Source organism: Astatotilapia calliptera, chromosome 3 (genome assembly GCF_900246225.1).
Source record: "Astatotilapia calliptera chromosome 3, fAstCal1.2, whole genome shotgun sequence".
Classification (NCBI taxonomy): domain Eukaryota; kingdom Metazoa; phylum Chordata; class Actinopteri; order Cichliformes; family Cichlidae; genus Astatotilapia; species Astatotilapia calliptera.
Window position 1 is genome coordinate 9,836,611 of NC_039304.1, and position 51,694 is coordinate 9,888,304.

A 51,694-nucleotide genomic window follows, 5' to 3' on the forward strand; every position below is an offset into this window, starting at 1 on the left:
ATTTTTCATGGGCATTCTGGCAATATTTTTCTTCAGGATAAATATTTTTTTTAATATACAACGTGCAGAATGGTGACGTGCAGTAACTTCAGTGGAAGGAACTGCAAGGAACTGCTTAAAAAAGGATTACAGCTTATATGGGAAAAAAGCTTATTCTCTTAGTATTGCATTGACCATTTTTTAAACCGAGGGCAGTTTTATAGTCAATCCTGATTACCTAAACTCAAGATCTTGGCTCAAAAATAATCTGTAATCTATAATTGATTGGTAATAATTAAATGTCAACCTGCCAACATTTCACCTCGTCACCTGCTCCTTTTAATGTTTTGAGTGCTGTTCTTTAAGGAAATAAAGCATTTGCTGGGGTTTTCCCCAGTTGCATAACTCCTCACTCCTCATAACATTTCTTTTACTTTGCCAGCTAGACATATTTACTAATTAAAACAACACAATTTGCTCAGTCACAATATTCATATCGGTTTGACGTACGTATTTTTGTATTTATAGTTTATAAACTGATGCGACGCGATAAACGTGTCTAACGTTGTGTGTTACTAGGAACAAACCCTCATGTTATATATTTTCTCTTTTGGACACCATATTGATCAAAGCAACTGCATAAATAAAAGAAATTATGTATTTTATATGGAAAATTACAAACACATAATATATACTGAAATATCTTAAATAAACCGACTTACCGACTGGCATGTTTGTACTTGTTTTGTTAACACAGCTGCAGCTTAAGTGAACATACCTGGCAACTATCTGGGCAAACAACATTCTTTAGCATAAAAAGTAGCTGTCCTGACAAATTATGGTTATCTTAGTGTATTCATACCTTGACAGTTTTTTTTTTTTAATCAGATGTTAACATTATGCTTACTGGTACAGTGCAGGGTTTGAAGATGAGCCAGGAGGCATTCAGGCCAAACAGGGAATTCATTTCCTTATGATGCATGCAAAATTAACCTGGTAAAGGGGCATATGCTTCATCTATTTAGCAGCAAAGAATGCAATGAAGATGTTCAAACTGCCAAGTCGTAAGTACACGTGCACCTGCCATAAAAATAAGGAATAATAATAATAACACTGAGAAAAAGTCATTAACTTTGCATATACAGTAACTCCATAGTACTTCTCTATTCTTACTCCTACTATGGGAGCAGCACTGGTGTAATTAAATGTATTTCCAGCAAGAGGTGCTCTAAGTCAAATGTATATATTAGCCCATTTATTCACAGTATAAGCATCATACAAAACAATTTAGAAACATACTGCAGTACCAATATCACGATAGTTTTCACAGCAATTTCCACACTTTTCAAGTATCTGTAGAGCAGTTAAACATCGAATATGCCACCACACCCACAAGCTTAGTAAGTCAGTAATCCAGGAAGTATTGTGCATGAGAAAAATACCACATGCGACGATGACTGTGGATGACTATTAGGTTGGTCATTAAGTTATCCACAAACACACACACACACACACACCTCATTCCCCTTTCTTATCAAGGGGCCATTGCGCCTGTGCGCCCGGAGACTGGAAGAGACGGCTGGGAGATGCTGCCTTCAGTGTTTCGGGAAATTTGTGCACCTATTTATCCAGAGGGAGCAGAAGTACAGAAATTCTGAAGTACAGGTACTTGTGTTAAAAAAATACTCAGGTTCCGAAATGAACTCAAAGTAAGAAAGTAAAGGTAGCTCCTTTAAGAAAATTCCTGCCATCTTTTTTATGCAAAGTTAACTGAACCTTCTGATACATTAATGTAATAATAAAATAATAGATTGAAAATACTAACTTTATCTTAGTCTGAATTTTAATTCCAATGAATGCACTCAGCTTGAACTGGGTAGTAGAACAGAAAAGGAAGAATGATTAAAAATATATCTCTATTTTACGTTGCCTACATTGTAAATGGTGACCTTTGCCTCTAAACATAATCACGTCTCACAATTATTTCTATTGAGTGCTCCAGTAGATTTTCTTAGTGTACAGGCTGTGAGCAGATGACCTGTGATACTACTGCTGCTGAGGTTCACAGCTCTTTGTGGATTTACACACCTACATTTAACAGATATTTAATGACTTGTCCTGGCTGATTTCCATCATCTTCATTCTCTTGTATTGTCAGTAAAATATCGTGGGTTTTTTTTGTTTTTTGTTTTTTAACCTATACCCACCTATTTAACGGGATCATTTAAATTGTTAGTGGGTTGTATGTTGTGTTAACATTTTTCTGAAATTACTCGGCACTTTGCTGGTAAAAAAAAGTACGAGGTTCGCTTGAGCACCTGAACGCAGCACGGGAGCATCAGCGCTGTGTAGAAAAGGAAAAGAGGAGGAGGTGGAAGCAGATCGAGAAGAGGCATGAAGACTATCCCCGGGATCTAAGCTGACAGGATAGGCAGAGCATCTTGTCTGCCCTCGCTCCTTAGGGGCCGACTGGAAGCGGAGGGAGGCCAGAATGGAGGAGAAGAAGCAGTTCCTTTGTGGGGTGGTGGAAGGTAAGAGCGCTCGACTTCCAGATCGACCTGTCAGATCATGTGATTTTTTTTTCCTCGGGGGGCTGCTTTTAAACAGACCACCATTTGACCTATATCCACAACCGAACATTTTTCTTTACCTACTCGAGACGTGTGTGAGGGGCGTGTGTTTAAGAAAACGGGCCTTGGTGGGATGAAAAGGGTTTTTAAAAAGATCTAGTGGTGATCAGTCAGGCTTGAAGTGGGGATGAAAAAGCAAGCAATGAAAAACGTTCAATACAGTCTTCATTGTGTTTCCTTAGGCTCCAACCTAAGGAAACACAATGAAAAAGAAAAAGAAGAAGAAGAAGAAGAAGAAGAAGATGATGATATATATATATATATATATATATATATATATATATATATATATATATATATATATATATATATATATATATATATATAATGATGGTAGTGTTGACAGGACAATGAAAGAAATCACCAAAGAAGAGAAGAACTGGAATGACACAAGCTACGAGGATACTGCAAAAGGACATATTGGGAATGGTGACACACCTGTCCCATCATTATATTCCATAACCACCACACTCACACAGAGCCAGCAAATTATGACATGGTATGAAATGAGTAGAACCAGAGCCAGAAAGAAGAACAGCTGTGAAAGGTGAAGTCCACAGTGGTTCCAGTCACATTAAGAATAAGAGTGCAGTCCTCACAAACGGCAAAGTGACTGCCCAGAAGAAACTCCCAGTCTGTTGGTAGACAAGCAGACGTTCAACATTATAGGGTCATTGGTACATGACATCAAATATTTCAAAAACCTAGTTAGCAGCTTGCTTTGAAGATACTACTTGACTACATGCATTATCTGCACGGTAATGCTCCTCTAGTACATGTGCAGACAACGCAGATACCATTTCTAAATGATACCAAGTATCATTTCTACAGCATTGTGTGAAGAGGAAACGTTCGTGTTCAACATAGAAGCCAATGACAAACGATGTGTACTGACAGACATTTATGTGATTATTTTTAATCATCAGGGTGTAATTACTGAAAAGAAATGGACAACCTATAATAAAAAGTTGTCTCAAGTGTTTCTTTTTAATTATTCCCTGCAAAACGGCATTAATTTATTTTGTTTTTTCTGTGTCACTTTTCATGCAGTAGCTTTGATATCACGCTTCAACAGTTTATTTTGTCTTTTATAGTATCACCACTCACCAGTCACTTTATTAGCTACGTCTTGCTAGTACTGGGTTGAACTGAATTAATTGTTCATGGCATGGATTCAACAAAGTGCTGGAAACAATCCCCAGAGATTTTGGTCCATATTGACATGACAGAATCGTACGGTGGCTGTGGATTTGTTGGCAGATTGAGATCTGATGGCTGTGGAGGCTGTTTGAGTACAATGAACTCATTGTTGTTTCCAAGAAGCCAGTTAGAGATGATTTGAGCTTTTTGACATGGCGTGTTATCCTGCTGGAAGCAGTCATCAGCAGATGGGTACACTGTGGTCATAAAGGGATGGACATGGTCATCAACAACTCTCAGACAATCTGTGATATTTAAATGATGCTCAATTGGTAAGAGGTGGCCCAAAATGTGCCAGAAAAATATCCTCCACTCCATTACACCCCACAAGTAGCTTGAACTGTGGATCCATGTGCTCATGTTTTCTATACCAAATTCTGACTCTACCAGATGAATATAACAGACTCATCAGACCAGGAAACATTTTTCCAATTTTCTTTGGAATTTGGTGACCCTGTGGAAACTGTAGACTCAGTTTCCTGTTTCAGTTGTCAGGTGTAGCACCTGGTGTGGTCTTCTGCTGCTGTAGGATATCTGCTTGAATGTTTGCTGTGTGTTCAGAGATGCGCTTCTGCACACCTTGGCTGTAATGAGTGATTTGAGTTAACTCCAAAAATATACAGTTCACAGGAATATAAAACAGGGAGCTGAACTGCTTTCATGTTTTTGCTTAGGGAATTTTTTTAAATGGTCACTGATTAAAATTTAAAATTGTTGCAGATTCATTTTATGTGAGTTGATTCATTGTTTGTGTACTTTTTGGTCTGTCCACCGTCTCAGCTTTATAACTCTATGAATTTCTACCAAAGTGGTGCTGCACACACATTACTTATTCCTGTACATGCTCATCCCTGTGGTGGCATCCAGCAGAGGTAGTAATTGGGTTTGGCTTGGTGGGCAGCTTTACACAGGACACATATGCAGACATGCCATACCCATGCACACCAATATAAAACCAATTCCCCAAAGGTATTTAGCAGGAGAAAGCAGTCAAAATTGTAAGTGTATCTGATTTAATTTTTACTCTGACCCATTTACTGTACACAGACACTCGCACATACACACACATTGCAGACTTATTCAAAACACAAAGGAGGAAGAGGGACACTGGAGATGCTCCCATTTCTAAGAATAGAAGCTGTGATGGAGAGTGTAGTTGGAAATGAATTATGGCTGTGCCAAACGCAGCAGGCATGTGACCACATAAGCATGGGAAGAAACATTTTGTGTAGCTGTACTTTACAGAAATGCAGCTGCTAACAGTGTCCAGTAATTCTCTGATTTGTGAATAAACGCTGCATTAATTAGGAGTTAAATGCCATACATATATGTGTATCAAACAATATTGTTAACCAACAAGCACATTGTTTTAAATTGCAATTGCATGCGCTGAAAGGTTATAGTCAAAGACCTTTTCCTTTTGTGTATAAATGTGAGACTGCAGTGTAAATTTCATGTTTACTGTTGAATCATGTGATAGCAAGTGAGGAAGTCATTGACGATCTCATTTGAGTGTGCATTAACACAATCATCTTTTCATCCAAGTGATTCAGTTATCTGCGTGCACTCAGTTCTGTATTTTTCCTCATCAGGTTTTTATGGGAGGCCTTGGTCTATGGATCAGAGGAAAGTACTCTTCCAGTGGTAAGTCTCCCAACACTTCATCAAGATATTCGTGCTTTTTCTGCATCCCTGCTTTCCCTCTTTTGTATGCACAGTCTGTGAGCACAGGTGAGCATGCATATGTCTTCTAACCCTGGTCAGACGGGATGTTTCTGTGTCGCTGATCTTCTTTTCCCCAAAACAGTGTGGGCTCAGGAGCTGCTGACTTGATGCCTTTAGGCTGAAACCAGATCCAAACCTCTATTTCAGTGCCAAGCACAGCTTCAGAGAGAAATTACTGAGGCAGAATGATTCCATAGCAAAGGACAGCTTCATCCTCAGTGCTCAGCTATGGGTGACAGGAGGGGAAAGGAGAGGCAGACACTACATCTTGTTATAGTGAAAGGATTAAGAAAGAGGTTCAAAACATCTTCTTTTACCATCTTTGATGTTAAAACTTATTTTGCGAAGTTTTTACTCTGGTGCAATGCATTTCCAACGCTGCAGTGGGAAATTTATCAAAGGTCAAGTTATTAAAATGATAATATCATATAATTAAAGTGCCCCATTATTCAAGGGATACCTTTTATGCTCCTCTTTATTTCCTGTCATACACATCAGTGTATGTCTAGTAATCCACAGAAGCACAGAAGCCCCACCTACCTTTTATTCAAACCTTTTCTTTGAAAGAGGCAGCCAATCAGAAGAAGGTTTGCTGAGAGAGGGGACGGATATTATTACAAGATGAGCTAAATGGAAGATGGATGAGCTGATGGGTTGCACCAAGGCCCAGCATAAGTTAAATAAAGGTTAAATTTAGTCTAAGAATTAGAAATTCAAGCTTGAAATGAGCAGGTTAGCTCCCCTTTAAGTGTCTGCACATAAACTATTATCTGCTGAGCATGAAGCTCTGCAATGAAGAAGCTTTCAAGGACCATCACACTCTTCAGGTGGTTGGAGTGATACAGTGCAGTCCCAGCATGACAACAACTTAAAAACGGAAGACAAATGCTGTTTAAGCCAGATAAAATCAACGTTCTGGGTAATCAAATGTTCTTAAGAGTAAGGCTGCTATCAGAGGCAGGAATCTAATTTAAAGGCAACACTGTTGGGGTTCAAATCTTGACTAAACGAAGGCAAAAATAGCTCCTTATTGAGTGGGCCACAGCACTTTTCATTAACAGTTTGATCAGCTCACAAAGAGAGACAAGCTCTTTCAGCATGAATCACCTCCCAGTGATTTTCATGACAGCAGAGGCAGAATACTAATAGACTATTTTTCAGCACACATTCAAAGCGGCATTTTCTTGTCCATTCAGGAAGTAGCCATCAGGAACACAACAATAAAGCAACAACAGCGAGTTAAATACAAACGACTGCACTAATTAACAATGAGGCAATCCCTTTTTATGTATGTTCACATTTGCCCACCTCATAAGACTGATTAAATCTTGATGTTAAGTACAAGCGGAGCAGCATAAATCCCTGTTGGGAGCTGTGACACAGTTGTGTTGCTCAGCAGCCAATAGTCACAGCCGTCTGCATCCCCAGAGAGGGTAGGTCCCCCTGCTTCTCTTCTTTCCACTGCCATTGAATGATATATGCGCATGATATATTTCCAGTTTTTTTAAGGCTCATTGTTTGTGCTTGTTATTGTGATTTAGAAGGTTTTGGATTGTGAAAAAGAAAGAAAAGACATGATCAGCAGTTTTGTAAGTTGCTCAAATCTATCTATAAACTTGCACTGCATTGGGAGGATGCAGAAAACTGGGTAACGAGGCAGTGGATGCTTTATAAAGAGAATTAATTTATTTTCCAAAACTTCTGCGTAGCTGCAGCTGAGTGTGTGGGCTCCAGGTTTATTTATAGACAAGCTTTTTTAGACTCCAGTGTGGGGTGCAGGCAAAAATCATACGCTGAATGTTGCGTAAGATTGGCCGTGGATGCGTGTACAGTATGTAATTGTGTGTGTGTGACTGTGTGTTTGAGGGAGGTAGGATGCAGCTTTGTGGAGGCGACTTACCATCTGTGCAGGAAGTGAAGCAGAGAGAGAGAGAGATCGAGAGCACAGCAAACCTACAAAATGACAAGAAAGACAAGAGCCGGTCCATGTACAGAGACAAAGCAGTGTTCATGTTTGTATATTTGTGCGCGTATGAATGATGTTGGTATTGTTTCCCTCTTAGTACTATGCTCTATTTATAATTCAGGAGGTCATTTCCTGTAACTGAGACAGCCTTGGAGACTCTCGATCGATATTGTGGATCTATTTTCTTGCAGCCAGATCCACTTTTTTTGTTTGTTTTTTTTTCCCCTCCTGTCTTCGCTCTTAGCGCCAATTCTGTCTCTATCACTCTGTCTCGCTCCATGGGTTGGATGTTGAATGATATGTACGCTTACACAGAGCAAGTCCAGCACGATATGTTGAAGTGAAGAAATAATGCAGAAATACACCAAAGCAGCTGATTTTGCAGAGTGTGATTTCCTAATGACGTCATCCATTCTTTTCTGCTGGCAGACACACCTGCCTACGGTAATCTGCACAATTTGTGAAGATAGCTACAAATTCCACATTGGTCTGTTCTTGCCTCATTGTTTTGTCATTGTCCCCCTGCTTCCTTTTCTTTTTTCTACACGATACCGTCACTTCTTTCTTTGTCCTCTAGCATGTCTTTGCTGGGGCCTTGATTCAGATTATTTCACTATTATTAGTTTGGGCCATTGATATATTCTGAACCATTTATCCGGTAACTTGTCATAAACTTTACTAGGATGTTTTTGTTTGAGGTTGTCTTTTCTGTGCCCAGTGCAAACATTCAAGTCACAAATTACTAGATTGCTGCTACTTTTCTTGAATTGTTTAAATTGTATGCAATACCTAAAATCATGCACAGAAACCCAAGTCCTGCCTCACCCCTGAAACTTCTGCCTGAGCTCAACCTCTAGCTTCAAAATATATAAGATGAGTCAAGTGACTAACAGTTAAATATACAAAATATTTATGGTGGTTTAATCCATATTCAGCCATTTAGAAGTATGGATTCATGAACTGCACCAGAAAGCAGTGACTCTAATTCATACCTAAGTGTGAGCTACTCCCAAATACAAATGTGGTATATGGGAGAGTAACTGTAACTTAACTCTAAGGAGTATTATTATTAAAAAAACAACCAAAAAAAACAACCAAAAATTCAACTACTGCAGCCCACCAGGCTGCATGATGCTGCACTGGTTAGAATTGGCAACTCACAGCAAGAAGGTTCCTGATATGAGTCCCAATTCTGGCCTTTTTGGAATTTACTCTACTTGTCACTCGAGCCATCTTTTAATTTGTTAAGCTTTTTTTCACTCCATGGCTTCCTGAAACTAAAAGCTATTCAACCAATTGAATAACTATGCAGGTTTCCTTTGAGTATTCCAGTTTCCTCCTGTAGTCCAGACACATGCATGTTAGATTAACTGATTATTCTACACTGACCATAAAGTGCTTTGAGTCTATATAAGTGTGTGGTTAAAAATGTGACTTGAGTGGGAAAACACTACATAAATGCAAGTACATTACATTACCATCCTGTGGTGAGTCACAGCAGCTGTGATTTTTCAGCAGCTTTTTTGTTTCCTGGCTCTGAACTTGGTAAAAAGAGCTTTTGTCCATTTAGCACCCTTGGCCTGGAACAAACTGCAGAAGGAATGGAAAATGACTGAATTCATTTCATTAAGTGCTTTTAAATCTAAACTACGAATCCTTGAGGCCAAGTCCATAACATGTAACTATTTCAATTAGATTGATTGTCATTTTAACTCACTTTTTTATTTTTATTTGAATTTTATTTTTTTATTTTATTTGTATTCTTTCACTTATTGTTGCATGTGTGTTGTTGCTGCCTGTGTTTGAGTAATTTCTGTAACTGTGAGACATCTGCTGCTGCCTATCTTGGCCAGGTCTCCCTTGAAAAAGAGGTTTTTAATCTCAATGGGATCTTCCTGGTTAAATAAAGGTTAATAAATAAAAACTCTGAGTGTGAGCATTGTGACAACATGTGACCCATCTGGTCATGTCTTTCTCCATCAGGATGCAGCACTGGGGGTTGAACACCTACCTGTACGGTCCGAAAGATGACCTGAAACATAGACTGTTGTGGAGAGAAGTCTATTCTCCTGAAGAGGAGGGTAAGGACCTCTAACCATAGCAAATTTTCACTCATGTGGGCATCCATGGTTTCCTGAAAGCTGTAAAACCAATTTAATCTATTTAAAGGGGAACCACAAGCGCACAATCAGACTATTGATTCATTGTACACTAGTATAGCAGAACGTCTCTGACACATTCTGAAATTTCCCTTTTGGCATTAAATGTATGTTTCATTGTGATCATAAAGCGTCTACAGTTTTTATGATGTCCATTATATTTTTTATTGCACCTTTTACTGCGAGAGTCAAGCTGATTTCCACAAAGATACATAAAAAGAGGGGAAGGGAAATGTCAGTACACATTATAAGGCAGCTCAGGATTTAGTATGTAATCTTGTCATATAAAAAAAGTGAAAACAAAATATTCAGACATCTTTAATCAGTGTTTAAAAACATTTTTGGCCTGTTTTAAAATTCATGTTTAGTATTTTTCCACTTTTCTCATCCTCTCAGGTCAGCTGCGTACTCTCATTGTAGAGGCCCAGTCAAGAGGCCTCAGGTTTGTTTATGCGCTGTCTCCTGGTCAGGACATAGTCTTCTCTTCTTCCTGTGACTTGACTCTACTTAAACGCAAGCTAAGACAGGTAGGCTACACAAGGTCATCTACTACAGAAGTTTCATTGATTTCTGTATTCTTTAAACTCAACCTCATCACTCTGTCCAGGTATCAGACCTGGGTTGCCAGGCATTTGCCATTCTGTTCGATGACATTGATCACTCCATGTGTCAAGCCGACAGCGAGGCCTTCACTTCATTTGCCCACGCTCAGGTCACAGTAACTAATGAGATTTATCGGTTCCTGGGGGAACCGCCTGTCTTCCTGTTCTGCCCTACAGGTAGGCTTGTAGATTGAGGACTTGTTACAGGACTGAAAATTATACAAAAAAATGTAACATGAGCACTTTTTATATTTGCCTCTTCATTAAATATCACTGCTTTTCTCCCTCTCTGTGTAGAGTACTGTGGTTCTCTCTGTTCTCCCAGTGTATCCAAGTCTCCCTACCTGCAAACTGTGGGAGAGGACCTGCTGCCTAACATAACAGTAATATGGACAGGTAAGATGTATATTTGTTATATATTTTTTTATTGTGACCCTGTGAACTACAATTTTAGTGCTGATTTCATATTATTTTATATTTATAGTACTTGAAGCACTGTCTGTGTTCAGCCATGACAAGTTTTACTCAATCTGTGCCACTTGCATATTGCAGATATAATCTTCATTGCTCAGAACAGTGACTTTTGTTTCACTAGTGAGACCTGCAGCAGGTCTATAGGCCTTAGGTCATGTTGGCAATGGCACTTGTCCAATTTAAAAGAATAGAATTCGCTGGTTAGCTAACTTGTATGGTGCTCTGACATTGTTTTATATGGACAGTATATGCATGTGGTATACCTGTTTTTTTTCTGTGCGTTTCCTTAATTGCTTATCTGTTATTGGACTTGATTCTGCTTTCTAGTTGCTGAAAACTGTCACAATTTACTACTACAAAATCCTTCTAAACAGGCGGTGCTGGAAATATGGGGCAGGAAGTCCGTACAGGAAGTAGTTCAAAAATGAAAATCAAAAGACCAAATAGGGCACAAAGAAACCAAACTCAGATGAAAGGCTCAAAACATAAGTGATTAGAAACACAAGGGAGTTGCAGCAAGAGCCTGATAGATTGACACTAGAGAGGGAAGGCCTGTAACCTGCAGGTGAAGTCATGCATTTAGGAAGGTGGGAGAAGAAAAACGGGAAAGAAAAAAATGCAAAAGCTCACATGAGAAACTAACCTTCAAAGTGAAGGAGGGAGTAAATCGAAAGAGAGACAGAATGAACTCAGACCTCACCAAAAAAGAGGGGCTGAAGCAGAAGGAACAGAAGGAACACAGAGAAAAACCTTCAAAAACACAAAAGCACCGAAAAGTTTAAGATTCATAATAGAATCTGTAGCTCATTACAAAGCCCATAACGTTAACTGGAACAGACACAAGTTTGTATTCCAATGGTTTAATGTGATTTGGAGCAGAGCCAGCAGCCCTTCTAGTTTGAATGAGAAACAACCAGTCCCTCCAGGAGGACCAGAACAGGGACATTGCTCTGCATGCCAAATATGCATCAAAGCTTTTAGAAATATTTTAGGTGCGTGTCATTAAAACGTACTGTAAGCACCTTGTAACTCCAGTATTTCACAGTAACATTGTTATCTGACTGTAGGTTTATTTATTTAGCTGTCCTAATGTAAACCTCTTAAATGGAAAATGGTTAACAGATTTTTGAGCACTGGGCTTTCTCTTTCCACAGGCAGTAAGGTCATTTCCAGGAAACTCTCACTGGAATCCCTGGCTGAAGTGGAGTCAGTCCTCCAACGCCCCCCACTTATCTGGGACAATCTGCACGCAAATGACTATGACTCCAGGCGCCTGTTTTTGGGGCCCTTTAAGGGTCGAGAGCCTCAGCTTAAGAACCATCTCAGGGGCCTGCTGCTTAACCCCAACTGTGAGTTTGAAGCCAACTACATCCCGCTCCACACGCTGGGAAGCTGGCACAGAGCTGGGAAAGAGGATACGAAAGGTGAGGGATCCAACTGAGGGAAGGCAGATGGAGTGAGGGAGTATGATGAGACAGGAGATGTCCTGAGTTAATAAACTAATATTGTCTCTGCCAGGCCACATCCATGTACAGTTAGTCCCATCGCTTCAGGAGAAATGTTTAATAAGCCCGTGTTGCTTGGCAACTAGCATCATTTTGACCACCAGACAGCCATTGTGTCTGATATTACCTACCAAATAAGCAAAGTTAAAGCTCCATCTGTTGTTCTAAAGTCACTTGTTAAGCTTTCAGCCTACACAGTTTCACCAGCCTCAATCTGCCTTTATTGTAAAAGCTGTTAAAACATTGTGACTTTAAGTCATTTCATTAGTCTTTCTCACACGGTGTATAATAAGTTATGTGTTCGAAGTGTAATGTAAGAATTCCTGTCACGCATCTGCAAAAGTGGGGCTCAGCATCACATGAATTTGATATGTTGTTCATATTCATTGCATCTCATTTACCATGACAGTAAAATGCAGAGAAACAGAGAAGCAGTGTAGCGTGTGATGTTCTGAAGACTGGGTGGGGGAGAGGTGATGATTGAGGAATAATTGCACGGTGTGATGGAGGAGGAAATGAGGAGAGAGCCCGGTCCCTCTGCGGAGGAAAAACTGAGCGGTAGGCTGGAGGACAAAAGAGGCTTTCAGAAGAAGAGATGAGAAAAATTTTAATTGTTACGGCAGGTTTTGTTGTGCAGACCTGTAATAATTTCCTTATAGTGTCGTGTAAGCTAATAACCATTACAGAACGAGTATGCAAGGTGTGGCTGTTTTTGGTTGTCAATGCATTGCTGTGTGTCCGCCAGATGAGGAGTGTGAGTACTGTCCTGATAGAGCTCTGTCTGCTGCACTGAAAGACTGGATGGAAGAACTCAACCAACCTTTACAAGCTGGTAAAATCTATCTATCTATCTATGTTTAAACACTGATGAATTATTGCAGTTTATATTCAGTGTAGTGTTGTTACTCAAACACACAACCTGTGCGTGTTTTTTACTTTCATGATAATTGTAGGCCGGCAGAACACAAGGACAGACCAGCGTGCCTCTGTCCCAACATCTCACTGTAAAACTCCTGACAGATCTGACTGTCCTTCCACCTTCAGAGGAACCTCTACTGTGGCCAAACTCCCAGTCTTCCCCCTGAATTCCAGCTCCCCTCCGTCCTCACCCACTAAAGTCAATGGGGAGAGGGAAGGACGAGAGTGGGAAAAAAGGAAATCATACCAGTCTTGCCAACCGATCCAGCAACCTCCAGGAACTAAGCCTGGAGCACCTGCGGCTGGAGGTCGGGGACAGAAAGCCCAGGTTCATGGGCTCTGCGGTGGGAAAGGTCTGCTAAGTGAGTCGCAGGTGCGGCTGCTGGTTGGTCTTCATTATCTCCCTCACGAGCACGGCCCATCAGCCCAGAAGCTACTGCAGGATCTGACCTGGCTGAAAACAAACTGCCAGCTGGTCAGTACTAACAGCAAGAAGGCAGCACCTCAAAAGGTCGGTGAGGATTATGAGGGGAGTTTTTGTTGAGGTACTTGGATTGGTCGTGTACGTTACACGTGAGAAAGAACAACATAATGTTTTTTTTTTACTATGTCCTCAGGTCGATGAATGGCGTGGGCGGGCCTCCAGGTTTCTTTCTCTGTGTGAAGACATAGCGCAGCTCCACTGCAGTGTCGTGGGTGGGAACAACAGGGCTGTGCTCTATGACCTTTACCCTTATGTGTGGGACTTGAGGAACACAGCTCTGGTGGCAAAGGCATTTATATGCTGGCTTGGTAAGGACAGAAGCAATATACTGCTATACTATCACTGGACTCTGCACTGGTTTGATCTTCCCTGCTGTACGAGAATGTGCCATGATAATGAGGCCATTTAAGTACATTGAACTCATATTATCACATTCAAGAAACACCAAAACGGTGCGTTGTCCTGCTGGAAGCAGCTGTCAGAAGATGTATCACTGTGGCCATAAATGGATGGACATGGTTAGTAACAATACTCAGGCAGGCTGTGCCATTTAAATAGGAAAAACTTCCCCACACTCTTACACTAAGGCTACCAGATAATGCAGGATCCTTCCTTTCATTTTGTTTACACCAAATTCTGACTGTAACATTGGAATATTGTAGGAGAAATCAACTCATCAGACCAGGCAATAGCTTAACAATCTTTTATTTGTCCAAGTTTGAACTGTAGCTGCACTTTCCTGTTCTAAGCAGACAGGAGTGCTTCAAGGCATGGCACGTAAATCACTTAAAATCACTTAAACTTAAATTTGTGAGCTGATCAGATATTTCTGTTAATGAACTGAGACAAGCTTAGCTGAAGGAAGTGGACAGGGAGTTATCTATATATAGACAGATAAATAGATAACTATAGATAGATATACATGTAGAACGGCAGAATGTTCACTCCTGTTTCTTGCTTTAAGGTATTAAAGGAGGAAGTTATTTGTCGCTCACATTCAAACAAGTTTCCACTGAAATTCTGTGCTGTTACAGCTATCCCACAGCAATTGTGCCACATGTGAGGTACAGTTGTTACACAATGTGTTTCACTTGAACTTGAGAAAGTACAGACGTGCCCACTTAACTGCTTGCAAAGCGCTTTGTCTGGATGTGATAATTAGGTTAAGTTAATTAAAGAATACTAGATAAATAAATATTACAGTGCTACCCTACAGTAGCAGAACAGAGCATAACAGCATAGTAGAAGTATACCACTTGGTCCTAGTATACTAGAAGCACGCTGCAGTATATAGTTTACCATGCTATTGAACTGATGTTATATTGAGAAACTGTGTAGTATTATAGTGCTATAGTGTAAGAGCTCAACATAATATTCTGCTGTAGAATACAATAACAGTATACTATAGTATTGTATAATATTGCATGTAACAGATTACTATTGTTTTGTGTATCCAATAATAATTTATCTACTGTCCGGTTGTATGATTACTATTTTAGTCGTATGCCCTATAGTCTCTGCTCTATTATTTATAGCATTATATAATGTAGCACATACTATATACTGTACTCTATTCAGTACTTATGTTAAGAGAGGACACTGGTGGAATCAGCGGTTTTGTAGATTATTGCCAGTCATTGTCTGTGGCTCATTTTTCTCTTACGCTCTAACGTGCCCATTTACTCACTCAGATGGACGAGTGTTGAGTGACAGCTCTGCCCTCGGCTCCTGGAGGAACTGCTTCCAATGTGAGTAAGCCTGATCTCTGATGGTCTTTAAACCTTTTGTATCTGCGCCTGAAATAAATTACTACAAAACTCAGTCATTACTTCTCAGCTCGAGCTCAGTGGAGCCCAGCTGATAGGGAGGACTGAATTTTTTATGACAAGTTTATTTCAGCGAGCGTCTCTTGTGGTGCTGTAATGCTGTAAAGCTCTACAGTTTTTTGCTCGACATAAAATTTTCAAGCTGCGCGATCATTCTCTATGTGCACTGGTAACTTTTCTGGTATTTCACTGGCCCTGAACATGTAATGTAGCCTGTCACATATGATTGTTTTTTTCTGTGTTAGGGTGTGGGAAGACCACGGGAGCGGACCAATTGGGAGTAGAGTCTGAGCCATGGGCGTTCAAAGGGGGCGTGTCAGGGGAGGTGCAGGTAGTGTGTTATATTTCAGATGCCATTCGTGATGTATCTCTTCTTAAATTCTTGACAATATTTTACTCTGCTCTATCAAGTCAAGCCCCCTAAAACTGCCTAATGTGTGTGCATGTTTTTTTCCCCATGTTGTGTGCAGATGCTTCTCCCAGTAGGGAGCAGCAGTGAACTTTTTACTCATCCTCCTCCTCTCTTCCCTACCACTCGCCTCTACAACATCAGGCCCTACCACAGCAAAGACAAGGTAGTCTCACCCACACACAGAAACTCTTGACATAGCACAACTGGCAAAGAGGTTAAACAAAAGGGGAATTGGAAAGTCATGTGTTAGCTTTTACAGTTGCATTAAACAATCAGGGAGCAAACCAGTAGATCATGTAGGTGGAACTTTCAGGTGGAAATTTAAATTGTTAAAAGTCGTAGATTTTTAGTTCAACATTTAAACATTGGTGTGGGAAGACACATGGTTTAATGGTTGTGTACTTAGGTGGAGCTGTATCGAATGGTCCGCCAACTTCACCTGAGGACACAGGGTGGGCCAGAGTCTAGTGCTGCTCATCCAGATGTCATAGGAGACAGGTGTGTCTGCGTGTGAGAGAGAAAAGAAACTCAATCAGGAAATGTGCAACGATTTGTCAAATACTGTATCAAATCAATAACACTTGATTTCACTCTCTTAGATGTCTTGGACCATGCCTAGCTTTGTGCCCCGAGTACAGCTTCATCTTGGAGGATGAGCTGGGCGTTTGCGGCTGTGTGTTAGGCATCTTGGATGTTCGCTCCTTTGCCAAGCGGTGCCAGGCCAGCTGGATACCTGCCATGAGGGACAAATACCCACCAAAAATGAACGGCACACATCCAAACACCCAGGTGAATACGTGGGTTTTACCCTCTCACAAGAAGTCAGTTAAACCTCTCTTTTTGGTTGACACCCTATGCTGAAACATAAATGCTCACAGAGTACACAAAGCTATAAACATACCCGACAGACCAGTTTTACATTACGCACATTAACTTAAGACTTATGAGTACCTGCTGTCACACCATCTGGATTCCTCTGTGCAGGGCAATAAGTCGCTGGGAGTTAGGTGGAACACATAGGTAGACAAAGACAATAACACACACACACACACACACACACACACACACACACACACACACACACACACACACACACACACACACACACACACACACACACAGACCGGATTTAATGATTTAATTTAGTATGTGTCTAAGGGCCACCTGCAGTATTCCTTCTGTCTTTAGTGGGCCTGTTTTCTGTATCAGCGGGTTAGTGTGTAAACTTGCGAACGGTGCATTCAGATTTACCAGCTGCTGTCATGTGAATGTGACTAATTGTTAATAAAAAGAGAAATGCAGAAATATGGCAAATATGGGGAAGGTAAGGATTTAAGTGCTTTAAAATACAGAATGGTTATTGAGAACTCAAGTACAGTAACGCACACGGCTGATGTTGTTTTTGCCCATCATCACTATTCAGTGATCTCTGGCAAAGAGCCAAGCATAAATGGTGGTGAACAGCAGACAGAGTCAAACTCTGACATGTGTGGAGGATTCATTTAGCCGCTCTGTGCGTCACAGAGCAAACTGACAGCTATGCTGTGGATCATTCACACGTCAGCAGGCAGCCACAGGTGCAGACAAATTTAAAGTTTACCAGCTGAAAGCTTTCGTCACATGCAAACTGGCTAGGGAACAAGAATGTTCGATCTAGGAATCCATCGGTTAGTCCGCTCAGTTGGGAGGGCTGGCACCTTAAGAGGCTTCCAGTGTAGCCAGTAGATATCCACGCCAGCGCCTCCAGTTCCATCTACTGGTCAGTGTTTACAAATGCAGCAAAATGAAAACAAAGAAAAAACGATTGTCAAAATCTTGGATTGAGCTTGCATTTTTCTCTCCACAGGGACTGTTTACTAACATTCAGCCATAGTATGCTCAAATTTGATTGGTCAGGAATACAAGTGGGTTACAAATGGGTTAAAGAATCTACCAAAAATGGCCTCCCTCATCGACCGATGCTACATATTCATAAGCATTTATCTGTTTATAGAGAACATTTAATTATTTTCCCCCTGTTTTGTGTCACATAGTTACATATTACTGGTATGTTATACAAATAGCTGCTTATTACATTACCTCACTTGAAATCTAGTTGCTGTTAGCTAACTCAGTTCCAAGAAAAATGCTCATCAGCTTCTGAGACAGGAAGTACATTAGACTCATCCCAGAAGTCTTTGCATATAAATATAAAAGCTGCTGATTAAGGAGTGTCTGCTGGGGTCACCAGGCAGTACTTGTACACTTAAAATGTAGCGTCAGCAAATCCTAATTTGTAATGATAATTAGTGTTTTACTGTGTGTTTGTATTCATTTTAAGGTTTTAAGGTTGCTGGGTAACTGGAAACGAGTCTGGTACCAAACGTGCCTAATTGGTAACATCTAGTGGCAGCTGGAGGAAGAACAATCTTCTGCAACATGTGAAAGTGCATCTGTGCCTCTGCTCTCCTTTGTGCAGGACCTGATTCAGCTGATGGAGGAGGATCAGGGCGAGTACCCAGACTCGCTGCTCTACCACTTTCCCTCGCAGTTGCGACTGGACGCCCTGCCCGAGCTGGTGGACATCAGCATCAGCCGCACCCTGCTCACCGCCCTCCTCACTGCGCTAAAGGCCAATGGTAAGCTCCACGTGTGTGTTTGCGAGTGTGTCTTTTGTTAAATAAAATTCTGCTGCATATATTAGCATGAATCCGTATGCGCTTATACCCTCAAGGATAAGTAAAAGGATTAGAGGATGAGAAAAGAGCAGAAAAGACATGTGGAGGGTGGAAGAATACTCCAATAATGCAAGAAGGGTTTAAGGGAAAAGCTACCTGTAGTTGTTTTCACACCATTAAATATGAGTTATTAGTTGTAATTGCTGATTATGTTGCTTCTTTAGACTGTGTAAAGGGATTTTGTTATGTAAGTCTGTTATTTATATGTTGCTTGTATATTTGTATGATTTATTCTTGGAGAAAAACTGATCTGTCAATGACTGCCTCTTTGCTTTGCCATTTTTGCACGGTGTGTGTGTGTCTAGGTTCTCAGGGTGTGTTCTGTGAGGTGCAGCCAACAGACCGTCAGAGGCTGGAGTTCTTGACTAAACTGGGCTTCCTGGAGATCCTCAGGGGAGAAGCCAGAAGCAGGGAGGGGGTGGTGCTGGGACGGCTGCTGTGAACATAGAACACACAAAACACTCACATGATCTCACACACACAGGCACACAAACACACCACGACAAACAACAAAGACATTTGCACTGATGTGGTAGATACACAAAGGCACTTATGCACAGAGAGGTGTTAGAAATGCAGTGTGCACGGCACAGACATAAACAACTGTGCTTTGCCAAGAAGTGAGGTCCATATTTTTCTCCATCAAGAGAAGAAACCTTATTTTGAGTGACAATTCTGGATTCCTTTGAGTCTGTGTGGCAGTAATGGGGATCAACCCAGAGCTTTTGGAGGGATTTACAAAATATAAAATAAGCTTAGAGTTTAAACCTTCAGCAGGGCTGTGCTAATCTCTCTCAGATTCCATCCACGACTGAGGATTAGAAGATTTCTCAAAGAAAGTGAGCAACAGAAGAGTTTGAGATTGTAGCGGAGTGCTCGATCCAAGCAGCTCTGTGGGCCGTAGGTCTTTTCATCATACATGTATGCACATTTTTCTTAAAGCTGGAATAATCAGTGTTATTGAGTTTTTTAGTACTTTTTCTTATTTGCTTATTTTTGCGGAGTTTTAAGCTGACAACACTACTAGTTTGATTTATTTGCACCGCTTTCATCAGGTTAATTTTCTGAAATTGCAGCCATGCATTGTTGACAAAAAAAGAAACCTCTTTGTACTCTACCTGCTCTCTGTCCAAAGACTAACGCGTCCAATTATTTCTTAAATATAGCCATAGTAATGTTTTGGGAGTCTTGGGCTTAGGAGTGCTGATTTCATTGCCAGACTCTTCTACACATGTAATTAGCTACAGAGGATCCTATTTAAGCTTCTATAGCTTGCCCAGAGTTGCTGTGCATACAAAACACTTTGCACACTACCTCCACCCTAGCTCCTCCTTTCAGCTTGTGTCTGGCATAATTAGTACCATATCTGTGGTCTTGGTGATGCTTTTCCTGCCTTAAATTTTCCATGCGTACACCCGAAAAAGGCAAGAAAGTCCCAGAAACAAGCCATGCTGCCCAACAGAAGTTACTGCAGATGGAAATAACTGTGTTCTTTTGTACAAAGTGGTCCCGACTGAGGTGATATTTAATGTAATGACCGAGCTTGGTGCTGGTAGGCAGATGTTGTCAGCTTTGGACTGAGCTAGACGTGCCTGTCTCCCTGCTTCCAGCGTGCTAAACTAGCCGTAGCTTCATATTAACCACTCACGGAGCGTGTTGTCAATCTTCAAACTACTTCTAAGTCAAGATGAAATAATCCTTTACAAAACTTGCCCAGGGAAAAGCTTCTGTGGCTAACCTAGCGTCCTCCTCTCTTCGCTTTGTTTATAAATGGTCGTTTTCTTTTTCCTGTTTAAATTTAGGATGTTTTCCAGTGCCTGTCCTGCTGGTTTAAAAAGTATGCTAACATCAAATCAGAACTAGGCTGGCTGGCATCACTGTTTACACTCGCTTAGATTAGATGAATGTTTACGTGCATGAAGAACAAAAAACTGTGTGGCTGTTCAGAGAATAGGGACACAAACAAATACCATTGTACTGGCATGCTTGAACATACATGATTTTTTGTGGACAGCCATTGTAGCTGTTATGACGTAGGAACAAAACAAGAAAATGCAAACGCATGCGTGCTAAAATTCATGAGAAACACAGTAACACACACTCAGACACATACACAATCTAAAGTTTACACATATTTGAGTTAGATATAACTGATACCGCTCCCTCATTTGACAAAATTTATACAGCTGTCAGATCTTACAGACATTGTCAGTGTGTAAAAACCGCTACACACTGGCCTAGGTGGTGGTACACGTGTGTATTTTGTATGAGATGTATGCATGTGTGAGTGAGTGCCAAAAAAAAAAATACAAACCAAGAGAGCTTTGTGGTTCTGCCTCTATTCTAAACAGCAGTGAACACAGGTCTGTCTCATCATTACATAGATGTTGTTTCTACAACTTTCCATGACTATTAGTAAATAAAATACAATTATTGCTTTTCCCGGACTGTTACTGCAACTGGCCAATCATGTTGTTGTGATGTCATAGCTTAAAGACGTATGAAAAGGCAGTTAGGAAGTCAGACAAAAGCGCAGAGAGCCAGAAAAAGGAGAAAGATAAAGGGCACGTTATGGTGCTTCACTGTGTTAACCACAGGACTTTCACCCAGGACTCTGGGGTTTATGTTGCACATGAAACCAAAAGCCATTGATAAATCATCATTGTTTGACTTAGCGGCCCACCCTCTTCATTTTTTAAAGTTAAGTTAGAATTATGCAATTAAACAGTTTGAGAAAATGTTGGAGTTATCAAAACATTAACCAGATGTTGGAAAGTCTTTCAAGAAGCCCTGAAGGTGTCACTTCATGACACCACAAGATTGTGATTGGTCAGCAGTGGTGGGCCTGAAGCATCGTCATGTATAATGTTCCAAGTACAGTTGGTGATTTCCAGCTTTGCGATTAACACACACACACACACACACACACACTTGCGCCCGTGTGCACATACAAACACAAACACACACACTCATTCTAAACAAGCACAATGACACTCACAATCAAATCTTCAACTTAAAGTATGTAGAACTATGAATGTTCTTTTTTTGTAATGCAGCTTAAGAAGACGCAACTACTGTTTGTGCAGGTATTTATATTTCTACTTTTTTTAACTATTATGCTCGATCAATCACAGACTGAAAGGCACTTTTGTAAGTTTCTTCTTCTTACCAGCTTCATCAGCATTGTCTGTTAAGTACTTCATGTAGTCCCAGATCTGATAATTGTGTAGAAGAGTAAAAAAAAGGCAGCAAAATATGCATGATGTAGAGGAAATCTTTAGAGAAGATGTCACATTGTTTGTTGCAGAACGCTGTTGTTTCACCTTTATGGAAATTCAGTGTTATTATTATTTTTTTCTAATTTAAAAGTGCGTGTGTGAATGTAGGCGTGCGTGTTTAGGGTGATGATGGGAAATATATGTACGTGAACAATCTACACAGGCAACATGGAGCACTGTGACAAAAGAAAGCGTAGTGAACTACAATGTTTTTGATTTGGGAGAATTTTTAACAAGTGTCATAAGAATAATAGTAATAATAATAATGATAAAAGTAATAATAATAAAAGCAGTTGCCTTTAAATTCCAGGCCTACGCAGCTGACCACAGTTAAATTCAGCGTCTCATTATCCAGTTTCCTGCCTGCATTGAGCAACATGTATGGTCTGTGTTTACAGTGAGTTCCAGTGGAGTGCTGTTGTATGTCTATGCAGGGTAATGAACGAGTTGGAAAAAAAAAACCTACCAAAAAAAACAAAAAACTAACTAGAATTCAGTCTGTGTTTTTATTGACAATAACAGTAAAACTGTCATTTAAAAAAAAACCCCAAAAAAACATGATTTTATTGACTTGTTGATTTTCATGCTTATTAAAAGAGGTTTTCTTTCCCTTTAAAGTGCCTGTTTCTGTCGGCTTTGTGTGTCATTTGAGGAAAATAATACAGGGGGCTAATCAGAGTGGAATATTTGACATATTTAATAGAAATGGTCAGGTTTGAATACATACATTTATGTAAAGACAACTGATCAATTCACTACTGTGCCTTAATTGCCACACTGTGGGCAAAATATAGAATGAACTCCTCCTTAAAGTGTTCAGTAAAGTGTTCACCATCTTTAACAAGCCTATGCTGACATGAGAATGTTTACCTAAAACTTTTATGGTCTACTCCATCCAGCTAACAACATGACAGTCCAGATACAGTGCTGCGTACACAGGTGCATGTCTATCCTCACGCTACACATCTGCGCTCTCCCTTTCTTCGGTGTTTCCAGCTTCCCATTGGCTTCGCAACTGCAGGTTGCGTTCAGGAGCTCTCACTTGACCAGTCGGGATGCGGTACGCTGCTAAACTGCCGGTCAACAGCAACATCAGTGTGGCCACCAGAGTAGCTGCCCAGCTGCATGCTGGCAGACCAACCTTGGCAGAAAAAAAGAGAGAGGATCTTTAATAATGAATAAGACTGAAGTGAGACAAAATTTCATGTCCACTGCTTTTGGAAATTCTCCTTCTATATATATGCAAGCTTTTAGGACACTGAATCCATAAAGTACAGGGATCATGTTTTTAGATTGTAACTACTTATTTGAAAGTTATAGTTATTTTAGTTACATTTGGTGGCTCCTGTAAACACATTTAAGGCTAAAGAAAGTGATTTAAATTTCACAATCGAGTTCCAATCAATTTGAAAGCTATATCCTACTTTGGAAGAATTGGAAGTTCTACAGAGTATAACACATAAGAAGCCAAGCTTGCAAGCGTGGGATCAAAAATGTGAAAAGGGTTGTGAAAGGCCTCTGTGTGTACTCACAGTTCCCATCAAATTGCTCAAAGCAATGTCAGCATATGCAGAGAAGAAGGCTGCGGACGGGAGAAAAATAAAAGATTAGGTCAAATATATCCTCCACATGTTCACTCCCTATCACTCTCCAGGTTTCTGTCTCACATACTGCTCTGTGGTATTTAGTCGCACTTTCTCCTGACAGTAGACACAGTACCAGCTCCACGTAAGGCCAATTTACCTAATGTGAGCAGATTAGGTCCCTTTTCAGAGGGGTCAGTACCGCTTTTTGCCTGAGCTGCAATTTTATTCTGTATTTATGTGTTAAAGGTTTGAAAAGGAAACACATTCTGAATAGAAAGATAATCTGTCTATTCAGAATGCCTTTCCAGCTTATAACTGACACAATTAGAAATAATTGTTCAGTGTAATTACAGCTATTCAGCATGAAGGAGAGGAAAAAAGGAGAGGAGCAGTAATAAGTAGAGGGATAATGTAGAAAAGGGGGAAATAAACTGAATTAATGACAGGAAAGTGGAAGTAGTGTATGTACATAAATGGAGTGACTGCGGGTTAAATAAGCTGTTTATTTCATACGTATGTGGTCATTAATGGAGACATGCCATATTCTTCTTAAGGAGGGATGATTCAACATCAGAATGATCAACAAAAGAATTCATTTAGTGATGATTCACTGAGAAGAGCTGTGATGGAGTAAGTGACATTTTGATGAGTCAAAGGATATCAGCACATTGAGCAAATTACATAAATGCACAAAAAAGAGGCCTTTCATTCAAACGGGTGACTATCTCAGAGACCCATGTAAATGGGTCTTGTTTGTTTGACCTCAATTTCCTCTCAAAGTAAGTTGGTTGCTGTGAGTATTTCTTTATTACTATCAGGTTTTCGACACATGAAAACTTTTTACCCACATTATCAAGATTAATTTAAAAAAAAAAAAAACATTTGACTGCTTTAACCCAGGGGTGGGCAACTCCATGCCTCAAGGGCCGGTGTCCTGCAGGTTTTAGATATCACCCTGGGTGAACACACCTGAATCAAATGATTATTTCATTACCAGGCCTCTGGAGAACATCAAGACATGTTGAGGAGGTCATTTAGCCATTTAAATCAGCTGTGTTGGGTCAAGGATACATCTAAAACCTACAGGACACCGGCCCTTGAGGCCTGGAGTTGTCCACATCTGGTTTAAAGGGTTAAAGCTAAGTGACAGCCTGCTTTAATGCTTCAGCACCATGGACAGAGGCAATGGGAATCTTACATTTGGACCAGTAATAAAACCTTTGATGCCCTCCAGTGGCATATTTAAGTACTGAGACTCACAATTACACAAGCAAAAATATTGTTTTGCTGTTTTATTAATTCTGTAAGACAAATACAAGGAAGGCCACTTCATTTCAAGAACATATTATTTTAAAAATGGGAAACAATATTGTTGTATTGCTGTTGAAAGCCATTTTAAGCTGTTCTCTTATCTAAAAGGCGTCACCACAGCAGGTAACTCCACATATTCCATTTGTCAGATTTCCCACCACATTCCTGATACCCAAGGTACTTGTTTGGTAGGGCGCTTTTTCTAAGAGCATCCCCCAGAATAAATTTGTACTTAAATGCCATCTTACATCATTTGTTATGTAACTACAGCGTCATTTAACTGCCATTAGATACTTGAGACAACAGATAATAACTGTGCCTGTGTGTGTCTGTGTGTCTGTGTTACCACTGGCGATAGCAAAGAGGTGCGTCCACAAGCTGAAGATGAAGAATCCTCCAACAGCCATGCAGCCCAGAGCTCCATTAAACCCTGACAGACCTGAGTACAGAGATTCATGACGCACTGCCATGGACAAACCTGCCACACACAAGAGCCAATGAATGAGTCACACTTGTTCACAAATATGGTAATAACACAAGTGGAAATACACAAATAACAATTAATTACTGTATCCATCACTGACAAGCTGAAGTACTAAATAACTGTCCATGTGGTGGTGCTACATGCACACTATTGTGTGGCTGCTCTCAGTGCAACGTGTAATTTGCGTGTAACCTAATAAGGACATTTTAATGTTTCCTGGCTGCTACTTCAAATCAACACACAGGAAGAGACAAAAACTGGTCCAGAGTAGAATAGAATAGAATCGGCCTTTATTGTCATTGTACATGTATAATGAAATTGTGGGTGCTCCACAGCAATAAAATATAAATAGTGGACAGCAAGAATAAATAGCAAACAGGAGAATATATATACAATCAAGATACAAAAATAAGAGAAAAGCACAGATTAGAGAACAAATGTCACTAAATATCAACATTTCACTGAAGCTCCTAGAAGAGCAGTTAGTATTTTAAAGTCTTGTGTAACTGGGTTTACAGAATATGATGCATCACTAAGGTAACCGCTGCCAGTTTGCCTGCTTTGTCTATTGTATTCCAGAATATTGCAGGTTGAATTGAGCCACTGTATGTCGAATGGGGCCACACCAAAGGGAATCTGCCTATTACATTTTCTTAACACTTAACATATCAGTGACATGCAGTTTTAGATTTGAAACAGAGAATAACATTCAAATCTTCATCACAAGAGATTAATTCATTCTGAGTTTGATGTCAAGAAGGCAGGTGGATTAAGACAAGGTCAATGCCTTGCCTCTGACTCACGTGCACACGAGATATCCACAACAGTGTGACGCTGAAACTAAAAGCAAACTGCACAGGGGGCATGCTGGCCCAGATAAATCTCTGCAGGGCCAAAAGCACTGACATTTTTTCTCCCTGGCCTCCGGCACCAGCTGCACAATGTCTCCTAACCTTCTTGAGGGAGAATAACAATTTCAATACAATGAAGTAAGAACACGTAGAGCCACTGAGTTCGTCTGCAAAGGCCAACAAGTTTTTTTTTCCAGAATCAGTGAGCATGACAGTTAACATTTCTCTGAAATATTTAACCTTTGTTGAAATGTAAAAAAAAAGAAAAAAGTATTGCAACACAGTGTTGTGGCGCACAATCCACTGACTGGTTGAGGCTTTTCTATGTGGAGTTTGATTGTTTCCTCTCTGTCTATGTGGGTTCTCTTCGTGTACCCCGGAATATGAGTGTGAACAGTTGTCTGTTTGTGTTAGTTCTGCAATAGCTTGGTCACCTGTACACGGTATACCCCACCTCTCGACCCAGAATAACCTCAGCCCACCTGTAACCCTGAATCAGATAAGAGGAAGGCAACAGATGGAGCTGGATGGATGCATCTTCAACCTTACATTTGGAGCAGATCTGACCTTTTGGAAAAGTTTTTGTGTTAGATTGTTTCCTGATTGATTATTTAAACTTTGCTCCATTGTCATATACCTAACTTGCAATGGCTGCATGTTCACTTCCCTCATGTAGGTAAACACCTTTTAATGTAATGCATCCCAATCCATCAGCAGAATGCCAGCAATTGCTAATTAGTATGTCAGGAGATAATCTAATTACAGTATTGGACATATTCAAATGTTGACCTGTTGTAGATTGCAGATTAATAGTTAGGACACAATCGAAATAATTAATATTCATTTCAAGGACATACCAATATCAGCTTTCATGGCAATCTATCGTGTACTCGTTAACAACAAGCTTAACCTGTAAGTCATTAGGACACATTATGCCCAAATTCTGTTCATCAATGTGAAAAATAGCGTGATAATCCACCAGCTTCTGAAATATTTCCATTCCAAGAGCCACACCAATATTGTGTCTAATCCCCAGTGCCTTCCCTCAGATCTAATGCAAGTGACTATATAAACTGGATAAAAAGAGTGCATATTGCACGAGCCCTGTAGTAGGAGTGATGGATTTTTAACTGTCTGGATATGTCGAATATTATAAAATAAATAACTGAACACGGTCTGGTTGTGAGGAGTGACCCTTTAATCCTCCGTTTGCTCTTCTTATAAATCATTTACACACATGTGCACTAAGTTGGATGAGCTCCACTTTGCTAAGTACATTTTTATTTTTTATCTTTCAGCCATTTTCATTTTAATGCCTGAAAAGGAAAGATAATACACAGTGTAAATGCATGGCGACTGTGCGTGGTCGCTTTGATGCTGGTTTTACAGACTGTATTTTATAAGGAACTATCAATTTTGGTGGCTCGTCTGTAGATTAATGACCCTCAGGCAGTGCTGTGATTGATTTCCTTATTACAAGGCATTGGCAGCAGCAGTTTGGCAGTCTGGACCTGAAGCAGACTGACCACACCCCTGTGGTGCTTCCTTACTCTGTGTCTGCTAGACTATTGGCTTCCACTCCCGTTTGCTTTTTCTGTTTTTACGGCCACCTCCTTCAGCAGCTGCTCGTTAAACGCTTCACTCCCCTCTTGTCTCTGCTTCCTTTCACACTCTCCATCTTTTATTCCAACCATTTTCTTTTGTTTCTCACACGCAGTACTTTTCTTGTTCCCTTCATTGTTTGATCACTCCTCCTTTTCCCACTTGGTCTCTTTCTACACCATTAAAGACTAATAGCTTTGATGGAGAAAGTCCCTGGAGGATACTAAATTTTTTTTTTTTTACTGTTTTTACGTCTTTATTCTTGTGTGTTTCTGGATGTGAAACTCTCTTTCTGATGTCATCTGTGCTATCAGAATGAGTCAGAATGAGTATTCATATCATATTAAATCCAGTATGTCCCCTCTCCTTTTTTCTCCTCTCCTCCCATTTCTTTTTCACATTCCTCCATTAACAGTGACTTGCAAAAAGACTAAATGGTGGAGAAATTTATCGCAATGAACTCATACGAACTTTGCATAATGTCTAACTTGGTATTTTGGTATTTGCCTCCTAAATTTCCTTTCCCACCCAGTGGGCCCTCCTGACAAGACCGTCCTATGTTGGTAATAATTCTGCGCTATCCTAGGTACCGTAGGGTGAGAGGCAGGAACAGCATAATAAAGCTGGAAATTCTGTTTCAGGTGTGCCACCCCAATATTTTTAGTGGCTATACCCATGAAAGTAATTCTGGAGGCGCTGATCCTCTGGGCTTCATGCAACTAGTGACGCATCCTTTGATGTTTTTAAGGGGGAAAATTGTGGACTCAAATGTTAATACTCTCTAGGGTTCAACAGTCTAAGCATCAGATGGAATTATTTATCTTAGCTTTAGTAGTACTTTATATTACAGCTTGGTAATAACATGGTAATAATGGAATAAAAATGTGAAAACAATATTACTATGAAATATAGTAGAAATGGGCAGTTTTTCTTTTTGCTGGCCTGATTCATGATTATTGCTACAGTAATTTGCTGGAAATCATCATACCTTTGGAAATTTCCATTATTCTATTATTACTATGAAATTTAATAGAAACATGCTTTGACTTTATAAACAGAAATTTCCGACTGTTCAGCTCAGCCATTCACAGAAAATACTTCATGTATGTCGTTAAGCTTCTTATGTAATACCCGAAGGTCTGACTCAAGACCACTGGTGTACAGTTTGACCATAATTCTGCCAAGAGCCTAAATAAAATCACAAAAGCAGGTGTTGCCGTTTACTTTACACTCTAATTTGATATATTTTAAACATCCCTATGCATTACAACATTATACTTCATGTCACAAATAAACATCCTTCTTCCTCCTTTCTTTTGTTCTCCTGATGCTACGCTATGCAAAATCACAAATGCAGATGTGAGATTTGATGAAAAATCTTTTGATGAAAGAACCCAGAGTTAAGAGTGAACCGTAGTTGACTTCTCTGATGCCTCACTTTTTCTTTCCTCCTGTACCTGATACACAATATGAATGCAGCAGAAGGTAGACAGGCTATGGCCTACATACAGCCCCTGATCTCCTCCTCCTGAAATCCCTCATGGGACTAGTTTACAGCACAATCCTTTGAATGACAGCTCTAAAAATGTCCTCACACTCTCTCCTCTCCAAGTCTGACCCATGCTTCTGTATCTTTCTGCCTCCTTCTGAAGACATTAAAAGGCGATGAAGCTGTTAAGCTGAGACAGCCTCAATGATTTCATCGGCCTGTCAATAAATTACACATTTCTGAACATCTGCCACCTGCCTGCCATTTGATCTTTACACATTTAGCACTACAGTCATTTTTTTTGTTTTTATTTATGTTTTTGTCACTGATTTCATACTTTGTAAGTACAAAACAAAACCTAAACAAACAAACAAAGAAATAAAATGGTGACATTTAGTCCATAGATGAATTATACAGGTTTTTTTGTATATCACAAAAGATTATCGGTTTACTTATCTTGTCCAAATAATGATACAAGGTCTTTTGTTGTTTCTCTCCCTGTCACTTTTTTATTTCATTTACTCAGGTCACGCCTTATCCTTACTTTCCCTTCAAAACTTATTATACCCTTTCTCAATTCTCCATCTCTATGTTTTGTCTCCTGACACTGATCCTTCTATTCTTGTTCTAATTCTCTGCTGAACAGGATTCAGTTGTAAGTTTAACCTTGTAGCACTTATTCACACTCTCAACTGTCTCAATTGTTGCCGCTGTGGCTTCTTTTCTTTCGGTGTGTGGGTGTCCATTTTACATTTATTCAGAGCTTCTGGTTCACCAAACAATACCAAGAGGTTAAATGATGCTTATAATTACACAGTAAATGTTATGAACTTTTCTCATGACTGTATATACAGTATAGTTTAGTAGTTAAGAACAACTGTGGAGATCTGTGATGCAGAGGAATCTGATACATCAGACTTTTGTAGACAAAAAGTACAAAAATAATAAATTAAGTTTAGTTTTATTCTTTTTTGAGAGATTTGTCACCTGGCAGATGTATAGTAAGCCAATTGCAGTAACAACAGCATTTAAAATTAGGAACAGGATTGTTTGCTGGATAAGAGCATATTTTAGGCTAGCGGCTAAATTTTGGGTTTTGCAGCAGCTAAAATCTTTCTGATGGAGCCCGAAATTACAGGTGTCTAAATGACAGAGACAAAAGTGAGTGACTTTCATGTTACAGTTTTGTCTGAATGCTTAAACCCTAACTGTGATTCCTGTAGCACAATCTCTAAAACTATTCAGACTTATAGCAAAACCACTCACTGAGTTTGCAAAACTAAAAGCACAAAAACTGCTTTGCACTCAGTTTGCAATTTTGTAACACACACTTTGCAAAACTGTAGGCACAATTCACTGCACAACACTCAATTTCCAAATTTCCAACACACTCCTAGCAAAAGTATACACATGTATGGCTATCATTAACACTAATTTGCCAACTGTCTGGCACACTTTCACATGTGAAAACTTTTTTAGATAATTAGTTCACTTTGCAATCAGCCTAAGCACTATAATACAGGTAAGCTGTGTGTGCAGAGTACAATGGAGGGAGCAGAAAGAGTGAGAAGTAGAGGAGGCCGAGGAAGAGGACATGGAGGTGAAGAAGTAGGATGAAGAGGACGACAAGGACAAGGAGGAGCAAGAGGAAGACGAGGAGGGGGGAGAGGAAGGGTAGGAAGAGTAAGAAATAGAATTGCTGATGACATCAGAGCTACAATAGTGGACCATGTAATCAACCGTGGAATGACCCTGAGGGTAGCTGGCCAACGGGTCCAGCCTAACTCGAGCCGCTACACTGTAGCAAGTACCATGAGGACGTCTTGAAATGAGAATCGGTTAGTACAGTCACTTCGCACAAAGATTTGTAGCACTGCCATATGCCAATGAGAAACACACCAATACCATTGATGTAAAAATACTGAAATTGTTACTTTACAGAATTGCTAGATGACCAGATGCTGGGGGCAGAGGAAGCATGTTCACTGCAGACCAAGTAACCCATATAGTCATTATGGCGATTGCAAATAATCCTATACTTGGAAATGAACACTTGTGTTTGTTTTGATGTGTTTGAATAAACACCAGTACTTGAAGTTTGGATCCCTCTATGCTTATGGATCTATGACAGAAGTATGAGCTCAAACTGACATAGCCTACCTTGTGCACAGAGAAAGCAAAAGCCAGATGTGTTTTGTATTCATACCATCAGTGTGCAGTTGGCGCATTGTGTGCTTAGTAGATGATGGCTTGTGTGTACTGTTTGATACGGAAACACCATTTTTACGAAGGTGTGAAGAGTTAATCTAGCTGTGTTTGCTTTTGCAAGAGAACTACAATGTTTTGATTATTGGGTGACAGGTTTTCTTATTTGTGTGAAGAGTTTTGCAAAATTAGCCAATAGTTACAAAAAATGTGCTTAAGCAATCAGAAAAAACTGTAATAAAATACTTCAAATAGCTTACAGTTTTTACCAAATGCCTAAACACTAACTGTGATTCCTGTAGCACAATCTCTAAAACTATTCAGACTTATAGCAAAACCACTCACTGAGTGTGCAAAACTAAAAGCACAAAAACTGCTTTGCACTCAGTTTGCAATTTTGTAACACACACTTTGCAAGACTGTAGGCACAATTCACTGCACAACACTCAATTTCCAAATTTCCAACACACTCCTAGCAAAAGTATACACATGTATGGCTATCATTAACACTAATTTGCCAACTGTCTGGCACACTTTCACATGTGAAAACTTTCTTAGATAATTAGTTCACTTTGCAATCAGCCTAAGCACTATAATACAGGTAAGCTGTGTGTGCAGAGTACAATGGTGGGAGCAGAAAGAGTGAGAAGTAGAGGAGGCCGAGGAAGAGGACGTGGAGGTGAAGAAGTAGGATGAAGAGGACGACAAGGACAAGGAGGAGCAAGAGGAAGACGAGGAGGGGGCAGAGGAAGCATGTTCACTGCAGACCACGTAACCCATATAGTCATTATGGCGATTGCAAATAATCCTATACTTGGAAATAAACACTTGTGTTTGTTTTGATGTGTTTGACTAAACACCAGTACTTGAAGTTTGGATCCCTCCATGCTTATGGATCTATGACAGAAGTATGAGCTCAAACTGACATAGCCTACCTTGTGCACAGGGAAGGCAAACGCCAGATGTGTTTTGTATTCATACCATCAGTGTGCAGTTGGCGCATTGTGTGCTTATTAGATGATGGCTTGTGTGTACTGTTTGATACGGAAACACCATTTTTACAAAGGTGTGAAGAGTTAATCTAGCTGTGTTTGCTTTTGCAAGAGAACTACAATGTTTTGATTATTGGGTGACAGGTTGTTTTATTTGTGTGTAGAGTTTTGCTAAATTAACCAATAGTTACATAACATGTGCTTAAGCAATCAGAAAAAACTGTAATATGGCTAAAATATGACTAAAATTCTAAAATCACTAAGAGCAAAAGCCACATTACAAAGAAATGAAGGAAAGAAGAATGGATCACAGAAAAAAGAGAGAATGCACAAATAGCAGTGAGAGAGACTTTGGCATTTTGTCTGTCTGCATTTAGCTGCTACGCTACATCAGGCTGCTTCCTCTTGGCTCTGTCTCCTACACAATCTCATTATAGTCACATCCCTTTGATTACTTTCCCATCACACCGTTGTTTTTATTGCAGCAGCCTGTGTGGTTGTTTGTGTTTGTGTGTTTCTGCACTCCTGTGTGTATGTCCCTGCCACTGTTAGCATGTGTCCACAGGTTTGTGTGAGTGTGTAGCTGTACCAGCTCACTCCCACTCTTCTTTTTTTTATTCTGTATGACTCATAGCTACAAACACACATGATGTAGACACACACACACACACACACACACACACACACACACACACACACACACACACACACACACACACACACACACACACACACAGTATTTTAGGACACTTTACTAAAGTTACATAGATGTGGCTGGAATCAGTGCTGAACGTCCAGCGTTTCTCATTCTTTTGTGTAAACAGAGTCAGAGTGAAGCAGATATCAGAAGAACACTGTGCCACAGCCCCGTGGGTGTGTATATAAGCCAGCAGTATTAGTGCTCTGCATGGCTAATTGCTTTGTGTTTTATTTAGCTTCGTGCGCACAAGCTGCTGCTGCTAACAGTTTCTTATTTATATATCTGCTGCTGACATGTCTTAATTTCAGAGAGATGCATGAACATAACCTGAAACTGAACTCATTACAACACACTTTCATTTGACACTTCGCATGCAGACATTTACGTCTTCAGGTCCTGGCAGAGGTATTGCATTTTGCTTTTGGGCACAGGTGTGACTACATGCGTAACACCAACTTTGACACACTGTTTCACAAACCAGTAAAGCACGATAAAGCATAGCTTTTAGGCCAAATCTGTTAATATTGTTAATATAAACAGAGTTTTCCAGTATATTATGTGTAAATGTTAATGACTCAGTTGGGATTATCATCATGCTTCCACCTGGGTATCAATCTCAAGGCATGTAAATTACTGTAGGATAATTGTGTGAATAAGAATATGAATAATCTGTGTCTTCCAGCCTTGTAATTGATTTGCAACCTGTCCAATGTGTGCATTTTTCCTAAAGTAAACTAAAGCAGGTTCATATGGATAAACAATGGATTCACAATTTGTAAAATCACAGACGTCAGAGCATGAAACAGAGCTAGAGGAGCTCTGTAGGGAACCATGAGCTACTCCAATTTTCAGTCTGACTGAGGCTGTATTTCTCTTTGTGTTTTGTGTCTTATATTTACAATGTTTTCAAGAAAGGCCTAATAGGCTCAAAAAAGGCAGACTTTAAGTCCTTTGTGAAGGTAAATTGGATCCTTCTACCCCCCCATAACACAAACAAAACTACCTTGTGATGTTTACTTCTCCCCTCAGTAAGCATAAATAGTTTGTACTGCTGGCTTTCTATCATAAATATTGTCTCATGCTTGGAAATGGTACCCCAGAGCCACTGAGGACATTGTTACACAACTATTTTCACACAGTAATACTCACCTCCTCACATTTTACTGTGAAGTTTAGGAGTTCCCTGTAAGTGGTGAGCTCTAAGGTGATGTATCATACAATGAAATGCTGACAAGTTGATCCCAGTATCACTGAAGACTGTGTTAAATTGGGATTTATTGTGAGTGGTGCATTTGTATGATGCACAAACAAATGCAATAACACTTTTCTCTCTCCCACTCCTCCCACGCAGCCACATGAGCACACAGATTGAAACCAACCGGTCAGCGTTCCTACTGCGGATCCCAGCAGAGCATGGACAGCGAGCAAGGGGGAGTAGAGGAAAACTGCTCCCAAGATGAGAAGGGACGGTCCCAGGTCCCCACAGGCAAAGATCTGACCCACTCCAAGAGGGATGCCACGTATTACCTGGACAAAGAGAGGACTTAGGGGATTATTTGCTTTGCTTTTATTACCTAGCATACTGAAGAGCATTACACAGAATTTATATAAGTTGCAAGAGCAGAAACACTCTCACAAAAACATAATAACACAATGGTTGAAATAACCTCAGTGACTTTCTTGCAGCTTAAATCAGCATTTTTTTTTTTACCAACATTCACACACACCCGTGCTGCATCCAAACCAGTTAAATGAAGAGTTTCCATGGTGATGTGCTGGTGCACCTGCCTGTCGCGGATATTTAGAAGTCATAAACGGTCTTTCATTATATTGCTGTAACTCTTGCATGCGTGCCTGTGTATGCGTGTGTGTTTGTGCAAGATTAAATACACTGTCAGTGAAGTGCAGCCAGAGCACCATCCTCAGCAGACTGACTGAAGCCGAAGACATCAAATATAAATAGGATCGACGTCATCACCATCTCTGGAGAGAACCAGAGGAAACATGAGTGAAAGAAAGAATGGAGGAGGAAGACTGATGGAAGAAAAGTAAAACAGAGAGCAACAGAAAATAAATACTGGATAAAAATGGGGAAATTAGGAAGAGGAAAGAAGAAGTAGCAAGGAATATGAGGATGGGACAGGATCACAGTGACCTTGTTCGTTGTAAACTAAAGGGAAGGAGAGAGATAAAGAAGGAAGAAAGGAGGAAGGAGATTTGCACAGCAGAGCAGGGAAACAGACTGGAAGGAAGAGAGGCACAGAGATGAAAAGAACGGTTTAGAGGGTGTAAATCTCATAAGTAACAAACAAAAAGGGAATCTATTAAGTTAAAGGAACAGCTTTTTATGCGATGAAAGACAGACAGATGGAGTGAATCAGAAAGGAAACAATGAAATATGTCTGAAGGAGGGAAAGATGGAGAAACTTTGATATGTGGGGAAAAAAACTGAAAAAAAGAATCTGAGGTGATGGAGCTGAAAGTTGTGGAAAGTAATTATTTAGTGTGAGGGACAAACTGTGCCACGGGGTGTGATGCTTGTTAATGGAATCGTGTGTAAATCTTGACTCCATATTCAGGACACCTTACAGGGCTGACGGCTGGCAGCATGGCTAATCTAGTTTATACAACTTTGCAGTTACTTTGCATATCGTCGTGTACAGAAATGCACTTTAGGCAATGTGCTACAAAAAAGAAGAAACAACTTCAGTCTGTAGTCTCTGTCAGATAGCTTCATACCAGGAAGCCTGCTTACAGGTCTTCTAAGGTCATGTCCCTGCCATCAGTGTTTTGTTATTTTCTTAAAGAAATAATGAAGCAAAGTCATGCACAAAAACTGAAAGAATGTCTCTCGGCTCCAGTGGATGAAAGCTGAAGTCAAAGCACAGGAGCCAAAGACTGAAGTTCCCTAAATAGACACTTGAGGCTGATTCCACAGGCTATTCAATTCCAGCTGACTCCCATGTTAAAATGCTCAAATTTGCATATGCGTTAAGCTGGTGTAATAAATCCACGGCAGACCCGACCACACGTTCATGCTTTCCAGCATACTTTATTCACGGTTGCTGTTTTAACAATACTCGGGTGCAGTTTTCCAGATCACCGCCAAATACTTCACCAACCACAACACACACTCAGGACCCAGTGCTATTTACGCAGGACGGCGTGGTGAGCCGATGCAGCTCCGGTGCGTTGGCTTCTCCTGCAGCTGTGCCTCACCTGACTACTGCCTAATGCATTTGGTATCTATATGTCATTTTCTCTTTTGTGGCAACAACACATGGGATAAAATCAATCCCTTTTCTTCTGATTATCTGGGTCATGAGTGGCCTATCCCATTTGCCATAAGGCGAGAGACAGACAACTATTTGCATTCACATATTCACCTATGGATAATTTACAGTCACCAATTAACCTAACTACATGTCTCAGGCCTGTGGGGGGAAGCCAGAGTACCCAAAGAGAACCCATGCAGACACGGGGAGAAGATGCAAACTCCACACAGAAAGACCCTCGGCCTGATGGTGGATTCATTTCCCGAAATTTCTCGCTGCGAGGCAAGAGTGCCATCACACCAGCATGTTGCCCAACATGGGATAAAAATATTTACATAAACCGAATTAAGGCTTGAGGTCATGCATGGGTTATTGGGCTTGTTAATGCATAACTCCTTTTTGTCCTCTTTGTTTGACAAGTGGGTTCAAACTATGCTCTCGGTTATCTTCTAGACATAACCTTGGCTAATTGGAGTCACTAACCTGCACCTTTTGACCGTGTTTGTGGTGCTGGTTATCTGACAAACAGCATGAATTGCTGTGAGGTTAATTGTACTAACAGCCCAGGAGAGAATCTGGAGCTCCAGTTTCGTTGAGAAAGCAGTCTGTGCTGACTACGAGTGTGCTTTGGTAAGATGAGAAATAAAAATTAAAAATAATGCAAGTTAGCTGATAATTTGGCCCTCAACCTTGATGACTGTAAATTACTTCCTTTGATATAAAACCCCCCTTCCACCAGTCAAGGACACTCTTGAGAAAGCAGTCACATCACTGTCAGAATCCACAATCATGAGATGTCCTCATGAATGGCTGCAAGTGGAAATGATGTGTTTGCTGATGATGACAGAAATAACTGGATGAGTTCTCAAGTGTGCAGGGCTTTACTTTCTGCTCAGTTTCAGCCAAATGCTGCAAAATTAATCTGACAGAGTTTCACAGTACAATGGTAATGACACAAAGCATACTGCAATGACAACACAGGAGTTTCTCAACACAAAGAAACTGGATATTCTTCCATGATCAAGTCAGTGACCTGATGTCATGCCAGCGTATTTGGTGTTTCTCTGTGTGAGTCTATACAAAATATTTTTGTATAGACTGTATATTTTTAAACTGCCAAATTGTCATTAGAGCATAAACCTAGCTGTTAAGACATTATAATATCCACATGACCACAAAGCTTTTCTGATTTGGGTCACCTAATTGGGTCTGCCAAAGATCGAATTTAAATTCAGTCGCTGTGTAAGTGCTGAGATGCCAGCTGGCTCACTGAGATCAAAAGCCGAACACAGCAGCTGGTGAGAGTCTGGATTCTTGTCTTGTGAGAAGCAGCTCAAGGTAAGTGCCTTTCATTTGAATTCAAGAGATGAAAGGAAATAAATTCCTTACAAAGGTACACTGTTCAGCAACTTGTAGACAGTCTACTATACTTTCAGCTTCAAATTCAGGAGTAAGTTCTCACTTTGTTTTGTCTTTTTGTCCCTGACTGCTGAGCCCCAAGTTCCCAAATCCCCATGAACCCCCACCTCAGCCCACCCACCTACTCCCAAACTTACTGGGAACCTGATATTTAAACCATTCATCACAAGTCCAAGCCCTTTCTCTCCATAGAAACGGAAAAGAATACAATTAAAACCGTAACCTTTATAAAGAGCTTAACCTGTGCAATCACATTCTCCCAGCAAAAATCATCCGTTGAAACAGTTTTGACTCATTATAATTTCCAAACAGGAGCGCCACCACTGACTGTTGCTAAGTAACTGGTGAGTCATAGCTGGCTGCTCTTATGCATATAGTGCTCCCAGTTACTTGTTCACTCTGGAGACCAGGCTGCAACATGATGCGCACTCTTAGGATAACCCTGGCCTTAGTTAAGCTTGGTTTCTGTCTCTTTTTTTTTCTTCATTATATATCCTACCAACTTCTAATATTTCCGTTTGTGACTGCAAATGAGCAGCATCTCTAGTGGAAGTCCTCATGATGTCAGCTCATCAGTAACAGAAATCCATTTAACCATCACGTAGTTTGATACTTCTCAGGCAGAATTTCATAAAACCAATCAAGTGGCTAATGTGCTGGTGGGACTTAAAGTGGAGTGATTAGGCACTCCCTGTCTCCTTTGTTAGGTACACCTGTTCTGCTGCTTAGTAAAATAAATATCTAATTAGCCAATCTCATTAAAAGCTCTCAGTATATTTAGACATGAGAGAGAAGAAAGAAGAAATATCAGAGAGAGGAAAGCTGATTTAAGTGACTTTTAATGTTCCATCATTGTTTGCACCAGATGCACTGGTCTTAGGATCTCAGAAAATGCTGATCTGCTGGGATTTTCCTGGAAAACCACCTTTAGGGTTTACAGAGAATGGTCCAAGAAAGCGACTTTACCTATTAGATCACTGAAGGGAAAATGTTTTGTTAACGCCAGATGTCAGCGGAGAATGGCCACAAAGCTGCAAACCGATAGGAAGGAAACAGTAACAGCGTCCACTCTTTACAGCCAAGGTAACTCTGAAAACCTTGAACAATGTAGAGAGGCAAGAGAAAAGTGGAAAAACATTGCCTGTTTTGATGAGCCTTGATTAATGCTGCAACATTTGGATGGTAAGATCAACATTTGGTGGGAAAAAAAAAATGAAGGCATGGCTCCATCCTGCATTCATGTTGTTTCCAAGTGTGGGTTAAAATTGTACAAACTGTACAACCTTGTCCAGTAATTGCACTTATAATTTTTTCATATATATGCATTTGTCTATCTAGAAGAAAATGGGATCATACTAAAATTAATTAAAACTTTTCCCATGGTGCACTTCGAATGCATTCACTGCTGGACTCCAAATCTTTAAAAATCGTCTTTGCCAGCATATTTTCACTATTTAATATTTACCCCTCTGGCACATCCTGGATAAGAATATTAGTTTCCTCTCTACTAGTCTCACAGCACCATTAACTCTCAGCAGAGAGACACATTTTAAGAAAGTGTGACTTGCTTTTATATGTGTGGGATACTAATAAACTCCTAATGGCATCAATGAGATATAGTGCTGTAATAAAGTTCTTCTAATGCATTGAGCACAGCCCACCTGTGTTCTGGATCATTAAATGATCCTCGTCTCAAAGTAATGTTACTGTAAATCTGACTCTCCTGTGTGATAATTATCACTGAAGTTAACAGTATCACTAGTGCCAGTGAAATTAGGCTCGCACGAAAGACAGTTATTTGGTTATGCAAGATGTTAGAGATTTAGATTTTTTTTTTATGTACTGTTTATAGCTTATATGACACTTAACACATTTATTTCATAATCCGTTTTAATAGTTTCAATAGTTCTAATTATATCAGTGAGGACAGCCAGAAAACAGAAATGTCTCTTTTTGTAATGAAATAGCAATAAACAGTACTTCATACTCTAGGAAATGGCACCTGAGTGAATAGACAGGATATAATGGGTGATTGTGCCAGTAGGACTGAGCCAACACAGTCAGACTGAAAACCAAGATGTCAACTCTAACATAAACTTGAATATGCAGAAATCAGTCTCAATAATTTTCACAGTTTCACAGAAAACATTTGGACAACTTCAGGGAGCTAAGGCCTGAGGCAAATAATGCACCTGGACATGGCTAGATGATATGAGACAAATGAACAATTCATTTTCATTGTGTTAGACTTTCTGTCCCAGTATGAAAGTAAATCAAAAATCAAAAGAGTGACAGGTATAAAAATCTGTCACAATTAGGGATGGGTATCGAAAACCGGTTCTTGTTGAGAACCGGTTCCCACTGTTTCAATTCCTTGGAATTGTTTGCCATTTTTGCAAACGACTCCCTTATCGATTCCAGTCGCCCCGAATGACGTCACCACGTTGCGGAGCGTCATTTACCTGGCAGGAAACATGGCGGCTCAAACGCTCAAAAGTTTGGTTATACTTTACGAGAACGGATGACAACAGGGCAACTTGCAATACTTGCAAAGTAGATATTTCATTTAAGGGAGGAAACACTACGACTATGCAAAAGCATTTGCTCACAAAACACGTGATAACCTTAAATGAAGTTTTTAATTCCGCTCCGGACTCGTGAATCTCAACCCAGCAGCAGCGGTAACGTTTGCACGTCCTTCTCCTGTTAATGCGGCAGGTAAATAATCAACTAACAGTGCATATTATGTTAGCGCGATCTGCCTTATTACAAAACCTGCCATTGCTGTGCATTTAGGCGACCATGATGAGAGAGACAGACAGAGTCTGGCTCAGATGCTGGCAGTTCTCGCTGCAGTCTACCGGTAGCATCTCCTTTCAGGCCAGGATAGTCACTGCTCGGTGACATTCGTCTAAGTTTGTGGTCAAAGGCTTGCACCCATTTGCCACAGGAGATACCCCCGATTTTCGGTAAGTGAACGTGTTTAATTGTAGGCAGGGACATTACTGGATATTCTTGTGTAATTGCTACTGAATACTTTATGTTATACTTTGTTATTGCTACAGAAGAATATTTATTTTATAATTTTTCATTTACTATTTTTTTTCCTGGGGACCCTGTGACACCCCATTGAAAAGCCGTCGGCTGTGGATCTCTTAAGATCTCACTGCTGGGTTTGTAAGGCCATGTTACTCCTAAATTTCTATCTTGTTCAAAGAGAAGATATAAAACAAAGTTGTAAGCTAATCGACCTTAGTGTTCTCTTTATTTAAAAAAAAAATCGATAAAGAATCGATTCGTTAAACAGAATCGAAAATGGAATCGGAATTGTGAAAATCTTATCAATACCCATCCCTAGTTACAATGTAGCCTTCAGTATTTTGGTCATTCTTATTCCATATCTCAAGGTTTTAGTTGTCGATTCCAGATTATAGTTGCCTCTCTGTACCTTCACGTAATTACTTCTACAGTATTTATCAGACAGAATCCCAGTTCAGAGGTTTTACATATTCTTTACCTGTAATGCTATGAGCTCTGTAGCATTGGGCTCCAGGGCCCCTGGTGGTTTTATTGAGTGGTGTGGAAAATAGGGGTGTTCTGGGCCAGTACACAGGAGGTAGAGGATGATAATAATGTTGAAGGGAAACACGGCAGCAGGCAAGTCCCAGCGGTCTAAAAACGATGAGAGTCCACTAAACAGAAAGACACTGAAAAAATGAAAAGAGTAAGGAAGAAGTAATTAGAAATATTACTATTTTGTCTATTTCATTTAGAAATGAAATAGACAAAAGGAAAACCCAGAAAGTGTATACTGTAATGTTTATCTGGACTTTTCAGTGGGAGGCACGTTTTGTCACTGAGGCAGTCACTTCTTTTTCTTGAATATCCTGTTGACTGACTACTGTAGATCTCAGCAGAGACAACTCATGATACACTTTCTATGCATTCAACCGGCACCTCACATTTACAGCATGCTATTTAGGCAACATGCCATAGATTGCCTCTGGTTGCTTTGCATGTCCAAGCTGCTTTGCAACCCATCTCCACGTCAGCTCCTCCTTTCATGCTATATTTGGATTAATCAGTGTCATATTTGTTGACCGCGATTTTCACATGTACAGTACATATAGAAAGATGGGGAAGTTTGCAAACAGAGTCAGATATTAAAGATATGAACGACTGCAGACAGAAGGAAAAATCTTCTTTTGAATTTGGAGAATCTGACTGAAAGGACAACATGAATGACAGCCATTCCCTTACCTGAACCATTAACCTTGAGAAACCTTGAGAGTTGAGAAAGCACTCTGAGGAAATACTACTACTATACTATAATAAAATGGACACACAAGAAGGGAATATAAAACACATGCGTCCGTGTATGTGTTTCTTACCATGTTGCCGACCCCAGGAAGACAGGCAGCAGGAGCCACCAGTACCAGTCTCCAGCTGAGCTATACACTCCCATAAGCAGAGACACCAACATGCCATTAAAACCATGATGACCTCCCGCCACCTCAACACTATACACGCAGACACAGAACAGGAATATTTACATATGACGATTACATTTTGCAAATAAATACATAAATAAAAAAAAACCCTGAAAGGTAATAAATCTGTACTGTTTTTTCTGTAATGCAACACAAAGCTTTAAATAGATTTTAATGAGTTCTCAAGAAAAATAAAATGTTCAGTTGAGTTAATGAGCTGAGGCCCATGGGTGACATTAAATTTTCTCTGCAAGTCAAAGTTAAAAATTTGAGGATCTCCTGTTCAGCTGGAATTGTTTTATAAACCTTAAAAACACATTTCACTTTGTATGGTATAAATACAGGGAGAAGGCTTCAAAAATAAATGCAGGGTGGTGTGTATGCAGGGCTTATAGTTGTGAATTTTAAGTAGAAGCCCCGATCAATAGCGAACCTGAGTAGATTACAAGGTCAAAGGTTAAAGAGGATATGTTTTATTTATGTGCTTTTAGAATGACCAAAGCATTAAATATGGACACATAAATGTTCACTGCTTTCAGCCTCTGTAGTGTTGCCTGTGTTTGTGCATTTCTATATCATCCCACCTGTCTTGTCCTGTGATGACAGCTGTTAGCGTGGAGGCCAACACTCCCAGAGTTCCCAGCAGGCCCTGCCAGGGGGAAGCCCAGTACAGGGCAGCCAGGATGAGACCACCACTCAGCGGGTTGTTGGCCAGAATTACCCTGGTCACCCCTCTCAGGCCACAGACTGCCAGCTGTAGCACAAATGACTTGTCTGAGGACACATGAGGAAAAAAAAGGGTCCCTATAAATAAACAGCACTTCACAGCAAGATGCTTGCAGATGTAAAAGTGGACTGAAAGAGGCGAGTGCAACTTTTACAAAATTTCAGCCGCAGTTGGATTTGATGCAAATTTGCAAAGAAAGCAGCAGGTGCATCAAAATAAACTATTTAAAGCAGTGCAATTCGAGTTCTAAGCATCTGAGAAACTATTCAGAAAAGCATAAAGTCAAACATGACTTTTAAAAACACCAATATAGGCTTTTAAGGCCTACAAGTAAAAACTACATTTTCCGCGGAAATGACGTCACTTCCGGTTTCAGGCAGGAAATGGCGGACATGCGATCGTTCGTGCTGACATCTGTTTCAATGTGGGAAGTGTTACGAACAGCTGATTGGATCGGCAAATATTGTGCTTTTGTTCCTGCAAGCGCTTTTTATGCAATTTTTGCAAAGCTATATGTGGAAGGAAACCGTGACCGAGGACAAGCTGATGGCATAAGATGTAAGTACAACTCCTCCGGTTTCATATGCAAAAAACTTATTGCGCTAGCTTACGAGGTTCTGGTTCTACGGGGATTTAAAAATAATTACGCAAAACGGAGCGTGCCCGCTCTGACCGGCTTTAAAGGGTTAAGATTAGTATTGTAAGAAAAGGCTTCTGGATGACATGTATTGTGAGTTTTTTCCTACCCTTCATGTACTTATCCAAGTGCTCCATGTCTCCACTGCACAATAGCAGGCCATTCAACACACGCCGACTGAAGCTGGCACGCGTCCTGCTGGCCTCCTCCATCTCTGTTTTGGTTTCTATCCACATCCCTGCAGCTGCTGGGCCACACCAATACAAAACGTGGCAAATGGATAATAATTATGCTGCAACTCTTCAAGGTTCTTCTTATTTGCGACTCTTTTTGTTCTGTTCTCGTCTGTGTTTGTTCCTCTGTTGGTTCTTTCCTTCCGCTCCCTCTGGTTCATCTCCACTCTCCTTCGCCTCCCTTTCGCTCCCCCTTCCCTTTCCAGTGCGGTTTAAGGGGGTAACTTATAAACCAGGGGGGTAACGTATTCACACAGCTTTCGAGCACAGTGCCAGAGACGAACAAAGTCCAACAAAATCAGAGGAAGAAGACCTTGTCCTCTCTTTCTCCTCTCTTCAGCCAGCCCCACTCTGACATCTCATTACCTATTGTTTGTTCATTTAAGCTACTCATCCACTTTTTATTGCAGCATGTGTGTGAATGTTTGCCTTTCCTTATTTGTAAAGCCATTTGTGGACCTCATGTTATCTGATGCTTTTCCAAAAGGTGTAACATATAATCCAGATCTCTGTGCTGCTGTGTCCTCTCTGAGAAAGATATAGGAGAGGAAATGTTATTGACACCAAGTTCTGGAAGTTCTGAGCAGCACTTGCTTTGCTTTTGACTTCCTGTTGACATCATTTTAAAGAAGATCCATACCAGAGCCATAACAAGACACTACTGCTGCCTTGAAAAGTCTTTCCCCCCCACTCTGAGTTAAGAGTAAGGTTTGTATTGCTGTTTTAAGTGTGTGTATACCTGTAAAACTTCCAGGTTTGTAGTGGCTTACAACTCACAGAATGACCTAAATATTGGAAAAATGCTTTGATTTGACATCTAAGCTTGAGAAACAAAAGAACACGACTCTGTGGTGACTGCATTACAAGTTGTGCGCTTGTGTGTGTGCATGCACGGCAGTTGTTGCACATCCATTAGCAGGCCCAAAGTGGAGCAGGTGAAAGCAATAGCAGAATGGCACATATCATCTCCAAAAGTGAATCTTTTCACTTCAACTGAAGCAGAAAAGCAAGGTGGCAATTGCTGTGCCATTCAAGCACCCCTGACAGCTCATCTCTCTCTCTCTCTCTCTTTCTTGCTTCCTCTATCTCCCACGCTCTATCCATCTTTTATTTGCTTCAATAAATACATCTACTTCCCTCTGCTTGTCGCTGCTCCTCCTTGACTCATTTCATCAATCACAGACGATGGAAGAGAGCTACAGATGGACACACAACCGAGTGGACTGTAATAGGAGGAAGGAAAATGCTGGACCTGCAAATGTGGTGGTTTTATAAAGACACACGCAGCCACAGGTCTACAGCACATGAGGACAAGCCACTCGTGCACTGATATGCATATTCTTATTCTTCTTGTTAGGTTTTTCTGTTTACTTTACTACAGACTCAATTTAACAGAGGGTGAAGGTCACAGAGAGCATAAACACATCACACTCAGAGGGTGGAGCCTTACAGTGAAGTATAAAGTATGGACTTATCTGCATTAATGTGTTACTTGTAACAGAAAACTGATCAAATGTGGGAGGAATCAACCAAAAGACCTTTGCTCTGAAGAAAAATACAGTTCCACCAGATGGGTTTTGTTAAGTAACTTGTACAGTGACACAGAGAAGTGTGTGAAGTCTGTAGAAAAACACTGTACAACATGTGTGACAGACAGAAAATCTGCGCATAACATCATTGTGTCGGTTTTGTTGTACTCTTTTGTGTTTCTGTGGTTTTATTTTCCCTGCCACCGTACATGTTTTCTTGTGTTAGTTAGTTTTATAGTTTGGTTACTTCAGGTTTGACTTTGACGTTGTTGCCTTACTGTTATATTTACTTCCTGCAGCTGTTTTTATTCCCTGTTTTCTTTAATTGTTTCCACCTAGGTCTTTAACTAACTTTTTTACCAGTTAGCTATTCTCATGTCCTTCTGTCTTCTTTAAGATCATCTGTTCACCCACCTGTTACCTGTTTTATTCTCCTCCTGTGTTCCTGAGGTTCTTTGTGCCCTGTTTACTTCTTTGTATTATTTTTCGACTTGGGTTTGTATTGCCAGTTTTGTGTAGCTATTCTGGCTGTCAGTAAGTACGTATCCTGCCGGACTCTATTTGAGTATACTGAAATGTAACAGTTTAAAAGACAAAATTCTAAAAATGTTCTCATCATAATCCCTAATATTTATCCCAGAGTCTGTGTCCTACATTCTACATGAACACAGCTGGATTTGTACTACCATTTTTTTATGATTCAAAAAGGAGGGAAAAAAGTGTTAAAAACTGTAGTTCCTTGACTGCAGGAGTATTCAGCCCCCATACACTTCTCTGTTAAAATGCATACTTTTACAGTAGAAATAAAGAATTTTACAGCTTTGGACAAAACAAACAAACAAACAAACAAACAAACAAACAAACAAACAAACAAACAAACAAACAAACAAACAAACAAACAAACAAACAAACAAACAGTTTTGGTCCAGGGCTAATTTATCCTTTCATGGCAACTACCATGACTGACTTTAATAACTTCCTTATTGTTCTAATGTAGCATGGTGTGGAGATAATTGTACTAACAGTAATTGTTACACTAGTTATGATCATTTCTACATAAGAACAAACAAAAAACATCAAAAAGCTGAAACTGAGGCTACCAACCTGTGCCCATCTTTTATATACAGTTAATGAGAGCTATCTCCAGCAGTGTCCTCACTCAGTTAGATTCATAACATATGGGCTAGCCCAATACATCTCAGCAGTTTAATGTCTCCTCAGACTAAAAGTGATCAACTGGATGGTCTCAGGACATTACTAAGAAACATTAATGTCACATCAACATCCACCAAGAACAGAGCAAAACAGAAGTACCAGCAGCTGCTATACATATCGAATGGACACATTATGTTTTGCAAGTATTAGGGTATTAATCTGTGGTTTCAGATAAAGAAAGAACAAGCTACCAATCAGAACTAATGCAAGTGTTCGAATCAGTTTCCAGAAATGCCCTACAGCCGCTTAAGTATCTAATTACTGAAGTGGCTCAAAGAATCCAATCTTCAAAGCAAATGGAGCATGAGGCCCTGATAACATCACAAATGAGGTGCAGAAATAACAGCCCATCTGGACTTCAAGATGCAGTGTTCATACTGTTCATCATGGTGCTTAGCCTCGAAGTTTTCCCAGACGCGTTCACTGAAGGGCTAATTGTCTTAGAATATTCCAACATTTCCCAGGTTTGTAAACAATAAATTACTAAATGTCCACATAAGACAGTTGGGGTGTGAGGGCAGGACACACAAAAAACACACTGTTAAGTAATTGCGATTGTGTTATCTGGAAGATTAGAGAGGAGAGCAGAGGAAAATGGGCATTTTTTCTCCTTGTTACTATGGTGATTGTCTTTTTCCCTCATCGTTCTTTATCATCTTCTCTTTCGATGTTCTTGGATGCGTGTGAAACACTCACACTGACATACACAGACTTTGTTTTGTCACTTTAGCTTAAACTGATGCTAGATAATTTAATCGGCTTCCCAGAATGCATCAGAGTCAAGGTGAGCCGCTGAAAAACATCCTGACTTGACTGTAAAACACTGAAATGGCAAAGACTGGACTTTAAAACCACCGTCTGAGCCACTGTGGGGATCTACAAACAATTTCACAATTCATTTTAAAAGAAAGGCAGAACATTTAAATTATGGTTGCATAAGAGGAACGTGAACATGCTGACTATTCACTCACCCAGCCTCATTCTCTAAAGACTAAAAAAAGGCAAAGATTCAAGTACAAAGTGAAGATGGCTCTAATACAAGCCCTGCAGAAAGAAGCATGCCATGAATCACGAAGTGAACATTTATGGCTTATGTGTGTCCCCTCACTCAATATCAGAGAAACACTCTTCCTGTTTATGAATTCAGCGCTCAAAGACTTACACTACTAAAAATATTATTGCAATATTGCACACTGGAAACTATACTGTACCAAAATTATATTGTAATATAATGTTTCAAACTTTAAATCCAATGTATTCGAAGGTTTTAAATGTGGTTTTTAAAGATTTGATGCATCTTTAAAACCAAAACAAAGGAAACATTTTAGCTTGTTGGTGCAAATTAAAATTTATCTGATCAGATTTTATTGATCTGGGATCCTGTTGTCACCTTATACTTATTTTGAAAACAAATACATATTTTATATTTTAACAGAGTGAAAACCAGGTCAGCTCTTCAAGTGCTTGCACTGTCACACACTGTAATCCTGACTTTGCACAAAAAGAAGCAGACCTCAGAATATACTGATGATTTTTTTCTTTGCTTATCACCCTAAAGTAGCTAATCAATCGGGTGAAGATTTTTCCTATATAGCTTTATCAGAGTACACATGCACATCAGCATTTTAATTACACTGACTTCTCTGGCTTGAGTATCATTGCAATAGACTCGTCTTCCTTGCATTCTATTAAGAAAAGCACTGAAAAGTAAAACATTAGAGAAGGTTGGTGAATGAATGACAGATCAATCCAGTGGAGAGCCCTCTGGATGATGAGTGGAGCTCCTTTTTTCTTTCCCTTTTCTTTCTAAGTGGATCTTACAGTTTTTCTCGATTGCTAAAACACATTTCTTGAAACTATGCCTCATATTCTCACAACAGTAAACACAAATCCATAACATCTCACTCAATTTCCCAAACATCCTATTTCCAGGTCAAAATGAAGCTCTACACTCAAAACTATTCACTCTTGCTGAAAAACCAAACTTTGCCCTCAGACATCAAACACAAGCCCTCAAAAACACACACACTACAACAGAGTTTTGCACACTGGTACAATTAATTCAAAACAATAGTTCCAAAACAATTAGGTTGCTTATGGTTCTCCCCTTCAAAAACCTTTTCACATGATAAACACAAAAGACGCAACCAATGTATGTACAGTGGCACATTTTTATTCATGTACTATACAGTACAACACACACCAAAAAACATTATTCCACCTCAGCATCTTGTCTTTGGTCTGGGTCAGGCCAGAGAATCTCATCCACATCACAGGCTATATTGGCCCTAGCCAGGCAGCGGGGGTAAAATCCTCTTGCATGCCTGATCCACCCCTGGCATGCATCTACTGATATGTCTAGGCAGGCTTCTTCCATGGCCTGAAGGAGGTGAACACGGACATAAGGTTCTCGGTCATACACTTTCCACCGCCATGCCGAAAATAACTCCTCTATCGGGTTTAGAAAGGGAGAGTATGCAGGCAGAAAGATATTAGAAAACCTTGGGTTATTGGTAAACCAGTCACGAACCAGAGCAGCGCGATGGAAGCTGACGTTATCCCACACAACAACGTAGTGAGGCTGCTCTGGCTGTGCTGGTTCCCTGTAGTCCAGCTGGAACATATGTTGTCTTAAACCATCAAGAAAAGCAAGGAGAAGCATAGTGTTATAGGGTCCTAGTACGGCATGGCGGTGGAGTACCCCTCGTTGGCTGATGGCTGCGCACATAGTGACATTCCCCCCACGCTGACCAGGGACATTTACAATAGCCCGATGGCCAATTATGTTCCTCCCCCTTTTCCTTCTTTTGGTCAGGTTAAAACCTGCCTCATCCACAAAGATTATTTCATGGGGAACAGGCCGTCCTTCAATCTCAAAGATTCTCTGCAAAACACATAACACAGTAGAGTCAATCGGTACCCTGAACCACAGTTCAAGAGTGCTGAAATGGCAGCATAAACTGCCATGCTGTGATGGTACACAATACTTTATACAGTATCAAAACTCATACCTGAACATATTCCACACGTTGGTTTTTCACTCTGTCAGAGTTTCGTTCGAAAGGGACTCGATATGCCTGTTTCATCCGGAATTGATTCTTTCGGAGGATGCGGTCAATTGTGGAGAGGCTGATGGCATTTATGCCTCGAAAAAGATGATCATCCTCAATCACTCTCCTTTGAATCTCTTGCAGGCGGATTACATTATTTGCAATTACCATGTTTACAAGTTCCCTCTCTTGCCCCTCCGACAAAAGCCTTAACCTGCCTCCACCAGGTGGTCGTCTCTGTGTCCTACAAAAATAGAAGCACTCATTACTGTAACTGTCACACATTCTTTTTACAGGAAAATAATGGAAACATACTGAAACTCAAGAAACATAAGTTCAGTAACTTAAAAGTTACTGTACAAAGCAGTCTTACTGCAAGTACACCTACCTGTTTTCCTCCCTGAAGGTTCTGATGATGGAGGCAACAGTGAAGCGACTCAAATTTGGTTGTACTCGTTGCCCAGCCTCCCTCATAGTCATCCCATGGACAAGGACATGGTCAACTAAAGTGGCTCGAATTTCATCCAAGACTGACTGTCTTCTTGCCCTTGCTCTTCCCCTTCCTTGTCGCCGTCGTTCTCCACCTCCACCTCCTTCACCACGTCCTCCTCCTCCTCCACCTCTCCCTCCTCCTCCACCACCTTCCTGTTGTCCTAGACCACCTCCTCCTCCTCTTCCACCACGTCCTCCTCTTTCACCACACCCTCCTCTTTCACCATGTCCTCTTCCTCCACCACGTCCTCCTCCTTCACCACGTCCTCTTCCTTTGCATCTCTTTGGATCCATTGTTTCAAACCTGAATGAGCTGACTTTGGCCCTTTTATCTATCCATCGCAGGTTCTGATTGGTGTGTGCTAAATTTTGACTCCTAGTGTTTCCACCTGGTTAATTGTGTGCTAATTGAGCTCAAGCTGTGCTGACTTAAGTTAACATTATTGCATGCTAGTGCTTTCTAAATGACTACATGGTGTAAGCACTGTAAAATGTAGGGATTTGTGTGTAGAGTTTTGCAGTAACAGTTCACCAAATTTGAGTCATGTGTCAAAGCAGGGAATAGTGTTTATAGTTCACGGAAATGGGTGAGCTTTTTGAACAATAGCGTTACGGTTTTGAAATTTTAGTTTAGAGGCCTGGTTATAGTATTTAAGCAATCGAGAAAAACTGTAATATTACTTGTGATGAAGCTGATTGGCTAAAGCGTATGCTCTCCACTATGTACTCACATTTTAATCTCGGTGCTGAGCAGCTGCTGCATAGTTGGATTCAGAGATTGGATTCACAGAATAATTGTCTGTAATGTCATAACTCTGCTGCCTTTTTTCTCACTTGTATTTTTATAATAGCTGGTTTAACAGAAGTTATTTGTGCAATGTATGAGAACAAAATGTGCTGCATTTTGGAAAGAAGAAATCATTTGCAGCCTGTTTGGACAAACATAATAACATCAGGAAAATGTTCATATGTAATACCTAAGAGCTGGAAGCCAGTAAACTAAGACCTGTGGTTACTGTCTTTGTTTATATGCTTAAAATACACATACATTTCATTCTCAAAATAAATGCTAACCCTAATTAATGCATAACCCTTTGGCTGGGTGCAGTTGATGTGTGTAAGCGCAGAAACAGGCTGGTAAATGGTCACTGATTGTGCAGCTGCTCTAAATATACTCCAGTTTGGAAGCTATGAGTAGGATTTTAAATATAGCCTTCTCTTTGTGTTCCTATCGTCATGCTTGCTACTTTGCTCGGCTCCCACAGGAATGAGGACAGCTAAAATAAATCCAATCAAATAAATACACAAGCAAAAGAGATCATGCAGGCGAAGAGTGACTGCTGAGTTTTTCTGACTCACTGCCTTAAAACTGCGAGCTCCTCAGCAGAATGAAGTACACCAGCTGTGTGTTATCCAAATGACTGCATAGACTGGCTGGGTGATCTATGTCCACATGAACATATATTTTTTTAAATCTCTCCTTTCCAGTAGTTTTAGCAAGCAGAATCATGATGATGTGACTGCCCTGTGGT

The 51,694-nt window shown here is 40.2% G+C and overlaps 2 protein-coding genes across 4 annotated transcripts; one reads left to right on the top strand and one right to left on the bottom strand.

The window, feature by feature from the left end:
- The first annotated feature begins 2,315 nt into the window (after positions 1-2,315).
- Positions 2,316-19,714, top strand: LOC113018567 (protein O-GlcNAcase). Of its 2 annotated transcripts, none has more exons than XM_026161668.1 (17): positions 2,316-2,510; positions 5,402-5,453; positions 9,484-9,581; positions 10,056-10,186; positions 10,267-10,438; positions 10,559-10,657; positions 11,890-12,159; positions 12,986-13,072; positions 13,194-13,687; positions 13,776-13,950; positions 15,334-15,390; positions 15,714-15,799; positions 15,939-16,043; positions 16,287-16,378; positions 16,480-16,669; positions 18,339-18,498; positions 18,903-19,714. In XM_026161668.1, the coding sequence occupies exons 1-17, from the start codon at positions 2,471-2,473 to the stop codon at positions 19,037-19,039; spliced, it is 2,445 nt and encodes an 814-aa protein (XP_026017453.1). In that variant the 5' UTR covers positions 2,316-2,470; the 3' UTR covers positions 19,040-19,714. The 2 variants fall into 2 exon arrangements, with proteins under 2 accessions (XP_026017453.1, XP_026017454.1); XM_026161669.1 differs by having other exon boundaries at positions 13,194-13,669.
- Positions 19,715-22,397: 2,683 nt separating this feature from the next.
- On the bottom strand, positions 22,398-44,208 carry LOC113018568 (urea transporter 2). 2 transcript variants are annotated; one of them, XM_026161672.1, is made up of 8 exons: positions 43,753-44,208; positions 42,864-43,053; positions 42,181-42,240; positions 41,307-41,496; positions 34,475-34,622; positions 25,119-25,250; positions 23,408-23,457; positions 22,398-23,016 (listed from the first exon to the last, which is right to left on the bottom strand). In XM_026161672.1, exons 1-8 carry the CDS (start codon positions 43,877-43,879, stop codon positions 22,834-22,836), a joined length of 1,080 nt encoding a protein of 359 aa, XP_026017457.1. In that variant the 5' UTR covers positions 43,880-44,208; the 3' UTR covers positions 22,398-22,833. The 2 variants fall into 2 exon arrangements, with proteins under 2 accessions (XP_026017457.1, XP_026017456.1); XM_026161671.1 differs by having other exon boundaries at positions 42,181-42,309.
- Between the last annotated feature and the right edge of the window lie 7,486 nt (positions 44,209-51,694).

Coding starts and splice junctions, on each gene's coding strand:
- LOC113018568 (XM_026161671.1), bottom strand. CDS start 43,879: ATGTGGATAGAAACCAAAACAGAGATGGAGGAGGCCAGCAGGACGCGT. Junction 43,054..43,752: donor CTTGGATAAGTACATGAAGG/GTAGGAAAAAAC, acceptor ATGTGTCCTCAG/ACAAGTCATTTGTGCTACAG. Junction 23,458..25,118: donor CCTCTTTGCTATCGCCAGTG/GTAACACAGACA, acceptor TCCCGTCCGCAG/CCTTCTTCTCTGCATATGCT.
- LOC113018567 (XM_026161668.1), top strand. CDS start 2,471: ATGGAGGAGAAGAAGCAGTTCCTTTGTGGGGTGGTGGAAG. Junction 5,454..9,483: donor AGGAAAGTACTCTTCCAGTG/GTAAGTCTCCCA, acceptor TTTCTCCATCAG/GATGCAGCACTGGGGGTTGA. Junction 9,582..10,055: donor CTATTCTCCTGAAGAGGAGG/GTAAGGACCTCT, acceptor TCATCCTCTCAG/GTCAGCTGCGTACTCTCATT.